At 54.0% G+C, this 61,293-nt stretch overlaps 4 long non-coding RNA genes across 21 annotated transcripts; all 4 read right to left on the bottom strand.

The window, feature by feature from the left end:
• Window positions 1-1,623: 1,623 nt before the first annotated feature.
• LOC134141574 (uncharacterized) lies at window positions 1,624-10,064 on the bottom strand. Of its 5 annotated transcripts, none has more exons than XR_009958653.1 (8): window positions 9,945-10,064; window positions 7,970-8,174; window positions 7,116-7,243; window positions 6,481-6,662; window positions 6,080-6,301; window positions 4,513-4,968; window positions 3,900-4,064; window positions 1,624-2,987 (listed from the first exon to the last, which is right to left on the bottom strand). It is a non-coding gene; the product is annotated as an uncharacterized LOC134141574 (long non-coding RNA). The 5 variants fall into 5 exon arrangements; XR_009958651.1 differs by having other exon boundaries at window positions 3,900-4,075; window positions 4,513-4,696; XR_009958649.1 differs by having other exon boundaries at window positions 4,513-4,696.
• A 257-nt stretch (window positions 10,065-10,321) lies between these two features.
• Window positions 10,322-18,635, bottom strand: LOC134141572 (uncharacterized). Of its 5 annotated transcripts, none has more exons than XR_009958648.1 (8): window positions 18,516-18,635; window positions 16,662-16,866; window positions 15,808-15,935; window positions 15,173-15,354; window positions 14,772-14,993; window positions 13,207-13,662; window positions 12,594-12,758; window positions 10,322-11,681 (listed from the first exon to the last, which is right to left on the bottom strand). It is a non-coding gene; the product is annotated as an uncharacterized LOC134141572 (long non-coding RNA). The 5 variants fall into 5 exon arrangements; XR_009958646.1 differs by having other exon boundaries at window positions 12,594-12,769; window positions 13,207-13,390; XR_009958644.1 differs by having other exon boundaries at window positions 13,207-13,390.
• A 259-nt stretch (window positions 18,636-18,894) lies between these two features.
• LOC134141571 (uncharacterized) lies at window positions 18,895-27,516 on the bottom strand. 5 transcript variants are annotated; one of them, XR_009958643.1, is made up of 8 exons: window positions 27,397-27,516; window positions 25,236-25,440; window positions 24,382-24,509; window positions 23,748-23,929; window positions 23,347-23,568; window positions 21,780-22,235; window positions 21,167-21,331; window positions 18,895-20,254 (listed from the first exon to the last, which is right to left on the bottom strand). It is a non-coding gene; the product is annotated as an uncharacterized LOC134141571 (long non-coding RNA). The 5 variants fall into 5 exon arrangements; XR_009958641.1 differs by having other exon boundaries at window positions 21,167-21,342; window positions 21,780-21,963; XR_009958639.1 differs by having other exon boundaries at window positions 21,780-21,963.
• Window positions 27,517-27,770: 254 nt separating this feature from the next.
• Window positions 27,771-36,034, bottom strand: LOC134141570 (uncharacterized). Of its 6 annotated transcripts, XR_009958635.1 has the most exons (8): window positions 35,916-36,034; window positions 34,127-34,331; window positions 33,273-33,400; window positions 32,635-32,816; window positions 32,234-32,455; window positions 30,664-30,847; window positions 30,051-30,215; window positions 27,771-29,138 (listed from the first exon to the last, which is right to left on the bottom strand). It is a non-coding gene; the product is annotated as an uncharacterized LOC134141570 (long non-coding RNA). The 6 variants fall into 6 exon arrangements; XR_009958634.1 differs by lacking the exon at window positions 34,127-34,331; XR_009958638.1 differs by lacking the exon at window positions 35,916-36,034 and having other exon boundaries at window positions 30,664-31,119; window positions 34,127-34,524.
• Window positions 36,035-61,293: the final 25,259 nt, after the last annotated feature.

Genomic DNA, 61,293 nt, shown 5'->3' with positions numbered 1-61,293 from the left:
GGCACTGCCCGCGCCAGCGGGAAGCGGCGATAAGGAAAAGCTCCCTGCGCTACCGGCCCGTGAGCGCCGGGAAAGGGCGAGGAGCAGGGCCCGTGCGCTTCCCCGTGAGCGGAACAGCGGAGAGGAGCGGCGAACGCGGCGAGCGGCGCCGCGCGCGTGTGCGCCGGCTGCCGGCCGTATTCTCCGCCCGCCGGGGAGGCCGGTCGCGGCGGCGGCAGTACTGGCTTGTGGACACGCGAGGGCAGCAGGGAGCGGCGCGCGCGTGCGGCGTTCTGGTGCGGCAGGGCCTGTGGAACGCGCGGCGGTAACAGAGAGCCCGGCGGGAGGCGGTGCGCATGCGCGCGGTGTTTGGGTGGGCGGCGCCCGCCCGGAAGCCCAGTGCCGGAAGACTTCGGGTCCCGGCACGCCGCGCGAAGCGGCCACGGCCGCCCGGAAGCCCAGTGCCGGAAGACTACCGCTCCCGGCATGCCGCGCGAAGCGGCCACGGCCGCCCGGAAGCCCAGTGCCGGAAGACTACCGCTCCCGGCATGCCGCGCGAAGCGGCCACGGCCGCCCGGAAGCCCAGTGCCGGAAGACTACCGCTCCCGGCACGCCGCGCGAAGCGGCCACGGCCGCCCGGAAGCCCAGTGCCGGAAGACTACCGCTCCCGGCATGCCGCGCGAAGCGGCCACGGCCGCCCGGAAGCCCAGTGCCGGAAGACTACCGCTCCCGGCATGCCGCGCGAAGCGGCCACGGCCGCCCGGAAGCCCAGTGCCGGAAGACTACCGCTCCCGGCATGCCGCGCGAAGCGGCCACGGCCGCCCGGAAGCCCAGTGCCGGAAGACTACCGCTCCCGGCATGCCGCGGGGGAAGCGGGGGGCGCGTCCTCCGGCGCGCTTGAACAACTTTGATCCTACGCCGATTCCGTCCCGTCCCTCTCCCCAATACCGTCCGGGGCCCCTCCCGCGACCGGCTCCGGGCCAGTTCCGACACCTCCTCTGCCGCCCCGCACCCCTCCCCGCACCCCTGCCTAGGCCTTCCCCTGGGATCCCTCCTCCCCCATCCTCCCAGACACCACCCACATCTGGCGCACGACGCCTCCCTCCTCCCCCCGCGCACCCTCTTTCTCCCCCGCCCTGCACAGCCCCGGCGCACTCCCTTCTACCACCGCCACCCCCGGCCCCGGCGCGCCCCGCTTGTGCCGCCTCGCCCAGGCCGTTCCCGCACGCCCGGGACGCGCAGCGCGCAACCCCCGGCCCCGCTCACCTCCTCCGCGCTGCAGACGCCCTGCCGCTTCCAGCGGGCGGTGCTCGGCCGCGGCTCGCTGGTCCCGGACCGGCCCCCGGCGCCACCTCGCCCCAGCGGCGGCTCCGCTCCTGGCCTGCGCCCACCCGGCCCCCCGCCGACACCGTCACGCCCCGGGCCCCACCGCCGCAGCCAAGGGGGCAGGAGCAACGGCCCTCAGCCCCCGCGGGGACAGCTGCGGCTGCCAGGGCACCAGGGGGCCTCCCCCCCCCCCCGCCCCGACTCCCGAGAGCAGCTTCCTGAAAGCTCAAGGGAGAGCGCTGGAGCGCACAGGGGACAAAAGGGGGCATTCGGGGGACAAGGGAACAAATCGAGAGCTGCGGGTGCGACAAACGTGTCTTAAATATGTAGATACATTTTATATATGTACGTACGTATATTACAACGCAAAGATGGAGCAAACAGGGTGATTCTGGGAGCACCAAAAGGCAAAAGGAGGGCCCTGGGGCACACCCAGAAAGCTCTGCGACAAAACAGAGAACTTCGTCGCGCGCTGCAGAGCAAGCGCAGGGCTCCGAGGCGCACGGCGGCCGTGGGGGCCAGCCAAAATGTGAACTGAAGGCTCCTGAGGGCATCAGAGGGCAAACGCAGGGCTCCGGGGCAAACCAACACACGGACAAAGGGCCTCGGGGCACACCAAAGGGGCCGTAAGGCACGTCGCAGGGCTCAGCGCGGCTCACTTACCCTCGACAAGAGGCTCTTAGCCTGGGGAAGACTGAGGGGGGATCTTATCAAAATCTATCGGTATCTGAAGGCAGGGTGGCAAGGGGATGGGGCTAAACTCTTTCCAGTTGTCCCACGCGAAAGGACTAGAGGCAACGGGCACAAGCCGAACCACAGGAAGTCGCGCCCGAATACGAGGAAGGATTTCTTTCCCGTGAGAGTGACGGAGCACTGGAACGGGCTGCCCAGAGAGGTGGCGGAGTCTCCTTCTCCGGAGATATTCAAAACCCGCCTGGGTGCGATCCCGTCTAACGCGCTCTAGGTGACCGTGCTCGAGCAGGGAGGTTGGACTAGGCGATCCCCAGAGGTCCCTTCCAACCTTACCCGTTCTGTGATTCTGTGACGGCACCGGCGCCTGCAGGCTCTCCGCGGCCCCGCGGACGCCCGCAGCTCTCCCAGCTCCAGGCACGCGGGCCCCGGCCCCAGACAGGCCAGGGAGCAGGCCGGTGCCCTCACACGGCCCTGGAGGGGGGGGGGCCCCGGCTGCCCCCACGACGATGGGAACCACCCCCAAGAGTCCCGAGGGTCCAGGCCACGCCAGGGCAACTCCCCACAGCCCCGGGAACAGCACCGCGTCCCCTGGGAACCGCAGGCACTCCAAAGCGCAAGGGGCTCGGCCACCAGCTCCCGGCCCCGGGCGCACAACGTGTAACCTCCTCCCCCGGGCGTCATCTTCAGGCAGGGGGGCGTCCGGAACCACAGACACGACCGCAAAGAATAAAGCGGCTCTTTATTCTTTTACTGGGCAGGAACGCCACCTGGGAGCGAGCCTGCCACGGAGCTCGGTGCCGGCACGCTTCCCCTTACCCCGTGACACCTGAAGAGTCATCGCCACGCCAGCGTCCGTCCGTCCGTCCGTCCGTCCGACCGTCCGTCCGTCGGGGAAGGGTCAGCTCCCGCCGCAGCCCCCGAGGCGGCAGGCGTCTGCGTAGCCGACGGCCTGCCCCTTCTGCTTTTTCCTTCGGGGATAGGATTCAGCTCTGAGAATTGGAGAGGACAACGCCTGAGCTCGCCTGCCCGCGCTTCCGCTCTACCCCAGACCAGAGCCCCGCGGAACGCTCGCACGGCTCTCGGCTCGCCCGCCGCACATCGCCCGTGTCTGCGTGGTGGGCCTGCACCGTATCAAACCCAGGCCTCAGCTCAGCGCACAGAGCGGAGCGCTAGCACAGGGGAAGATGCCAAACGCCGAAGGAGGGCTTGCAGCCCGCTGCTCGGGCTTCAGGGCCTACAGTTTATTATTTACGGACTTTTCCCTCATCAGGAAGCCCTAAGCCCTGAACCTGAAGTGACGAACCGCACATCTTGGCACCCAAATGGTTTCTGAGGCTGTAAAGTCTCGGGATGAGGTTGCATTTTCAATCCTGCGCCCTGATCGCTAAATGAGGGACCCGTGAACTGCGCCTGATAAAGACCGAGCCCCACAAAATAAAGCGAGAAACCACAACCGCGGCGTGAGAGACCCTCAGCAACAAACTACATAAACCTCAAGTGAAAAAGTCCAAACCTTTGCTTAGCTTTAAGCAAGGAACGCCACAGCACCCACGAGCATGAGAACAGTAAGAAGCGGCCAAAGAGTTTTGCCCACGCCTTAGGAACCTTCATTTAGAAGGGCAGCAGAACAGGAAGACGTGCACCACAGTCCTGTTACAGTTGCTGTTTAGAGGCTTGGGCTTAGCCGCCACTAAAGCATAAGCACGTGCGCAAATCGTGCTGCCGGATCGCACTAGGCCGCGCGACCACTGAACGCACGTGAAACGCCGCAAGCGCCGATTCATCTCCCCCACAGACCATTGACAGTTTTGCTCCTCTCGGCTCCGCGGGCAACCATCCACGGCCAGTGACACCCGTAACCGCCAAGGGCAAAACCACTGCCACGTCCCAGCCCTGCTCACACGCAACGCAGCCCCAGGACTCAGCTGCATCCACGTCGCAAGCCTGGGCTCGCCTTCCGCTCATCTTCGGCGGCCAGACGCAGATCTCTGCGGAGAGCTCCCAGCGACGACAACGCTCTTTCGACGGCCAGACATTACATTGTGCTCTCCGTACGTGTGGAATATCTAGAAGAACCCTGTCAGAGAGTACTAGGCTCTGACCCTGACCCTCAACGCGAATCAAACCACCTGGGAGATTCTCGTTTTAGAGCTTTTTCCCTCCCAAACCTTTAACGATGGTTTCCTAACCTGGGCAGATGCAGTGCCCCCCCCCCTCCCCCAGCATTGTAACAGTTTTCATCCTGGGATCCCAAGTTGCTCTTATGACGTGAAGCAGCAAAGCAAGGCAAAAGGCAGGTGGGGTCCCGGCTTACTCATCTCGCCACAAAAATTCTTATTTTAGGCCTCACCGCTTCCTCCAGGTAAACAGAGCAAAATACAGCTCCAAGCAGGCAGCTGAGGCTTCGCGCAGACCCGGTGGCCCTGCCAGCAACAGCAGGGCCACAGTGACCGGGCTACCCGTCGCTATTCCCCGCTTCCTTTGCCCGCCTGGGAATTGCGGCTTACTACTCACAGGTAAGGACGCGGCCAGCCTTCCTACGGCCGAAGGCTCCTTGTCGGGACCGGCAGGAGAACCTTTCCGCTGGCACCTGGATCCTCCTGGCTGCTCCTGACACGCGATAACTTGCAGAGGTCCGAGGGCGGTAGCCTGTAATTCTTCACGGCAGCGTGCAGTCGTTCCCCGACGTTACGAACGCCTAGGATTAACGCAGTTTATAAACGCTACCGCTGTAAGGCGTAAAGACGTGCTGAAACGTCTGCGAGCAAAGAAAACGTCTGTGTGCCTGACGGGACGATGCAGATGCATCAGCGCCTAGAGCTCAAGAGGGGGCTAGCAACCCCTCTTGGGCGAGACTCTTCTAGCAGGCTGTCCAGCTGAACTCCTCCGTCTTGCCTAAGAGTCTGCCTTGGGACGTTATAACTTTGTCTGCCAGCACTCGTCGATGGAGGCATAGTAAAATCCATCACCCTACAAAAGTACAGAGGAAAGCAAAACAAAAAAAACCACCCCCCCCCAAACAAAACACAAAACACAAACCACCCCCCCACACAAACCGCAGACGGAAAAAAAAAAAAAAAAAAACCCAAAAAACACACAAAAACCAAAGCTCTGCAGAAAATCGTGAGAATCCAAAGCGGTTTATAAGCACAAAAGCAGCTCACACACACACACACACACACACGCAGGCAAGGTAAACGGGGAATACGCAGGCCACAAGCACCACTTCCCCCACCCGTTTTGGAAGGTGTGAGGACGCTCGGGTGTGCTGTGAAAGGGAAGTTAGAGTAAGTGGCCGCTAGAGATTAACCTGCCGGAAACCTTCTGCGTCCTGGTTTTTGGCGCAAGCGTGCTCTGCCCCTCAGTCAATTCAGACACGCGCAGGAAAACTCACCGCTCGCAACGCTCGCACAGTAAGCCCCCCCTCCCCGGCTCGTTAACATGAGCGCCCACCGAGCCGCTTGCAGAGATGATCCCCTGCTGTCCGGTCGCGTGCCGGGCGTTACTTCTACAGAGGGACCTGAGCGCGTTGGATTGCCTCTGTCCTATCAAAGGTAGGAGTCTCAAAGACCGTTACAGCCCAGACTGCTGCTAAATGGCCTTTCTCACACCCAGAGAGTTTGTGTTCTGGCCTCAGAGGGGATGCCAGGATCTTGCTGCTGGCACCTGCTTTCCCTCACCGCTGTTTTCTAACGGTGCTGCTCCCACGGAGTCAGCAGATGTGGAAAGCATTGCTGAAAACGGCTTGCCTCGTCGCGGGAATTTGACGGCAGGAGATGTTACTTAATTCCACGAGGCTTTAACGTTTCCTCTATCTACTTGCCTTCCTCTTTCCCCAAATACCACCGCCAGGTAACTAACCGGGGGGTTGCACTAACCGAGCCCTCTGAAAACCATCTCATAATTTTACAGTTCACGCACTTTCTCTCTCGCTCTCTCTCGCTCTCTCTCTCCCTCTCCTTCTTCGGTAACTCTGGCCGCTTGACCATCGTTCCCCTAAGATAACAATTTGCCGTCTCGCAGCTTTTAAAACAGGACCTTTCGCAGACACGTAAAGCCACACGCACAGAAAGACACGTACGTAGCGTGCTTGTTGTAAGGCGGGCGCGCCTTCCGTTATACGTCGGCGATCTATCGTTCCGATCGCTATTAACGGTGAGCCTTCCTAGTCAGGAAGGACGGGCTTTCCTTCCGGGCGGGGGGCGGGAGACGGAGACGGCTCTCGGCTGGTTCCACGTGGTTTTTCTCACTTCAGCTTGCTTACGCTTTTCTGGTCTCTTCAACTTCAGCCGCGGCAATTCGTCTGAAAGAGTAAGTATTGCATCTCTCTCTTTCTATCTGCACACGTACGATGACAAGACAGAACGGAAACGGGCAAAGCAAAACTCAGGCGGATGCAGTTAACGATATCCGCAGGGTAGGAACGGGTTGCGTAGCCCTCAGCGCTGCCTCTGGGAGGCCGAAATAACAAACAGCCCTTACCAGCGGTCACCTTTCTCGCCCGTGGCGGAACACCTCCTTCTGCAGCAGTCGCTGGGGATGTCAGGGGTCCGCTGCGTTTTTGCTTCCTCGTTGCACTCCCTTCGTCCCTTAGGTACTAATCACAAAAAGACTGCTTGTCCAGCTTTCCTCTCTGTCAGCATTTGCTAGCGTTGGTTCCAGCTCTGTAACAAAGAGAGAAACTGGCATTTTACTCTCAATGAAAGCCAATGACAGCATTTACGCACGTTCTTTTTCTCTTTCCCGTATTCTTCTCCCTTTTGATACCTTTTCTCCCCCCCCCCCCCTTCTTCTCCTCTCCCCTCCCCTCCCCTCCTTCCTTAAAGGAAAGGTCTCTATTCAGCACTCTGCATCACGCGTTACAGGGTAAACTCTTTGGAAACACTGCGTACCGCAATTAGGGCTAGGTTATTAGACAGGCAGGCGTATCGCCTAACACTTAGCCACGCCATCTTCCGTGAAACCTTGCTTTTATCCTGCTTCCGTATTATCGCTACCGTTCCGTATCCCTTCTCAAACCCCGGCACGCACCCGCTTAACCGACAGTTCCCTGGGTCTTTAACTACACGGAAGGAGGACAGCACTTGCTGCGCCTGTCTCCGTTTCAGACCCATTACCTTTTCGATTCAGCTCCCAGAGTCCTCTTACGCTCAGCTCCTTGCCTCACGGGTGACGACCAACGCGAACAGCTGGATCGCTAGGTCCAGCCGCTTCTCTTCGAGATGTCCCCTCTCGGGGGACTACCCTGCCAAACAAACCGAGAAGACTCATGAGGCCGCGAGGGTATCAGCTTTTAGACGCAGCCTCCCCGAGGCTTTTGGCGCGATTGACGTAACCGCTTCTCTTCGCGTTGCTCGCAGCTACGCTCGTCTACCACTCAGGACTAAACCGTTTCTACTTGAAGAGGGGACTGTTGTTTGTTTCAACTTTGCACAGAGTCCACAACCTGCTTACGCATCCTCTCTAGTCCCTTCTGCTTTCACAAGGCTTTCGGTAAGGAAAGAAAGGCCGTAATTAGTCGCAGCCATTCTCCCACCGGCCCGAGTCAGACATTTCTCCTGCTCTGAGGAGGTGCCTGAAGGCCAGGCTCTTTCCTGTAGCATCCCTGGGGCTTCCCAGGGGCCATCGGTGTTCTCTCAGGCTTTTCCCGGGCCTTTTATTAGGTGATTCCTCGGCCCGCCGTTTTACGTTAGCCTTCCTCTTAAGCATCGTGCGCAGCACGGCTACCCCAGGCCGGCCACACCCTGCGCGTACAGAGGCTTCTGAGAGGTGCACCAGAAGGAGAAAGAGAAAAATCGGTTTGCCACCCGTGCCTCCACCCACCAACATTCTCCACGCTGCGCCTGGCGGTGGGGGAGCCCTCAGGGTGTCCGGGGGCGTCTTTCTTCCGTCTGTCCGTCCGCTCGCTCGCTCGCTCGCTCGGCCCGGCCACGCGTCTCAAGGGAACAACTCGGGGCTGCGCTGATCGTACCTGACTCGCGATCTCCTTCAGCCGGCTTGCTCCAGACGGTTCAAGCTTCCCGTGACTCACCGGCGCTCCGGGCCACGCCTGCCGCAACAGGAGCCGACCTCCCGCCGACGCCGCGCCGCAACCCCGCTCCGGGGCCCGCCCGCGGCCCCGCTCCTCCGGGCTGCGTCCGCAGGGGCGAGCGCACGCTCCGGCCCGCGCCGGGGCCCTAAAGGCGCCACACGTCGAAGGCAAAGGCAGACCCGCGCTGCGGCACACGCGGCGCCGCGCAGACCCTGCCCGGCGGGGCCGAGCCCCGCCCCGCCGCCTCCACGCGGCGACGGCCTCAGCGGGCAGGCGGCAGCCCGACAGGACGCGCTCGCCTCACGGCCGCCCCCACACCCTCCACCGCAGGCGGCCTCGGCCCTCGCTCGCCGCTCGCCGCCGCCATGCTGCGCCGCGGCGCCGCGCGTGCGCCGGCCGCGAGCGGGGCGCGGCCGCAGCAGCCGCCCGGCGGCCGAGCACCGCGCGTGCGCCGGCCGCGGCCGCGGCGGGAGGGGCGGAGAGGGCTGGGGGCGGGGCGCGGTCGAGAGCCGGGGCGGCGGCCTCGCGTGCTCGCGGCTCGCTCGTGCGAAGCGCAGTCGGCCGCGGCCCCGCGGGGCTCGCCCCGAGGCTGCTCTGCCCGTGCCCGAGAGACCGGCGGCGATCAGCGAGCAGGCTGCGGTGCGAGGGTCGCGCGGCGCCGCTGCGGGACGGCACTGCCCGCGCCAGCGGGAAGCGGCGATAAGGAAAAGCTCCCTGCGCTACCGGCCCGTGAGCGCCGGGAAAGGGCGAGGAGCAGGGCCCGTGCGCTTCCCCGTGAGCGGAACAGCGGAGAGGAGCGGCGAACGCGGCGAGCGGCGCCGCGCGCGTGTGCGCCGGCTGCCGGCCGTATTCTCCGCCCGCCGGGGAGGCCGGTCGCGGCGGCGGCAGTACTGGCTTGTGGACACGCGAGGGCAGCAGGGAGCGGCGCGCGCGTGCGGCGTTCTGGTGCGGCAGGGCCTGTGGAACGCGCGGCGGTAACAGAGAGCCCGGCGGGAGGCGGTGCGCATGCGCGCGGTGTTTGGGTGGGCGGCGCCCGCCCGGAAGCCCAGTGCCGGAAGACTTCGGGTCCCGGCACGCCGCGCGAAGCGGCCACGGCCGCCCGGAAGCCCAGTGCCGGAAGACTACCGCTCCCGGCATGCCGCGCGAAGCGGCCACGGCCGCCCGGAAGCCCAGTGCCGGAAGACTACCGCTCCCGGCATGCCGCGCGAAGCGGCCACGGCCGCCCGGAAGCCCAGTGCCGGAAGACTACCGCTCCCGGCACGCCGCGCGAAGCGGCCACGGCCGCCCGGAAGCCCAGTGCCGGAAGACTACCGCTCCCGGCATGCCGCGCGAAGCGGCCACGGCCGCCCGGAAGCCCAGTGCCGGAAGACTACCGCTCCCGGCATGCCGCGCGAAGCGGCCACGGCCGCCCGGAAGCCCAGTGCCGGAAGACTACCGCTCCCGGCATGCCGCGCGAAGCGGCCACGGCCGCCCGGAAGCCCAGTGCCGGAAGACTACCGCTCCCGGCATGCCGCGGGGGAAGCGGGGGGCGCGTCCTCCGGCGCGCTTGAACAACTTTGATCCTACGCCGATTCCGTCCCGTCCCTCTCCCCAATACCGTCCGGGGCCCCTCCCGCGACCGGCTCCGGGCCAGTTCCGACACCTCCTCTGCCGCCCCGCACCCCTCCCCGCACCCCTGCCTAGGCCTTCCCCTGGGATCCCTCCTCCCCCATCCTCCCAGACACCACCCACATCTGGCGCACGACGCCTCCCTCCTCCCCCCGCGCACCCTCTTTCTCCCCCGCCCTGCACAGCCCCGGCGCACCCCCTTCTACCACCGCCACCCCCGGCCCCGGCGCGCCCCGCTTGTGCCGCCTCGCCCAGGCCGTTCCCGCACGCCCGGGACGCGCAGCGCGCAACCCCCGGCCCCGCTCACCTCCTCCGCGCTGCAGACGCCCTGCCGCTTCCAGCGGGCGGTGCTCGGCCGCGGCTCGCTGGTCCCGGACCGGCCCCCGGCGCCACCTCGCCCCAGCGGCGGCTCCGCTCCTGGCCTGCGCCCACCCGGCCCCCCGCCGACACCGTCACGCCCCGGGCCCCACCGCCGCAGCCAAGGGGGCAGGAGCAACGGCCCTCAGCCCCCGCGGGGACAGCTGCGGCTGCCAGGGCACCAGGGGGCCTCCCCCCCCCCCGCCCCGACTCCCGAGAGCAGCTTCCTGAAAGCTCAAGGGAGAGCGCTGGAGCGCACAGGGGACAAAAGGGGGCATTCGGGGGACAAGGGAACAAATCGAGAGCTGCGGGTGCGACAAACGTGTCTTAAATATGTAGATACATTTTATATATGTACGTACGTATATTACAACGCAAAGATGGAGCAAACAGGGTGATTCTGGGAGCACCAAAAGGCAAAAGGAGGGCCCTGGGGCACACCCAGAAAGCTCTGCGACAAAACAGAGAACTTCGTCGCGCGCTGCAGAGCAAGCGCAGGGCTCCGAGGCGCACGGCGGCCGTGGGGGCCAGCCAAAATGTGAACTGAAGGCTCCTGAGGGCATCAGAGGGCAAACGCAGGGCTCCGGGGCAAACCAACACACGGACAAAGGGCCTCGGGGCACACCAAAGGGGCCGTAAGGCACGTCGCAGGGCTCAGCGCGGCTCACTTACCCTCGACAAGAGGCTCTTAGCCTGGGGAAGACTGAGGGGGGATCTTATCAAAATCTATCGGTATCTGAAGGCAGGGTGGCAAGGGGATGGGGCTAAACTCTTTCCAGTTGTCCCACGCGAAAGGACTAGAGGCAACGGGCACAAGCCGAACCACAGGAAGTCGCGCCCGAATACGAGGAAGGATTTCTTTCCCGTGAGAGTGACGGAGCACTGGAACGGGCTGCCCAGAGAGGTGGCGGAGTCTCCTTCTCCGGAGATATTCAAAACCCGCCTGGGTGCGATCCCGTCTAACGCGCTCTAGGTGACCGTGCTCGAGCAGGGAGGTTGGACTAGGCGATCCCCAGAGGTCCCTTCCAACCTTACCCGTTCTGTGATTCTGTGACGGCACCGGCGCCTGCAGGCTCTCCGCGGCCCCGCGGACGCCCGCAGCTCTCCCAGCTCCAGGCACGCGGGCCCCGGCCCCAGACAGGCCAGGGAGCAGGCCGGTGCCCTCACACGGCCCTGGAGGGGGGGGGGCCCCGGCTGCCCCCACGACGATGGGAACCACCCCCAAGAGTCCCGAGGGTCCAGGCCACGCCAGGGCAACTCCCCACAGCCCCGGGAACAGCACCGCGTCCCCTGGGAACCGCAGGCACTCCAAAGCGCAAGGGGCTCGGCCACCAGCTCCCGGCCCCGGGCGCACAACGTGTAACCTCCTCCCCCGGGCGTCATCTTCAGGCAGGGGGGCGTCCGGAACCACAGACACGACCGCAAAGAATAAAGCGGCTCTTTATTCTTTTACTGGGCAGGAACGCCACCTGGGAGCGAGCCTGCCACGGAGCTCGGTGCCGGCACGCTTCCCCTTACCCCGTGACACCTGAAGAGTCATCGCCACGCCAGCGTCCGTCCGTCCGTCCGTCCGACCGTCCGTCCGTCGGGGAAGGGTCAGCTCCCGCCGCAGCCCCCGAGGCGGCAGGCGTCTGCGTAGCCGACGGCCTGCCCCTTCTGCTTTTTCCTTCGGGGATAGGATTCAGCTCTGAGAATTGGAGAGGACAACGCCTGAGCTCGCCTGCCCGCGCTTCCGCTCTACCCCAGACCAGAGCCCCGCGGAACGCTTGCACGGCTCTCGGCTCGCCCGCCGCACATCGCCCGTGTCTGCGTGGTGGGCCTGCACCGTATCAAACCCAGGCCTCAGCTCAGCGCACAGAGCGGAGCGCTAGCACAGGGGAAGATGCCAAACGCCGAAGGAGGGCTTGCAGCCCGCTGCTCGGGCTTCAGGGCCTACAGTTTATTATTTACGGACTTTTCCCTCATCAGGAAGCCCTAAGCCCTGAACCTGAAGTGACGAACCGCACATCTTGGCACCCAAATGGTTTCTGAGGCTGTAAAGTCTCGGGATGAGGTTGCATTTTCAATCCTGCGCCCTGATCGCTAAATGAGGGACCCGTGAACTGCGCCTGATAAAGACCGAGCCCCACAAAATAAAGCGAGAAACCACAACCGCGGCGTGAGAGACCCTCAGCAACAAACTACATAAACCTCAAGTGAAAAAGTCCAAACCTTTGCTTAGCTTTAAGCAAGGAACGCCACAGCACCCACGAGCATGAGAACAGTAAGAAGCGGCCAAAGAGTTTTGCCCACGCCTTAGGAACCTTCATTTAGAAGGGCAGCAGAACAGGAAGACGTGCACCACAGTCCTGTTACAGTTGCTGTTTAGAGGCTTGGGCTTAGCCGCCACTAAAGCATAAGCACGTGCGCAAATCGTGCTGCCGGATCGCACTAGGCCGCGCGACCACTGAACGCACGTGAAACGCCGCAAGCGCCGATTCATCTCCCCCACAGACCATTGACAGTTTTGCTCCTCTCGGCTCCGCGGGCAACCATCCACGGCCAGTGACACCCGTAACCGCCAAGGGCAAAACCACTGCCACGTCCCAGCCCTGCTCACACGCAACGCAGCCCCAGGACTCAGCTGCATCCACGTCGCAAGCCTGGGCTCGCCTTCCGCTCATCTTCGGCGGCCAGACGCAGATCTCTGCGGAGAGCTCCCAGCGACGACAACGCTCTTTCGACGGCCAGACATTACATTGTGCTCTCCGTACGTGTGGAATATCTAGAAGAACCCTGTCAGAGAGTACTAGGCTCTGACCCTGACCCTCAACGCGAATCAAACCACCTGGGAGATTCTCGTTTTAGAGCTTTTTCCCTCCCAAACCTTTAACGATGGTTTCCTAACCTGGGCAGATGCAGTGCCCCCCCCCCTCCCCCAGCATTGTAACAGTTTTCATCCTGGGATCCCAAGTTGCTCTTATGACGTGAAGCAGCAAAGCAAGGCAAAAGGCAGGTGGGGTCCCGGCTTACTCATCTCGCCACAAAAATTCTTATTTTAGGCCTCACCGCTTCCTCCAGGTAAACAGAGCAAAATACAGCTCCAAGCAGGCAGCTGAGGCTTCGCGCAGACCCGGTGGCCCTGCCAGCAACAGCAGGGCCACAGTGACCGGGCTACCCGTCGCTATTCCCCGCTTCCTTTGCCCGCCTGGGAATTGCGGCTTACTACTCACAGGTAAGGACGCGGCCAGCCTTCCTACGGCCGAAGGCTCCTTGTCGGGACCGGCAGGAGAACCTTTCCGCTGGCACCTGGATCCTCCTGGCTGCTCCTGACACGCGATAACTTGCAGAGGTCCGAGGGCGGTAGCCTGTAATTCTTCACGGCAGCGTGCAGTCGTTCCCCGACGTTACGAACGCCTAGGATTAACGCAGTTTATAAACGCTACCGCTGTAAGGCGTAAAGACGTGCTGAAACGTCTGCGAGCAAAGAAAACGTCTGTGTGCCTGACGGGACGATGCAGATGCATCAGCGCCTAGAGCTCAAGAGGGGGCTAGCAACCCCTCTTGGGCGAGACTCTTCTAGCAGGCTGTCCAGCTGAACTCCTCCGTCTTGCCTAAGAGTCTGCCTTGGGACGTTATAACTTTGTCTGCCAGCACTCGTCGATGGAGGCATAGTAAAATCCATCACCCTACAAAAGTACAGAGGAAAGCAAAACAAAAAAAACCACCCCCCCCCAAACAAAACACAAAACACAAACCACCCCCCCACACAAACCGCAGACGGAAAAAAAAAAAAAAAAACCCAAAAAACACACAAAAACCAAAGCTCTGCAGAAAATCGTGAGAATCCAAAGCGGTTTATAAGCACAAAAGCAGCTCACACACACACACACACACACACGCAGGCAAGGTAAACGGGGAATACGCAGGCCACAAGCACCACTTCCCCCACCCGTTTTGGAAGGTGTGAGGACGCTCGGGTGTGCTGTGAAAGGGAAGTTAGAGTAAGTGGCCGCTAGAGATTAACCTGCCGGAAACCTTCTGCGTCCTGGTTTTTGGCGCAAGCGTGCTCTGCCCCTCAGTCAATTCAGACACGCGCAGGAAAACTCACCGCTCGCAACGCTCGCACAGTAAGCCCCCCCTCCCCGGCTCGTTAACATGAGCGCCCACCGAGCCGCTTGCAGAGATGATCCCCTGCTGTCCGGTCGCGTGCCGGGCGTTACTTCTACAGAGGGACCTGAGCGCGTTGGATTGCCTCTGTCCTATCAAAGGTAGGAGTCTCAAAGACCGTTACAGCCCAGACTGCTGCTAAATGGCCTTTCTCACACCCAGAGAGTTTGTGTTCTGGCCTCAGAGGGGATGCCAGGATCTTGCTGCTGGCACCTGCTTTCCCTCACCGCTGTTTTCTAACGGTGCTGCTCCCACGGAGTCAGCAGATGTGGAAAGCATCGCTGAAAACGGCTTGCCTCGTCGCGGGAATTTGACGGCAGGAGATGTTACTTAATTCCACGAGGCTTTAACGTTTCCTCTATCTACTTGCCTTCCTCTTTCCCCAAATACCACCGCCAGGTAACTAACCGGGGGGTTGCACTAACCGAGCCCTCTGAAAACCATCTCATAATTTTACAGTTCACGCACTTTCTCTCTCGCTCTCTCTCGCTCTCTCTCTCCCTCTCCTTCTTCGGTAACTCTGGCCGCTTGACCATCGTTCCCCTAAGATAACAATTTGCCGTCTCGCAGCTTTTAAAACAGGACCTTTCGCAGACACGTAAAGCCACACGCACAGAAAGACACGTACGTAGCGTGCTTGTTGTAAGGCGGGCGCGCCTTCCGTTATACGTCGGCGATCTATCGTTCCGATCGCTATTAACGGTGAGCCTTCCTAGTCAGGAAGGACGGGCTTTCCTTCCGGGCGGGGGGCGGGAGACGGAGACGGCTCTCGGCTGGTTCCACGTGGTTTTTCTCACTTCAGCTTGCTTACGCTTTTCTGGTCTCTTCAACTTCAGCCGCGGCAATTCGTCTGAAAGAGTAAGTATTGCATCTCTCTCTTTCTATCTGCACACGTACGATGACAAGACAGAACGGAAACGGGCAAAGCAAAACTCAGGCGGATGCAGTTAACGATATCCGCAGGGTAGGAACGGGTTGCGTAGCCCTCAGCGCTGCCTCTGGGAGGCCGAAATAACAAACAGCCCTTACCAGCGGTCACCTTTCTCGCCCGTGGCGGAACACCTCCTTCTGCAGCAGTCGCTGGGGATGTCAGGGGTCCGCTGCGTTTTTGCTTCCTCGTTGCACTCCCTTCGTCCCTTAGGTACTAATCACAAAAAGACTGCTTGTCCAGCTTTCCTCTCTGTCAGCATTTGCTAGCGTTGGTTCCAGCTCTGTAACAAAGAGAGAAACTGGCATTTTACTCTCAATGAAAGCCAATGACAGCATTTACGCACGTTCTTTTTCTCTTTCCCGTATTCTTCTCCCTTTTGATACCTTTTCTCCCCCCCCCCCCCCTTCTCTCCTCTCCCCTCCCCTCCCCTCCTTCCTTAAAGGAAAGGTCTCTATTCAGCACTCTGCATCACGCGTTACAGGGTAAACTCTTTGGAAACACTGCGTACCGCAATTAGGGCTAGGTTATTAGACAGGCAGGCGTATCGCCTAACACTTAGCCACGCCATCTTCCGTGAAACCTTGCTTTTATCCTGCTTCCGTATTATCGCTACCGTTCCGTATCCCTTCTCAAACCCCGGCACGCACCCGCTTAACCGACAGTTCCCTGGGTCTTTAACTACACGGAAGGAGGACAGCACTTGCTGCGCCTGTCTCCGTTTCAGACCCATTACCTTTTCGATTCAGCTCCCAGAGTCCTCTTACGCTCAGCTCCTTGCCTCACGGGTGACGACCAACGCGAACAGCTGGATCGCTAGGTCCAGCCGCTTCTCTTCGAGATGTCCCCTCTCGGGGGACTACCCTGCCAAACAAACCGAGAAGACTCATGAGGCCGCGAGGGTATCAGCTTTTAGACGCAGCCTCCCCGAGGCTTTTGGCGCGATTGACGTAACCGCTTCTCTTCGCGTTGCTCGCAGCTACGCTCGTCTACCACTCAGGACTAAACCGTTTCTACTTGAAGAGGGGACTGTTGTTTGTTTCAACTTTGCACAGAGTCCACAACCTGCTTACGCATCCTCTCTAGTCCCTTCTGCTTTCACAAGGCTTTCGGTAAGGAAAGAAAGGCCGTAATTAGTCGCAGCCATTCTCCCACCGGCCCGAGTCAGACATTTCTCCTGCTCTGAGGAGGTGCCTGAAGGCCAGGCTCTTTCCTGTAGCATCCCTGGGGCTTCCCAGGGGCCATCGGTGTTCTCTCAGGCTTTTCCCGGGCCTTTTATTAGGTGATTCCTCGGCCCGCCGTTTTACGTTAGCCTTCCTCTTAAGCATCGTGCGCAGCACGGCTACCCCAGGCCGGCCACACCCTGCGCGTACAGAGGCTTCTGAGAGGTGCACCAGAAGGAGAAAGAGAAAAATCGGTTTGCCACCCGTGCCTCCACCCACCAACATTCTCCACGCTGCGCCTGGCGGTGGGGGAGCCCTCAGGGTGTCCGGGGGCGTCTTTCTTCCGTCTGTCCGTCCGCTCGCTCGCTCGCTCGCTCGGCCCGGCCACGCGTCTCAAGGGAACAACTCGGGGCTGCGCTGATCGTACCTGACTCGCGATCTCCTTCAGCCGGCTTGCTCCAGACGGTTCAAGCTTCCCGTGACTCACCGGCGCTCCGGGCCACGCCTGCCGCAACAGGAGCCGACCTCCCGCCGACGCCGCGCCGCAACCCCGCTCCGGGGCCCGCCCGCGGCCCCGCTCCTCCGGGCTGCGTCCGCAGGGGCGAGCGCACGCTCCGGCCCGCGCCGGGGCCCTAAAGGCGCCACACGTCGAAGGCAAAGGCAGACCCGCGCTGCGGCACACGCGGCGCCGCGCAGACCCTGCCCGGCGGGGCCGAGCCCCGCCCCGCCGCCTCCACGCGGCGACGGCCTCAGCGGGCAGGCGGCAGCCCGACAGGACGCGCTCGCCTCACGGCCGCCCCCACACCCTCCACCGCAGGCGGCCTCGGCCCTCGCTCGCCGCTCGCCGCCGCCATGCTGCGCCGCGGCGCCGCGCGTGCGCCGGCCGCGAGCGGGGCGGGAGGGGCGGAGAGGGCTGGGGGCGGGGCGCGGTCGAGAGCCGGGGCGGCGGCCTCGCGTGCTCGCGGCTCGCTCGTGCGAAGCGCAGTCGGCCGCGGCCCCGCGGGGCTCGCCCCGAGGCTGCTCTGCCCGTGCCCGAGAGACCGGCGGCGATCAGCGAGCAGGCTGCGGTGCGAGGGTCGCGCGGCGCCGCTGCGGGACGGCACTGCCCGCGCCAGCGGGAAGCGGCGATAAGGAAAAGCTCCCTGCGCTACCGGCCCGTGAGCGCCGGGAAAGGGCGAGGAGCAGGGCCCGTGCGCTTCCCCGTGAGCGGAACAGCGGAGAGGAGCGGCGAACGCGGCGAGCGGCGCCGCGCGCGTGTGCGCCGGCTGCCGGCCGTATTCTCCGCCCGCCGGGGAGGCCGGTCGCGGCGGCGGCAGTACTGGCTTGTGGACACGCGAGGGCAGCAGGGAGCGGCGCGCGCGTGCGGCGTTCTGGTGCGGCAGGGCCTGTGGAACGCGCGGCGGTAACAGAGAGCCCGGCGGGAGGCGGTGCGCATGCGCGCGGTGTTTGGGTGGGCGGCGCCCGCCCGGAAGCCCAGTGCCGGAAGACTTCGGGTCCCGGCACGCCGCGCGAAGCGGCCACGGCCGCCCGGAAGCCCAGTGCCGGAAGACTACCGCTCCCGGCATGCCGCGCGAAGCGGCCACGGCCGCCCGGAAGCCCAGTGCCGGAAGACTACCGCTCCCGGCATGCCGCGCGAAGCGGCCACGGCCGCCCGGAAGCCCAGTGCCGGAAGACTACCGCTCCCGGCACGCCGCGCGAAGCGGCCACGGCCGCCCGGAAGCCCAGTGCCGGAAGACTACCGCTCCCGGCATGCCGCGCGAAGCGGCCACGGCCGCCCGGAAGCCCAGTGCCGGAAGACTACCGCTCCCGGCATGCCGCGCGAAGCGGCCACGGCCGCCCGGAAGCCCAGTGCCGGAAGACTACCGCTCCCGGCATGCCGCGGGGGAAGCGGGGGGCGCGTCCTCCGGCGCGCTTGAACAACTTTGATCCTACGCCGATTCCGTCCCGTCCCTCTCCCCAATACCGTCCGGGGCCCCTCCCGCGACCGGCTCCGGGCCAGTTCCGACACCTCCTCTGCCGCCCCGCACCCCTCCCCGCACCCCTGCCTAGGCCTTCCCCTGGGATCCCTCCTCCCCCATCCTCCCAGACACCACCCACATCTGGCGCACGACGCCTCCCTCCTCCCCCCGCGCACCCTCTTTCTCCCCCGCCCTGCACAGCCCCGGCGCACCCCCTTCTACCACCGCCACCCCCGGCCCCGGCGCGCCCCGCTTGTGCCGCCTCGCCCAGGCCGTTCCCGCACGCCCGGGACGCGCAGCGCGCAACCCCCGGCCCCGCTCACCTCCTCCGCGCTGCAGACGCCCTGCCGCTTCCAGCGGGCGGTGCTCGGCCGCGGCTCGCTGGTCCCGGACCGGCCCCCGGCGCCACCTCGCCCCAGCGGCGGCTCCGCTCCTGGCCTGCGCCCACCCGGCCCCCCGCCGACACCGTCACGCCCCGGGCCCCACCGCCGCAGCCAAGGGGGCAGGAGCAACGGCCCTCAGCCCCCGCGGGGACAGCTGCGGCTGCCAGGGCACCAGGGGGCCTCCCCCCCCCCCCCGCCCCGACTCCCGAGAGCAGCTTCCTGAAAGCTCAAGGGAGAGCGCTGGAGCGCACAGGGGACAAAAGGGGGCATTCGGGGGACAAGGGAACAAATCGAGAGCTGCGGGTGCGACAAACGTGTCTTAAATATGTAGATACATTTTATATATGTACGTACGTATATTACAACGCAAAGATGGAGCAAACAGGGTGATTCTGGGAGCACCAAAAGGCAAAAGGAGGGCCCTGGGGCACACCCAGAAAGCTCTGCGACAAAACAGAGAACTTCGTCGCGCGCTGCAGAGCAAGCGCAGGGCTCCGAGGCGCACGGCGGCCGTGGGGGCCAGCCAAAATGTGAACTGAAGGCTCCTGAGGGCATCAGAGGGCAAACGCAGGGCTCCGGGGCAAACCAACACACGGACAAAGGGCCTCGGGGCACACCAAAGGGGCCGTAAGGCACGTCGCAGGGCTCAGCGCGGCTCACTTACCCTCGACAAGAGGCTCTTAGCCTGGGGAAGACTGAGGGGGGATCTTATCAAAATCTATCGGTATCTGAAGGCAGGGTGGCAAGGGGATGGGGCTAAACTCTTTCCAGTTGTCCCACGCGAAAGGACTAGAGGCAACGGGCACAAGCCGAACCACAGGAAGTCGCGCCCGAATACGAGGAAGGATTTCTTTCCCGTGAGAGTGACGGAGCACTGGAACGGGCTGCCCAGAGAGGTGGCGGAGTCTCCTTCTCCGGAGATATTCAAAACCCGCCTGGGTGCGATCCCGTCTAACGCGCTCTAGGTGACCGTGCTCGAGCAGGGAGGTTGGACTAGGCGATCCCCAGAGGTCCCTTCCAACCTTACCCGTTCTGTGATTCTGTGACGGCACCGGCGCCTGCAGGCTCTCCGCGGCCCCGCGGACGCCCGCAGCTCTCCCAGCTCCAGGCACGCGGGCCCCGGCCCCAGACAGGCCAGGGAGCAGGCCGGTGCCCTCACACGGCCCTGGAGGGGGGGGGGCCCCGGCTGCCCCCACGACGATGGGAACCACCCCCAAGAGTCCCGAGGGTCCAGGCCACGCCAGGGCAACTCCCCACAGCCCCGGGAACAGCACCGCGTCCCCTGGGAACCGCAGGCACTCCAAAGCGCAAGGGGCTCGGCCACCAGCTCCCGGCCCCGGGCGCACAACGTGTAACCTCCTCCCCCGGGCGTCATCTTCAGGCAGGGGGGCGTCCGGAACCACAGACACGACCGCAAAGAATAAAGCGGCTCTTTATTCTTTTACTGGGCAGGAACGCCACCTGGGAGCGAGCCTGCCACGGAGCTCGGTGCCGGCACGCTTCCCCTTACCCCGTGACACCTGAAGAGTCATCGCCACGCCAGCGTCCGTCCGTCCGTCCGTCCGACCGTCCGTCCGTCGGGGAAGGGTCAGCTCCCGCCGCAGCCCCCGAGGCGGCAGGCGTCTGCGTAGCCGACGGCCTGCCCCTTCTGCTTTTTCCTTCGGGGATAGGATTCAGCTCTGAGAATTGGAGAGGACAACGCCTGAGCTCGCCTGCCCGCGCTTCCGCTCTACCCCAGACCAGAGCCCCGCGGAACGCTCGCACGGCTCTCGGCTCGCCCGCCGCACATCGCCCGTGTCTGCGTGGTGGGCCTGCACCGTATCAAACCCAGGCCTCAGCTCAGCGCACAGAGCGGAGCGCTAGCACAGGGGAAGATGCCAAACGCCGAAGGAGGGCTTGCAGCCCGCTGCTCGGGCTTCAGGGCCTACAGTTTATTATTTACGGACTTTTCCCTCATCAGGAAGCCCTAAGCCCTGAACCTGAAGTGACGAACCGCACATCTTGGCACCCAAATGGTTTCTGAGGCTGTAAAGTCTCGGGATGAGGTTGCATTTTCAATCCTGCGCCCTGATCGCTAAATGAGGGACCCGTGAACTGCGCCTGATAAAGACCGAGCCCCACAAAATAAAGCGAGAAACCACAACCGCGGCGTGAGAGACCCTCAGCAACAAACTACATAAACCTCAAGTGAAAAAGTCCAAACCTTTGCTTAGCTTTAAGCAAGGAACGCCACAGCACCCACGAGCATGAGAACAGTAAGAAGCGGCCAAAGAGTTTTGCCCACGCCTTAGGAACCTTCATTTAGAAGGGCAGCAGAACAGGAAGACGTGCACCACAGTCCTGTTACAGTTGCTGTTTAGAGGCTTGGGCTTAGCCGCCACTAAAGCATAAGCACGTGCGCAAATCGTGCTGCCGGATCGCACTAGGCCGCGCGACCACTGAACGCACGTGAAACGCCGCAAGCGCCGATTCATCTCCCCCACAGACCATTGACAGTTTTGCTCCTCTCGGCTCCGCGGGCAACCATCCACGGCCAGTGACACCCGTAACCGCCAAGGGCAAAACCACTGCCACGTCCCAGCCCTGCTCACACGCAACGCAGCCCCAGGACTCAGCTGCATCCACGTCGCAAGCCTGGGCTCGCCTTCCGCTCATCTTCGGCGGCCAGACGCAGATCTCTGCGGAGAGCTCCCAGCGACGACAACGCTCTTTCGACGGCCAGACATTACATTGTGCTCTCCGTACGTGTGGAATATCTAGAAGAACCCTGTCAGAGAGTACTAGGCTCTGACCCTGACCCTCAACGCGAATCAAACCACCTGGGAGATTCTCGTTTTAGAGCTTTTTCCCTCCCAAACCTTTAACGATGGTTTCCTAACCTGGGCAGATGCAGTGCCCCCCCCCCTCCCCCAGCATTGTAACAGTTTTCATCCTGGGATCCCAAGTTGCTCTTATGACGTGAAGCAGCAAAGCAAGGCAAAAGGCAGGTGGGGTCCCGGCTTACTCATCTCGCCACAAAAATTCTTATTTTAGGCCTCACCGCTTCCTCCAGGTAAACAGAGCAAAATACAGCTCCAAGCAGGCAGCTGAGGCTTCGCGCAGACCCGGTGGCCCTGCCAGCAACAGCAGGGCCACAGTGACCGGGCTACCCGTCGCTATTCCCCGCTTCCTTTGCCCGCCTGGGAATTGCGGCTTACTACTCACAGGTAAGGACGCGGCCAGCCTTCCTACGGCCGAAGGCTCCTTGTCGGGACCGGCAGGAGAACCTTTCCGCTGGCACCTGGATCCTCCTGGCTGCTCCTGACACGCGATAACTTGCAGAGGTCCGAGGGCGGTAGCCTGTAATTCTTCACGGCAGCGTGCAGTCGTTCCCCGACGTTACGAACGCCTAGGATTAACGCAGTTTATAAACGCTACCGCTGTAAGGCGTAAAGACGTGCTGAAACGTCTGCGAGCAAAGAAAACGTCTGTGTGCCTGACGGGACGATGCAGATGCATCAGCGCCTAGAGCTCAAGAGGGGGCTAGCAACCCCTCTTGGGCGAGACTCTTCTAGCAGGCTGTCCAGCTGAACTCCTCCGTCTTGCCTAAGAGTCTGCCTTGGGACGTTATAACTTTGTCTGCCAGCACTCGTCGATGGAGGCATAGTAAAATCCATCACCCTACAAAAGTACAGAGGAAAGCAAAACAAAAAAAACCACCCCCCCCCAAACAAAACACAAAACACAAACCACCCCCCCACACAAACCGCAGACGGAAAAAAAAAAAAAAAAAAACCCAAAAAACACACAAAAACCAAAGCTCTGCAGAAAATCGTGAGAATCCAAAGCGGTTTATAAGCACAAAAGCAGCTCACACACACACACACACACACACGCAGGCAAGGTAAACGGGGAATACGCAGGCCACAAGCACCACTTCCCCCACCCGTTTTGGAAGGTGTGAGGACGCTCGGGTGTGCTGTGAAAGGGAAGTTAGAGTAAGTGGCCGCTAGAGATTAACCTGCCGGAAACCTTCTGCGTCCTGGTTTTTGGCGCAAGCGTGCTCTGCCCCTCAGTCAATTCAGACACGCGCAGGAAAACTCACCGCTCGCAACGCTCGCACAGTAAGCCCCCCCTCCCCGGCTCGTTAACATGAGCGCCCACCGAGCCGCTTGCAGAGATGATCCCCTGCTGTCCGGTCGCGTGCCGGGCGTTACTTCTACAGAGGGACCTGAGCGCGTTGGATTGCCTCTGTCCTATCAAAGGTAGGAGTCTCAAAGACCGTTACAGCCCAGACTGCTGCTAAATGGCCTTTCTCACACCCAGAGAGTTTGTGTTCTGGCCTCAGAGGGGATGCCAGGATCTTGCTGCTGGCACCTGCTTTCCCTCACCGCTGTTTTCTAACGGTGCTGCTCCCACGGAGTCAGCAGATGTGGAAAGCATTGCTGAAAACGGCTTGCCTCGTCGCGGGAATTTGACGGCAGGAGATGTTACTTAATTCCACGAGGCTTTAACGTTTCCTCTATCTACTTGCCTTCCTCTTTCCCCAAATACCACCGCCAGGTAACTAACCGGGGGGTTGCACTAACCGAGCCCTCTGAAAACCATCTCATAATTTTACAGTTCACGCACTTTCTCTCTCGCTCTCTCTCGCTCTCTCTCTCCCTCTCCTTCTTCGGTAACTCTGGCCGCTTGACCATCGTTCCCCTAAGATAACAATTTGCCGTCTCGCAGCTTTTAAAACAGGACCTTTCGCAGACACGTAAAGCCACACGCACAGAAAGACACGTACGTAGCGTGCTTGTTGTAAGGCGGGCGCGCCTTCCGTTATACGTCGGCGATCTATCGTTCCGATCGCTATTAACGGTGAGCCTTCCTAGTCAGGAAGGACGGGCTTTCCTTCCGGGCGGGGGGCGGGAGACGGAGACGGCTCTCGGCTGGTTCCACGTGGTTTTTCTCACTTCAGCTTGCTTACGCTTTTCTGGTCTCTTCAACTTCAGCCGCGGCAATTCGTCTGAAAGAGTAAGTATTGCATCTCTCTCTTTCTATCTGCACACGTACGATGACAAGACAGAACGGAAACGGGCAAAGCAAAACTCAGGCGGATGCAGTTAACGATATCCGCAGGGTAGGAACGGGTTGCGTAGCCCTCAGCGCTGCCTCTGGGAGGCCGAAATAACAAACAGCCCTTACCAGCGGTCACCTTTCTCGCCCGTGGCGGAACACCTCCTTCTGCAGCAGTCGCTGGGGATGTCAGGGGTCCGCTGCGTTTTTGCTTCCTCGTTGCACTCCCTTCGTCCCTTAGGTACTAATCACAAAAAGACTGCTTGTCCAGCTTTCCTCTCTGTCAGCATTTGCTAGCGTTGGTTCCAGCTCTGTAACAAAGAGAGAAACTGGCATTTTACTCTCAATGAAAGCCAATGACAGCATTTACGCACGTTCTTTTTCTCTTTCCCGTATTCTTCTCCCTTTTGATACCTTTTCTCCCCCCCCCCCCTTCTTCTCCTCTCCCCTCCCCTCCCCTCCTTCCTTAAAGGAAAGGTCTCTATTCAGCACTCTGCATCACGCGTTACAGGGTAAACTCTTTGGAAACACTGCGTACCGCAATTAGGGCTAGGTTATTAGACAGGCAGGCGTATCGCCTAACACTTAGCCACGCCATCTTCCGTGAAACCTTGCTTTTATCCTGCTTCCGTATTATCGCTACCGTTCCGTATCCCTTCTCAAACCCCGGCACGCACCCGCTTAACCGACAGTTCCCTGGGTCTTTAACTACACGGAAGGAGGACAGCACTTGCTGCGCCTGTCTCCGTTTCAGACCCATTACCTTTTCGATTCAGCTCCCAGAGTCCTCTTACGCTCAGCTCCTTGCCTCACGGGTGACGACCAACGCGAACAGCTGGATCGCTAGGTCCAGCCGCTTCTCTTCGAGATGTCCCCTCTCGGGGGACTACCCTGCCAAACAAACCGAGAAGACTCATGAGGCCGCGAGGGTATCAGCTTTTAGACGCAGCCTCCCCGAGGCTTTTGGCGCGATTGACGTAACCGCTTCTCTTCGCGTTGCTCGCAGCTACGCTCGTCTACCACTCAGGACTAAACCGTTTCTACTTGAAGAGGGGACTGTTGTTTGTTTCAACTTTGCACAGAGTCCACAACCTGCTTACGCATCCTCTCTAGTCCCTTCTGCTTTCACAAGGCTTTCGGTAAGGAAAGAAAGGCCGTAATTAGTCGCAGCCATTCTCCCACCGGCCCGAGTCAGACATTTCTCCTGCTCTGAGGAGGTGCCTGAAGGCCAGGCTCTTTCCTGTAGCATCCCTGGGGCTTCCCAGGGGCCATCGGTGTTCTCTCAGGCTTTTCCCGGGCCTTTTATTAGGTGATTCCTCGGCCCGCCGTTTTACGTTAGCCTTCCTCTTAAGCATCGTGCGCAGCACGGCTACCCCAGGCCGGCCACACCCTGCGCGTACAGAGGCTTCTGAGAGGTGCACCAGAAGGAGAAAGAGAAAAATCGGTTTGCCACCCGTGCCTCCACCCACCAACATTCTCCACGCTGCGCCTGGCGGTGGGGGAGCCCTCAGGGTGTCCGGGGGCGTCTTTCTTCCGTCTGTCCGTCCGCTCGCTCGCTCGCTCGCTCGGCCCGGCCACGCGTCTCAAGGGAACAACTCGGGGCTGCGCTGATCGTACCTGACTCGCGATCTCCTTCAGCCGGCTTGCTCCAGACGGTTCAAGCTTCCCGTGACTCACCGGCGCTCCGGGCCACGCCTGCCGCAACAGGAGCCGACCTCCCGCCGACGCCGCGCCGCAACCCCGCTCCGGGGCCCGCCCGCGGCCCCGCTCCTCCGGGCTGCGTCCGCAGGGGCGAGCGCACGCTCCGGCCCGCGCCGGGGCCCTAAAGGCGCCACACGTCGAAGGCAAAGGCAGACCCGCGCTGCGGCACACGCGGCGCCGCGCAGACCCTGCCCGGCGGGGCCGAGCCCCGCCCCGCCGCCTCCACGCGGCGACGGCCTCAGCGGGCAGGCGGCAGCCCGACAGGACGCGCTCGCCTCACGGCCGCCCCCACACCCTCCACCGCAGGCGGCCTCGGCCCTCGCTCGCCGCTCGCCGCCGCCATGCTGCGCCGCGGCGCCGCGCGTGCGCCGGCCGCGAGCGGGGCGCGGCCGCAGCAGCCGCCCGGCGGCCGAGCACCGCGCGTGCGCCGGCCGCGGCCGCGGCGGGAGGGGCGGAGAGGGCTGGGGGCGGGGCGCGGTCGAGAGCCGGGGCGGCGGCCTCGCGTGCTCGCGGCTCGCTCGTGCGAAGCGCAGTCGGCCGCGGCCCCGCGGGGCTCGCCCCGAGGCTGCTCTGCCCGTGCCCGAGAGACCGGCGGCGATCAGCGAGCAGGCTGCGGTGCGAGGGTCGCGCGGCGCCGCTGCGGGACGGCACTGCCCGCGCCAGCGGGAAGCGGCGATAAGGAAAAGCTCCCTGCGCTACCGGCCCGTGAGCGCCGGGAAAGGGCGAGGAGCAGGGCCCGTGCGCTTCCCCGTGAGCGGAACAGCGGAGAGGAGCGGCGAACGCGGCGAGCGGCGCCGCGCGCGTGTGCGCCGGCTGCCGGCCGTATTCTCCGCCCGCCGGGGAGGCCGGTCGCGGCGGCGGCAGTACTGGCTTGTGGACACGCGAGGGCAGCAGGGAGCGGCGCGCGCGTGCGGCGTTCTGGTGCGGCAGGGCCTGTGGAACGCGCGGCGGTAACAGAGAGCCCGGCGGGAGGCGGTGCGCATGCGCGCGGTGTTTGGGTGGGCGGCGCCCGCCCGGAAGCCCAGTGCCGGAAGACTTCGGGTCCCGGCACGCCGCGCGAAGCGGCCACGGCCGCCCGGAAGCCCAGTGCCGGAAGACTACCGCTCCCGGCATGCCGCGCGAAGCGGCCACGGCCGCCCGGAAGCCCAGTGCCGGAAGACTACCGCTCCCGGCATGCCGCGCGAAGCGGCCACGGCCGCCCGGAAGCCCAGTGCCGGAAGACTACCGCTCCCGGCACGCCGCGCGAAGCGGCCACGGCCGCCCGGAAGCCCAGTGCCGGAAGACTACCGCTCCCGGCATGCCGCGCGAAGCGGCCACGGCCGCCCGGAAGCCCAGTGCCGGAAGACTACCGCTCCCGGCATGCCGCGCGAAGCGGCCACGGCCGCCCGGAAGCCCAGTGCCGGAAGACTACCGCTCCCGGCATGCCGCGCGAAGCGGCCACGGCCGCCCGGAAGCCCAGTGCCGGAAGACTACCGCTCCCGGCACGCCGCGCGAAGCGGCCACGGCCGCCCGGAAGCCCAGTGCCGGAAGACTACCGCTCCCGGCATGCCGCGCGAAGCGGCCACGGCCGCCCGGAAGCCCAGTGCCGGAAGACTACCGCTCCCGGCATGCCGCGCGAAGCGGCCACGGCCGCCCGGAAGCCCAGTGCCGGAAGACTACCGCTCCCGGCATGCCGCGGGGGAAGCGGGGGGCGCGTCCTCCGGCGCGCTTGAACAACTTTGACCCTACGCCGATTCCGTCCCGTCCCTCTCCCCAATACCGTCCGGGGCCCCTCCCGCGACCGGCTCCGGGCCAGTTCCGACACCTCCTCTGCCGCCCCGCACCCCTCCCCGCACCCCTGCCTAGGCCTTCCCCTGGGATCCCTCCTCCCCCATCCTCCCAGACACCACCCACATCTGGCGCACGACGCCTCCCTCCTCCCCCCGCGCACCCTCTTTCTCCCCCGCCCTGCACAGCCCCGGCGCACCCCCTTCTACCACCGCCACCCCCGGCCCCGGCGCGCCCCGCTTGTGCCGCCTCGCCCAGGCCGTTCCCGCACGCCCGGGACGCGCAGCGCGCAACCCCCGGCCCCGCTCACCTCCTCCGCGCTGCAGACGCCCTGCCGCTTCCAGCGGGCGGTGCTCGGCCGCGGCTCGCTGGTCCCGGACCGGCCCCCGGCGCCACCTCGCCCCAGCGGCGGCTCCGCTCCTGGCCTGCGCCCACCCGGCCCCCCGCCGACACCGTCACGCCCCGGGCCCCACCGCCGCAGCCAAGGGGGCAGGAGCAACGGCCCTCAGCCCCCGCGGGGACAGCTGCGGCTGCCAGGGCACCAGGGGGCCTCCCCCCCCCCCCGCCCCGACTCCCGAGAGCAGCTTCCTGAAAGCTCAAGGGAGAGCGCTGGAGCGCACAGGGGACAAAAGGGGGCATTCGGGGGACAAGGGAACAAATCGAGAGCTGCGGGTGCGACAAACGTGTCTTAAATATGTAGATACATTTTATATATGTACGTACGTATATTACAACGCAAAGATGGAGCAAACAGGGTGATTCTGGGAGCACCAAAAGGCAAAAGGAGGGCCCTGGGGCACACCCAGAAAGCTCTGCGACAAAACAGAGAACTTCGTCGCGCGCTGCAGAGCAAGTGCAGGGCTCCGAGGCGCACGGCGGCCGTGGGGGCCAGCCAAAATGTGAACTGAAGGCTCCTGAGGGCATCAGAGGGCAAACGCAGGGCTCCGGGGCAAACCAACACACGGACAAAGGGCCTCGGGGCACACCAAAGGGGCCGTAAGGCACGTCGCAGGGCTCAGCGCGGCTCACTTACCCTCGACAAGAGGCTCTTAGCCTGGGGAAGACTGAGGGGGGATCTTATCAAAATCTATCGGTATCTGAAGGCAGGGTGGCAAGGGGATGGGGCTAAACTCTTTCCAGTTGTCCCACGCGAAAGGACTAGAGGCAACGGGCACAAGCCGAACCACAGGAAGTCGCGCCCGAATACGAGGAAGGATTTCTTTCCCGTGAGAGTGACGGAGCACTGGAACGGGCTGCCCAGAGAGGTGGCGGAGTCTCCTTCTCCGGAGATATTCAAAACCCGCCTGGGTGCGATCCCGTCTAACGCGCTCTAGGTGACCGTGCTCGAGCAGGGAGGTTGGACTAGGCGATCCCCAGAGGTCCCTTCCAACCTTACCCGTTCTGTGATTCTGTGACGGCACCGGCGCCTGCAGGCTCTCCGCGGCCCCGCGGACGCCCGCAGCTCTCCCAGCTCCAGGCACGCGGGCCCCGGCCCCAGACAGGCCAGGGAGCAGGCCGGTGCCCTCACACGGCCCTGGAGGGGGGGGGGCCCCGGCTGCCCCCACGACGATGGGAACCACCCCCAAGAGTCCCGAGGGTCCAGGCCACGCCAGGGCAACTCCCCACAGCCCCGGGAACAGCACCGCGTCCCCTGGGAACCGCAGGCACTCCAAAGCGCAAGGGGCTCGGCCACCAGCTCCCGGCCCCGGGCGCACAACGTGTAACCTCCTCCCCCGGGCGTCATCTTCAGGCAGGGGGGCGTCCGGAACCACAGACACGACCGCAAAGAATAAAGCGGCTCTTTATTCTTTTACTGGGCAGGAACGCCACCCGGGAGCGAGCCTGCCACGGAGCTCGGTGCCGGCACGCTTCCCCTTACCCCGTGACACCTGAAGAGTCATCGCCACGCCAGCGTCCGTCCGTCCGTCCGTCCGTCCGACCGTCCGTCCGTCGGGGAAGGGTCAGCTCCCGCCGCAGCCCCCGAGGCGGCAGGCGTCTGCGTAGCCGACGGCCTGCCCCTTCTGCTTTTTCCTTCGGGGATAGGATTCAGCTCTGAGAATTGGAGAGGACAACGCCTGAGCTCGCCTGCCCGCGCTTCCGCTCTACCCCAGACCAGAGCCCCGCGGAACGCTCGCACGGCTCTCGGCTCGCCCGCCGCACATCGCCCGTGTCTGCGTGGTGGGCCTGCACCGTATCAAACCCAGGCCTCAGCTCAGCGCACAGAGCGGAGCGCTAGCACAGGGGAAGATGCCAAACGCCGAAGGAGGGCTTGCAGCCCGCTGCTCGGGCTTCAGGGCCTACAGTTTATTATTTACGGACTTTTCCCTCATCAGGAAGCCCTAAGCCCTGAACCTGAAGTGACGAACCGCACATCTTGGCACCCAAATGGTTTCTGAGGCTGTAAAGTCTCGGGATGAGGTTGCATTTTCAATCCTGCGCCCTGATCGCTAAATGAGGGACCCGTGAACTGCGCCTGATAAAGACCGAGCCCCACAAAATAAAGCGAGAAACCACAACCGCGGCGTGAGAGACCCTCAGCAACAAACTACATAAACCTCAAGTGAAAAAGTCCAAACCTTTGCTTAGCTTTAAGCAAGGAACGCCACAGCACCCACGAGCATGAGAACAGTAAGAAGCGGCCAAAGAGTTTTGCCCACGCCTTAGGAACCTTCATTTAGAAGGGCAGCAGAACAGGAAGACGTGCACCACAGTCCTGTTACAGTTGCTGTTTAGAGGCTTGGGCTTAGCCGCCACTAAAGCATAAGCACGTGCGCAAATCGTGCTGCCGGATCGCACTAGGCCGCGCGACCACTGAACGCACGTGAAACGCCGCAAGCGCCGATTCATCTCCCCCACAGACCATTGACAGTTTTGCTCCTCTCGGCTCCGCGGGCAACCATCCACGGCCAGTGACACCCGTAACCGCCAAGGGCAAAACCACTGCCACGTCCCAGCCCTGCTCACACGCAACGCAGCCCCAGGACTCAGCTGCATCCACGTCGCAAGCCTGGGCTCGCCTTCCGCTCATCTTCGGCGGCCAGACGCAGATCTCTGCGGAGAGCTCCCAGCGACGACAACGCTCTTTCGACGGCCAGACATTACATTGTGCTCTCCGTACGTGTGGAATATCTAGAAGAACCCTGTCAGAGAGTACTAGGCTCTGACCCTGACCCTCAACGCGAATCAAACCACCTGGGAGATTCTCGTTTTAGAGCTTTTTCCCTCCCAAACCTTTAACGATGGTTTCCTAACCTGGGCAGATGCAGTGCCCCCCCCCCTCCCCCAGCATTGTAACAGTTTTCATCCTGGGATCCCAAGTTGCTCTTATGACGTGAAGCAGCAAAGCAAGGCAAAAGGCAGGTGGGGTCCCGGCTTACTCATCTCGCCACAAAAATTCTTATTTTAGGCCTCACCGCTTCCTCCAGGTAAACAGAGCAAAATACAGCTCCAAGCAGGCAGCTGAGGCTTCGCGCAGACCCGGTGGCCCTGCCAGCAACAGCAGGGCCACAGTGACCGGGCTACCCGTCGCTATTCCCCGCTTCCTTTGCCCGCCTGGGAATTGCGGCTTACTACTCACAGGTAAGGACGCGGCCAGCCTTCCTACGGCCGAAGGCTCCTTGTCGGGACCGGCAGGAGAACCTTTCCGCTGGCACCTGGATCCTCCTGGCTGCTCCTGACACGCGATAACTTGCAGAGGTCCGAGGGCGGTAGCCTGTAATTCTTCACGGCAGCGTGCAGTCGTTCCCCGACGTTACGAACGCCTAGGATTAACGCAGTTTATAAACGCTACCGCTGTAAGGCGTAAAGACGTGCTGAAACGTCTGCGAGCAAAGAAAACGTCTGTGTGCCTGACGGGACGATGCAGATGCATCAGCGCCTAGAGCTCAAGAGGGGGCTAGCAACCCCTCTTGGGCGAGACTCTTCTAGCAGGCTGTCCAGCTGAACTCCTCCGTCTTGCCTAAGAGTCTGCCTTGGGACGTTATAACTTTGTCTGCCAGCACTCGTCGATGGAGGCATAGTAAAATCCATCACCCTACAAAAGTACAGAGGAAAGCAAAACAAAAAAAACCACCCCCCCCCCAAACAAAACACAAAACACAAACCACCCCCCCACACAAACCGCAGACGGAAAAAAAAAAAAAAAAAAACCCAAAAAACACACAAAAACCAAAGCTCTGCAGAAAATCGTGAGAATCCAAAGCGGTTTATAAGCACAAAAGCAGCTCACACACACACACACACACACACACGCAGGCAAGGTAAACGGGGAATACGCAGGCCACAAGCACCACTTCCCCCACCCGTTTTGGAAGGTGTGAGGACGCTCGGGTGTGCTGTGAAAGGGAAGTTAGAGTAAGTGGCCGCTAGAGATTAACCTGCCGGAAACCTTCTGCGTCCTGGTTTTTGGCGCAAGCGTGCTCTGCCCCTCAGTCAATTCAGACACGCGCAGGAAAACTCACCGCTCGCAACGCTCGCACAGTAAGCCCCCCCTCCCCGGCTCGTTAACATGAGCGCCCACCGAGCCGCTTGCAGAGATGATCCCCTGCTGTCCGGTCGCGTGCCGGGCGTTACTTCTACAGAGGGACCTGAGCGCGTTGGATTGCCTCTGTCCTATCAAAGGTAGGAGTCTCAAAGACCGTTACAGCCCAGACTGCTGCTAAATGGCCTTTCTCACACCCAGAGAGTTTGTGTTCTGGCCTCAGAGGGGATGCCAGGATCTTGCTGCTGGCACCTGCTTTCCCTCACCGCTGTTTTCTAACGGTGCTGCTCCCACGGAGTCAGCAGATGTGGAAAGCATTGCTGAAAACGGCTTGCCTCGTCGCGGGAATTTGACGGCAGGAGATGTTACTTAATTCCACGAGGCTTTAACGTTTCCTCTATCTACTTGCCTTCCTCTTTCCCCAAATACCACCGCCAGGTAACTAACCGGGGGGTTGCACTAACCGAGCCCTCTGAAAACCATCTCATAATTTTACAGTTCACGCACTTTCTCTCTCGCTCTCTCTCGCTCTCTCTCTCCCTCTCCTTCTTCGGTAACTCTGGCCGCTTGACCATCGTTCCCCTAAGATAACAATTTGCCGTCTCGCAGCTTTTAAAACAGGACCTTTCGCAGACACGTAAAGCCACATGCACAGAAAGACACGTACGTAGCGTGCTTGTTGTAAGGCGGGCGCGCCTTCCGTTATACGTCGGCGATCTATCGTTCCGATCGCTATTAACGGTGAGCCTTCCTAGTCAGGAAGGACGGGCTTTCCTTCCGGGCGGGGGGCGGGAGACGGAGACGGCTCTCGGCTGGTTCCACGTGGTTTTTCTCACTTCAGCTTGCTTACGCTTTTCTGGTCTCTTCAACTTCAGCCGCGGCAATTCGTCTGAAAGAGTAAGTATTGCATCTCTCTCTTTCTATCTGCACACGTACGATGACAAGACAGAACGGAAACGGGCAAAGCAAAACTCAGGCGGATGCAGTTAACGATATCCGCAGGGTAGGAACGGGTTGCGTAGCCCTCAGCGCTGCCTCTGGGAGGCCGAAATAACAAACAGCCCTTACCAGCGGTCACCTTTCTCGCCCGTGGCGGAACACCTCCTTCTGCAGCAGTCGCTGGGGATGTCAGGGGTCCGCTGCGTTTTTGCTTCCTCGTTGCACTCCCTTCGTCCCTTAGGTACTAATCACAAAAAGACTGCTTGTCCAGCTTTCCTCTCTGTCAGCATTTGCTAGCGTTGGTTCCAGCTCTGTAACAAAGAGAGAAACTGGCATTTTACTCTCAATGAAAGCCAATGACAGCATTTACGCACGTTCTTTTTCTCTTTCCCGTATTCTTCTCCCTTTTGATACCTTTTCTCCCCCCCCCCCCCCCCTTCTTCTCCTCTCCCCTCCCCTCCCCTCCTTCCTTAAAGGAAAGGTCTCTATTCAGCACTCTGCATCACGCGTTACAGGGTAAACTCTTTGGAAACACTGCGTACCGCAATTAGGGCTAGGTTATTAGACAGGCAGGCGTATCGCCTAACACTTAGCCACGCCATCTTCCGTGAAACCTTGCTTTTATCCTGCTTCCGTATTATCGCTACCGTTCCGTATCCCTTCTCAAACCCCGGCACGCACCCGCTTAACCGACAGTTCCCTGGGTCTTTAACTACACGGAAGGAGGACAGCACTTGCTGCGCCTGTCTCCGTTTCAGACCCATTACCTTTTCGATTCAGCTCCCAGAGTCCTCTTACGCTCAGCTCCTTGCCTCACGGGTGACGACCAACGCGAACAGCTGGATCGCTAGGTCCAGCCGCTTCTCTTCGAGATGTCCCCTCTCGGGGGACTACCCTGCCAAACAAACCGAGAAGACTCATGAGGCCGCGAGGGTATCAGCTTTTAGACGCAGCCTCCCCGAGGCTTTTGGCGCGATTGACGTAACCGCTTCTCTTCGCGTTGCTCGCAGCTACGCTCGTCTACCACTCAGGACTAAACCGTTTCTACTTGAAGAGGGGACTGTTGTTTGTTTCAACTTTGCACAGAGTCCACAACCTGCTTACGCATCCTCTCTAGTCCCTTCTGCTTTCACAAGGCTTTCGGTAAGGAAAGAAAGGCCGTAATTAGTCGCAGCCATTCTCCCACCGGCCCGAGTCAGACATTTCTCCTGCTCTGAGGAGGTGCCTGAAGGCCAGGCTCTTTCCTGTAGCATCCCTGGGGCTTCCCAGGGGCCATCGGTGTTCTCTCAGGCTTTTCCCGGGCCTTTTATTAGGTGATTCCTCGGCCCGCCGTTTTACGTTAGCCTTCCTCTTAAGCATCGTGCGCAGCACGGCTACCCCAGGCCGGCCACACCCTGCGCGTACAGAGGCTTCTGAGAGGTGCACCAGAAGGAGAAAGAGAAAAATCGGTTTGCCACCCGTGCCTCCACCCACCAACATTCTCCACGCTGCGCCTGGCGGTGGGGGAGCCCTCAGGGTGTCCGGGGGCGTCTTTCTTCCGTCTGTCCGTCCGCTCGCTCGCTCGCTCGCTCGGCCCGGCCACGCGTCTCAAGGGAACAACTCGGGGCTGCGCTGATCGTACCTGACTCGCGATCTCCTTCAGCCGGCTTGCTCCAGACGGTTCAAGCTTCCCGTGACTCACCGGCGCTCCGGGCCACGCCTGCCGCAACAGGAGCCGACCTCCCGCCGACGCCGCGCCGCAACCCCGCTCCGGGGCCCGCCCGCGGCCCCGCTCCTCCGGGCTGCGTCCGCAGGGGCGAGCGCACGCTCCGGCCCGCGCCGGGGCCCTAAAGGCGCCACACGTCGAAGGCAAAGGCAGACCCGCGCTGCGGCACACGCGGCGCCGCGCAGACCCTGCCCGGCGGGGCCGAGCCCCGCCCCGCCGCCTCCACGCGGCGACGGCCTCAGCGGGCAGGCGGCAGCCCGACAGGACGCGCTCGCCTCACGGCCGCCCCCACACCCTCCACCGCAGGCGGCCTCGGCCCTCGCTCGCCGCTCGCCGCCGCCATGCTGCGCCGCGGCGCCGCGCGTGCGCCGGCCGCGAGCGGGGCGCGGCCGCAGCAGCCGCCCGGCGGCCGAGCACCGCGCGTGCGCCGGCCGCGGCCGCGGCGGGAGGGGCGGAGAGGGCTGGGGGCGGGGCGCGGTCGAGAGCCGGGGCGGCGGCCTCGCGTGCTCGCGGCTCGCTCGTGCGAAGCGCAGTCGGCCGCGGCCCCGCGGGGCTCGCCCCGAGGCTGCTCTGCCCGTGCCCGAGAGACCGGCGGCGATCAGCGAGCAGGCTGCGGTGCGAGGGTCGCGCGGCGCCGCTGCGGGACGGCACTGCCCGCGCCAGCGGGAAGCGGCGATAAGGAAAAGCTCCCTGCGCTACCGGCCCGTGAGCGCCGGGAAAGGGCGAGGAGCAGGGCCCGTGCGCTTCCCCGTGAGCGGAACAGCGGAGAGGAGCGGCGAACGCGGCGAGCGGCGCCGCGCGCGTGTGCGCCGGCTGCCGGCCGTATTCTCCGCCCGCCGGGGAGGCCGGTCGCGGCGGCGGCAGTACTGGCTTGTGGACACGCGAGGGCAGCAGGGAGCGGCGCGCGCGTGCGGCGTTCTGGTGCGGCAGGGCCTGTGGAACGCGCGGCGGTAACAGAGAGCCCGGCGGGAGGCGGTGCGCATGCGCGCGGTGTTTGGGTGGGCGGCGCCCGCCCGGAAGCCCAGTGCCGGAAGACTTCGGGTCCCGGCACGCCGCGCGAAGCGGCCACGGCCGCCCGGAAGCCCAGTGCCGGAAGACTACCGCTGCCGGCATGCCGCGCGAAGCGGCCACGGCCGCCCGGAAGCCCAGTGCCGGAAGACTACCGCTCCCGGCATGCCGCGCGAAGCGGCCACGGCCGCCCGGAAGCCCAGTGCCGGAAGACTACCGCTCCCGGCACGCCGCGCGAAGCGGCCATGGCCGCCCGGAAGCCCAGTGCCGGAAGACTACCGCTCCCGGCATGCCGCGGGGGAAGCGGGGGGCGCGTCCTCCGGCGCGCTTGAACAACTTTGACCCTACGCCGATTCCGTCCCGTCCCTCTCCCCAATACCGTCCGGGGCCCCTCCCGCGACCGGCTCCGGGCCAGTTCCGACACCTCCTCTGCCGCCCCGCACCCCTCCCCGCAATCCTGCCTAGGCCTTCCCCTGGGATCCCTCCTCCCCCATCCTCCCAGACACCACCCCCATCTGGCGCACGACGCCTCCCTCCTCCCCCCGCGCACCCTCTTTCTCCCCCGCCCTGCACAGCCCCGGCGCACCCCCTTCTACCACCGCCACCCCCGGCCCCGGCGCGCCCCGCTTGTGCCGCCTCGCCCAGGCCGTTCCCGCACGCCCGGGACGCGCAGCGCGCAACCCCCGGCCCCGCTCACCTCCTCCGCGCTGCAGACGCCCTGCCGCTTCCAGCGGGCGGTGCTCGGCCGCGGCTCGCTGGTCCCGGACCGGCCCCCGGCGCCACCTCGCCCCAGCGGCGGCTCCGCTCCTGGCCTGCGCCCACCCGGCCCCCCGCCGACACCGTCACGCCCCGGGCCCCACCGCCGCAGCCAAGGGGGCAGGAGCAACGGCCCTCAGCCCCCGCGGGGACAGCTGCGGCTGCCAGGGCACCAGGGGGCCTCCCCCCCCCCCCGCCCCGACTCCCGAGAGCAGCTTCCTGAAAGCTCAAGGGAGAGCGCTGGAGCGCACAGGGGACAAAAGGGGGCATTCGGGGGACAAGGGAACAAATCGAGAGCTGCGGGTGCAACAAACGTGTTTTTTAAATATATATGTATATATTTATAATATACCCACGTGCGAACTGCAGTCTGCTCCAGTTCTTTTTCCTGGTAATAGTTAGGAATCGCAAAATAAAGCACATGAGAAAAGTGTGATGAAGTGCAGTCTTACTAGAATTATGTGTCTGCAGTCACTGTTTGCTCTGGTACTAACTCTGGCTTTTTATGGGTTGATGGCTGTCCTGTGCGGGCCTTGGAGCAGTTTGGGCAGGGTGTTAATCAGGTTCCCTTGCCTGCCCTTGTTCCTCTGCTCCTTTGTGTTTGTGCACCATGAGCTTTTTAATCATATAGTCTAACGTATTCAAATGTAAAATATAAAAACTGCTGCTATTTCCCTACCGAGTAGTCTGCTTTCTGCTTGCGCTCACAGTAACATTGCTTTTCCCTTATTTACTGTCTTACATCATCAGCTGTATTGCATATAATAATAAAGTATGTTTAGGCTAATCATTTATATGAACAGAGCTTAGATGAATTCAGTTTTGACTGTACATCACAATCAACTTCTACAGTTTTAAAAAACATTTAAGATTTATTTAAACTACATCTTTTCCATTATATAACAGATCACATGAATCAATTACCTATATGCTGGACAAGTTTAGAAGGTTATGGAGCAGAATTGCAGCTTTTAGGCCAGAAGAAAACATTGATGTTACTATCATTTGTCTCCTGCACAGTATGGGTGACATACTCTGGCCCAGTAATAACTGCATTAAATACTTCCTGATAAATTTTGGAGTATCAGAAAGAAGGCATCCCATGTTAGAATCCTACATACCTCTAATATTCCCTTGGTCAAGGGGATCAAGGGGATATTAGGCCAAGGACAAATGCTCAGGTAGGTAAAGTTTTTTTCAGTTATATTTAAGATGCAGCTCACTTGAGCAGATTCATATCCATTCACCTGGAAAGGAAAATGTAACTTAATATGCCTAGATGTACTCAAAAAATTTCCTAAGTTCTGTCTTTAACATTTAAAGTATTTTATCTTTGCTTTCTCAGTTGGGGCTTGGTCATGCAAGGACTGAGCATTTCCTGGTTCATGCAGGCATCAGTGACCAGGAGATTGCAGAGCCCTGCACAGTGTCAAGCCTCTATTACTCATCCAAATTCTGTATTTGATTATGTGCCTTTGTCAAACCAAAAATGTTTTATGTATTTTATCCTTCTGAAATATATTAGAGTATCACTGGACTTCAAGATACTACTTGTCTATCCACTGCTTGATTTTTTTCATCTGCACGGCATCTTTCCCTATCACCTACAATTTCTGTTCTCTGATATCTTATATTTGGCAAAGTTGCCTGGGAAAGGTGGCATGAGCAGGAATAAGAACCATTCATGGAAGCATCAGATTGCCTGTACCAGAAAATACAGCTGGTGTTATGTGCCATGAAGAGATCCTATATGCTTTTCTGCTACTTTGACTTTTTTTCTTTCATAATCTACGTTTAAAGAACACTCATCCTCTCTGATGCTACTCCTTTACCTGGTGACACAACTCATCAACAGCAGTACACCTTGTGCAGGAAAGATGGGTGTCCGCCCCAGCCCCTCACGGAGAGGCTGCAGGCATTCCTTGCCGCCGGAGGCCTGCAGAGCTGCATCCTCCATTGTGAAGTCTGTCTGAGTGGAAAGCTCTGACATGGCAGGGACAGTGTCTCCAACAGCTAGTGGGGAGCACACCTTGTGGTGTGTCACAACCATACCTGAGGACGTGCATACTGCTCTGAATGGAGATGAGGACTCTGTCTTTGTGCCCTGCTGCGCAAACTTCTGCATCTGCTGGCTGCATCTGTTAGCTGCTGCTGTTAGTGAATGCTGCAGGATTTCCTATCTCACCTGGGATGAACATCTGCTGTTTGGCTTCTGCAGGTACCATGTCCTTCCCGTTACATTTTCATAAGCGATAATGACCACAGTGGGGGTCCTTGCTGTTAGCACCAGCACTTCAGTCACTGCAGAGGCCTTCAAAGGTTTTAAGTTTAGCCAGTAGAAAAGCAGATGAAAATGTGCCTCCTGATTTTTTTTTGTTACTGTAACATTTTAGAAGATACTTTTGCGGCTGCATGAGTGATTATTTATGTTTTACCCAGTAAAGTCATTTTATGCATGACTCGAGTAGTTCAGCTCTTTGTTATGCCATATGGTTGTTGTTGCTTTTAAACAAATTCAACACAATCCTCTCATACAACTTATAATAAAACTAGACTATCAATTTAACACATAGGTTATTTTAAACAATAAAATTTCCCCTTTGGGCATTGTATTCTCTTACCGTGAAGTTTTAAAAGGCAATTGTTTTTCCACAAAAGCATTTACTGTAACACAATATTAGTAATCGGATTCATAATGGATGGCTATTAAAAACAATTGTTTGCTTTAGATGAGGCAGGCTGAAAAGCAGGTGTTGTTTTATCTAAGATGATTGAATTTCTCTGTTTAAAAGAACTAAATTCTGGGAGATGACTTGTAAGTGTCCTCTTTCGCTGGTCATTGCTATTTTCAAATTTCCCGCCATATTATCCTTCTTGCCTATATTCCCATGCTGAATATCACCATCCTGATTTGAAGTCATGCATTTGTTTAGCCTTGGAGCTTTTTCAGTATTATTTTTAATAGCTACCCTCACATGTTTCTTGACATGCAGCTCTGCTGACAGAGATTGCAATGTGTATGAAGAGAGATGACTGCAGTTTAACATTTTAAGCATAGTAACAACTCTGCTGAGCACTGCTTTGTGTAATTATGCATTATAGTAAGCTTCTAAGTCGTGCTTTCTCAGGAACATCCCAGTCTTTAATTCTTGTTGTAAACTGAGAAACCTAAGGCACAAGAGTTCTTGAGCTGCTTAGTTTGTATGACTTTTCCAGCCAGGTCTCTTATCTGTAAAGGTTTTGCTGATGGATTCTTGGCTGTGAAGAGTTTCTTCCGCTGATGAGTGGAATCTGGCTGCCATTGGAATAGATGGCTACTTCTTTCACTTTAATATCCCTTGAGAAGGTTATTAATCTTTCAGCACAGAGAAGAATGTCTCTTTCTTATACCACTCACGCCACTCACTCCAGATGAAATAATATACATATTGGATTGTTTTCACAGTCCTGAAGCAAGCCTCACCTACCATACAAGGAAGAAGAATTGGAATGAAAATCTCAAGGACAAAGGGGGTCAATCTCCAGGTGAAAAGAAAGCTGATGTGTTGGAAGGCATGATGGGAGAACGAGAAACCTGTGAAGTCTGGGAGCTAAAGAATAGGAAAAATCAAGAGTATGACATAGTGTTGAAACAACAAGAATGATGAATGATAAGTGGAGAGCACATGCAGGGCAGCAACTGTTTTAAAATCTTAATCTCCTAAACTCTTCAGCTGCCTGATCCTACCCATTTTGACACCATTGAGCATCTTCATATCTGACTTACTTTCAGAGTGGCAAACTTTGGATCCAGGCTCTTTTTGCCCATCTGAAATTAACTCAGAAGGGATTATGTATGGGGAGGCCAGTTAAGGGATTCAGCTATCCCATTTATCTTGCATGTTTACTCACCGTTTTTTGCAGGGCAGGAGCATAGCTAAATAAAGCTGTAGAGTGACTAAGGCAACAGAAGCTAAAGTTTTCTGCAAATAAACCTCACCATACATGCATCCTGCACCTATCCACCCACCTACCCACCCACAGAGTAGTGTGGAAAGGTGCATGTCATTTTGCTTTCAATTTACAAAAAAGCCTAACAGGCAAATTCTAGCACATCATATTGCTCCCAAAGGAAGCAGTATTGTGACTTTAAAATTAAATTGCAAATTACAGTTTGCATCTGGGAAAACTAACAATCCAATCAATTTGTTTTACTGCTGACATTAAGTACAGCACTAATCTCCTAGCTGCATGTAGGATGCATTGCTATTGTAAGCGTAACGGTTATCCTTCTTCCCACCTGAGAGTTCTTATACACTGAAAGGTTGTGTATCTACCATATGTTGTTTGCTATGATTATGGAAACAATCAACAAAGAATAAGCAGCTTCATGCCAAAACACTCTGTAAAATCAGTTACCTCCCCACTCCAGGATCTGCATCCAAATAGGCACATCCATTCCATTTTCAAAGTATGAGAACATTGTGTAAAGACTGGAAGGCAGATGATGCATCAGCATACTTATGTGCTAAAAATTCGGTGGCACCCTGCCGGCTTAGCCATTCTGCACAGTGTATCTCGGACAGGTCTGGGTGCCCAGGCCTGAGCTGAAATGGGGCTTCTGGGCTGCAGGCAGAGGGTACAGATGGGGTCCCAGGTGAGGCTGGTCAGTGCCATCAGAACCTACTAGTGCCATCAGAGCTCTGATGCGCTGTCTTCATTGAAAGAAAAGATTGGCCCTGATCACAGTCTGTGAATGGACTGACATGAAATTCGGTGGCTTTTTACTCTGCCTTTTTTTCTATAAATAAGTTTGTGCCACCTTAAAGGGATGAAATAAAGAGCTAAGGATATACAGAACAGTGAGCTTCACTTCAGTTCCTGGGGAAAAACAGTTGCTGAAAAGCATATGCACCTAGTATCTTGCGAGAGCTATTAAGTGTGAAAGTTTCAGAAGAGGAGCCAAAGACAGAAAAAAAAGCGAAAACAGAGGAAAAAAAACAAAGAAAAAACAACACTCACAGCAAGACGGCAAATGCCATAAAGAAAGTGACAAGAAATTTTTTATATTGATAAAAAGGTCGATACAAAAGCAAGGTGGAATAAGCACTGGGTTCTGATGCTATACATAAAAGTATGAGCAAGAAAATTTATGATTCAGTGTTCATATTTTTTTATACTGAAAGAAGTGCGTGTCTATTTTTAATTATTATCCCCATTATAAAAAAGAATTTTTTAGAGAATACAACTGTAAAAATGTAAAAATGAAACATGTAAATATGTCAAAATGAAGTTTTCGTAGGTTTTGCAACTCAATTGTGATACAAACAGGGCATGAACCATAATTTGATTATTATAAGAGTAAATGTTTTTAGAAACATTACCTTAGGTCCTTGTGGAAAAAATATTAAAGGTGTGCTAACAGCACTTAGGTTTCTGAAGAAGGTCCTCAGATCCCTATTTGGCATTATCTCATTTCAAGGTTGTTGTTCCTAGAGCTGTAGATGTTGCCAGCTGTAATGTTAAACAGCAAAAGCCTGAAACCAGATTTCCTCATAGGTACTCCTTCAGGTTAAAAGCAGGGGTATTGTAAATCCTGTAAGCGCTCTGAAAGAGAAATAATGCAACATATAGTACAATAAAAGATTAAGTAGGTCAAAACCTTTGCTGTTTGTATATGTAGTGACATGGATACAAGAAGAGGGATGTTTTGGTAAGATCTTTTCTCAGTTCTCTCAGATAATTATTAAACTTGGACAAACATAAGGGTCGGGGGGAGACACCTGTACTTTTCTGTAAAAGAGATAAAGGAAAGAAAAATAGATGTATTTGCAAACAGAGCAAGCTGCAGAGAGCTATTGGAGTGCAGTATCTGTGGGGAGAGCAGAGCAGGGCAGAGCCATCATCTCTTGCTTGCACTGGAGACTTGACCGCAGGCAATCAGCTCAGGGACTGATTAGGAATATGTGTACTTGTGCGCACACACACACACACACAATGTTGTGGAAGTGGAAAGCAGTAAGGAGTTTCTGTAGGCATCATGCAGCCGGAGGCAGACGAGTGGTGTATCCAAGTCATCGCAGCTGGACCATAAGTTGTGTGTGTGCCCTTCTGATGTCACCCAGTTGTAGTGGATAATGACTGACAAAACATGCATCATCTTTGAAGCTCATAAGATCTAAAAACTTTTAGCATTTTAACTGACACACTCAGCATGAGATAAACGAGTCATGAATAACTCTGTTTGTAATTAGGTACATTTCTTTGGTAATTTTATTTCTCCAGCTTATGTGGCAGAATTCATGCCCTTTCTCTGACAGTGTATAAACAGCTGGTGTTTCCAAACCAGATTTTACCTGAACAGAACCTAGAAAAGATTCTTCTTATACAGAGACAATCTGTTCTCCCTCCCTCCCTGCTGCATCCTTTCAAGGCAAGCCCTCTTGCTTATTCCTTCTGTCACTCCAGGATCTCCTGAGGCGCTCTGAGTTGCAACAAACTGAGGACAGTCCCTCTGGGTCCCTAGGAAAACTTTTCCTGTCCACCCTGGGGCCTTCCTGTACTTGTTTCCTGGGTACCACCTCCCTGCAGGAGCGTTTTTTTTAATGTGTTTCTCCCTCGCTCAGTGTCTGATCTCATCCTGAAATGCAGGAAACTCTCCCACAGGAGGGCGCTTTTTTCTCCCTGAGGTAATGCTATCTCCCCACATTTGGAAAGGGCCATCTAAGATGTACAGAGTGGAGATACAGGACATACCAAATCGCAACGTACGCATAGGCCATGTACTTCCGTGGTGCATTCTCATGCTCTTTCTCTTTGTCAATAAGTAAAAGCCAGCTATTACGAATCTTCCTCTATGAAAAATTATCTCCTGAAATACTTGTAATTTTAAATGCTTGCTTGTTTCATAATATAGACTGGGTAGTGATAATTATTTATTCTATGCTTCTATAGCTATTGTATTGGTAATCGCCTATTACCTTCGCATGTTCAGGAGTTGTCGATAATATTTTGTTTCCTTTGTGTACCAGTTCTGCAAGCCATTTCCCAGAATTATAGTTGCAGGAGATAACTGCTTCACCTAACCAGGCTGTATACTGTTTGTGAAATCTGTAGTTCCAGCTATTGCAATTTTGGGTGGTCCTTCTGCCCAGAGCTATCTTTCCATCACTCTGCAATAATGATGCAGCTGGTATGTTAACCATCAAATCAGTTTAATCAGACCTAAGGAAAATAAAATGTACTAGTATTCTTGGACTTGCTTACAGTATACTTTCTGCAGTGGTCTTTGGAGATAATAGATAAAAGCTTATTCTTCAACTATACATTTATACTGCCCAGGGGAATTTCCAATATAACACAAACATAACTTCATTAATTAACACGTACTTCATCTTAAAGTTATAGATTAATGAACTTTTCTAAACTAAATAATGACTTGTCTATTCTTTCACTCAAGACAGCTTAAAATTCTCACATTTGAATGAAAAAATTGAGTGCTACGATGTTTCACTAACCTAATAAAAAGTCAGCATCTAACTGGTCTTCAAGCATCATGGCCTTCTGTACAAACTTTAAGACAAAAATGTCTTTTGTCTTATAGTGGAGCAATGACAGAAAGAAGAAAAGGATAAAATCAGGACCTGCTGAAGTCAGTGGAAAATTTTCACCTATTTCAGGATAGCCGAGATCAGATCAATTTTACTTTTATGAGAATAAATCTAATGCTTTTTGTTTCACTTTCATGAAGCTTACCTTGTTGGGTGAATATAATCTGCTGAAAAAGAGCTTACCAGAGTTTATTGATATTATTTCCATAAACAGGAAAACTGCAGAGTTAGTTCCATATGTCACTGCTATATTTGATTGAGTTTACACAAAGCAAAAGCTAGACATCATATAAGTTCTTTTCACATCTCTAAAAAGGAACAACTTGACTGAAATAACAGTGTTGGGAAATGGTGGTTGTCATATTTCTCCTAGGAATCAAGAGTATTTGTGTGATACTGCATGATCCTGAGTGAACTCAGAATCATCTAGTTTGTAAAACACAGTGCCCTGGTAGTTAGGAGGGCATCTTCTGCGTTGGTTGTTAAAGTAGGTTTGGTTGGTTACTCACTGTTTGCTGGACAATCCTGGATGTGCTGATCTGCTCCAGGGAGGAGCCAGGAGAAACACTGTCAGTTCACCTTGTCCTGGTGGTGGAAAAGGGGCACCTGCAGGGCAAGGGATACTGTACTTCTCCACAAGGCACCAGCCTGGGGGAGCACGTGGACCTCTGGGGAGGGAGACACTGCCCATCAGGGGCCTGCAGCAGGGGTCTTGCCGGGTCTCTTGAAGAGGTGGGAGTAGATGCACTAAGCCACAGGAAGAGGCCCAGGAAGGTGGAGGGAGCTTCCTGCACCTTGGAAACACTGCAGGGTGGTCTGAACATCTACAAAGGAGTGGTGGGTCCTGTTGCTGCAGGTACTGTGTTGCCAGCAGCAATGAACACAAGGATGCTGGAGCTGCCTTCCTGCAGGGCAAGGGTAGGCAAAGAGGTGCAGTTTTTGCAGTGTCTGGGAAGGATGCTGAAATTACCACACAAAGTAGATGAAAAATTTTCAGATGCCTTCTGAAATCTGGAACAGGGCCAGCCTACATCTGCAGCTTGAGTGAGGGTCCTCCAGGTGTAGTGAGGCTCTGCTGGTACTTCTCCTGGATGGATTAGTTTGCAGTTGCCCTTGTCTGCAGGTGTGAATACAATGCACAATTACCATTCTATTAAAGGTAATCAAAACATTGATTAAAAACCTCCGGTTTGTCAATTTAAATTTATCATAAAATGTTGAAGACTATTGTCTTAAGGGTGAATAATAATAATATTATTGAAAGAGTTTTTGTCTGCATTTATATCATCTTCCTGATGCCTACTGAAGTCATGTTTTTTAAATAGCTTGGAAATGAAATCTTCAGTAAATTTGTGTTGCACACTTCCAGTCACCAGAGGAAAAAACAGTTCACTAAATGAAAAACTTACCAGCTGTCACCACATCATGTTCCCAAACTATGCTCATATCTTTAAAAAGTATTACTTTTATCTTTTTGTTTGTAAAAATCAGCATAGTAACTAGGATTAGTGGCAGAGCTAGTTAAAAAATACTTTGAAAATTTGTTATTTAAGATATATTTCTTAAAAAGTCAGTGAGTAATCTCTTCTGTTTTTCACCCACCTGAGAGATCTGGACAAATAATTTACCCATGCATTTGCTCATTTGTTCTGTGGTCTTATCAATGTTTCAAATGTAATATTTGATAAATAACTTCCTTTTGTCCACCTGCAGCATACTATCATGTTTGAGAATAACTGTACTAAAAAAGAATAAGGTTCAAGACTTAATTAGAAACACTCAATATTAATTAGGAAAATAGATCACTTAGAAAAGAGAGGCAAGAGCAAGCATAAGTGAAAGAAAATGAGTTTTTGATTCTGAGGAACGTTTAAGACATCTCTGGAAAGGATAGTTCCTGCTTTGGGAGGAATAACACCTCACCATGTCTATCTCTTGGTTTTGTGTTGGCAGTTAAAAAGTATTTGAAGCTTGTGAACGTACGGTTTATGTAGCTCAAGGGAAGTCTAAGGTACAAAGAAATTTTTATGAAAGCTTTCAAATCTTTGAATCTTTGAAAGACTTTTGGGTTTTCAAGCTGTTTTGTATTTTCCTCAGTAAGGTTGAAAATACAGTGCCATTTGAATGTCTGTGTTACTGCTTAGCAGAAATATTTTGTTTTGATCTGAAATTTGTCTGTCCTTTGCACGCCTTTGAAATGACAAATGTCCTTGCTGTCGCAAGGACAGTGGGTGGTGGGATGTGCTTGGGGGCGAGCTCTGGAGGTCTCAGCTGGGTGGCCCTGGGTGGCCTCCGCGTAATTAATATAATGCAGAAAAAGTTTTAAGGATAACGCAGTTAAAGACGTTACACACACGCTTTGTTCCCACCACTTTGGCTGGCCTCGTGCCCCCTCGTCCCGCTCCTTGGGTCCCCAAGGTCAGTGTTTTGCAGTGGCAGAGGGGTTACGGTAAGTCACAGTGTTGGAGCCTTCACCGGGAGGAAGGTGATGGTCCCGGTGACAGCCTCTTCCTCACCCCAGGAGCCACTCGGGGTCATTTCTGTGTGTTTGCTAACACACTTTTACACCGTGCTCGCTCTTCGTTAGCCTGCAGCTCCACGTTGCATCTGAATTTATTACGTTCAGCGCCCTTTCTGTACACTACATACTGTTTCTTTGCTGTCTGTTGCCCCGAGGCCAGCTTTGTCCCGCATCAGGCCTGCATGTCTTTAAGTAACCGTGGGCGGGCAGCCGACTGCCGCAGAGTCTCAGGGCCAGCCCGTTCTTGTGCCCGTCCCCCCCAATGCCGTACCCACCTCTCCCCTTCCCGCAGCCGCCGCTGCGGTGCCAGCCCTATATTGCTCTGCACGGCATCTTGCATTAGAGTTACAGAACCATGGTGGCACCATGCTACTCTAAACAAAGCAAAACAAAGGAGCCATAGACCCTCGGTCAATCAGAAAAATTGCTGTTCTGTGAAACCAAACCGAAGCTGCTGGCAGGTCGAGACACATCCAGGCAGAGCAACCTGACAAGCCTGGGTCCTGAGGCCTTGCAAGCTCGCTAGCGATGCTCGCTGTAGCACCGGCTGTGCAGCGCTGCGCAGGCAGAGCCGGCAGCGAGTCCTGGCCCAGCGAGGCGGCCGCGGACGGGCCGTACCGGGCCAGATGAGAGCAGGACTGCCAGGGTCTTCTCCGAGGCACTGCAGAGACCCGGACCGGCCGGCTCCTCAGAATCACGGAGCATTGAGGTTGGAAGGGACTAATTCTATTGCTTTTGACACCTGTACATTTCATAGCTTAATGATTTAATAATATCTGTCAATCTTGTACTTTCACTAGATCCAGAAGAGGGCACTGCAGCATAAAAAAATATACTTAATGAGTTTCTCTCATTAAGTATAGTTGACAATATTTTAAGGAGAATTAAGAAAATAAATATTAAATATGACCAGAATATTTGCTAAAGATAGTTTTTTTTTTTTTTTAAATCATATTGTGTTTGCACTACCATTTCTGGTCTAAAACAGTAGGTATACCAAAAATTATATGTTTTTTAAGGTTTTCTATTTTAAAACCCCTGCTTATCTTTATGCCTGACTTTGAAACAGGGCTAATGTCTAGCGTTCCTACTTGTCTTTGTTCCACTATAATGGCATTTTTTTCACCAGTGAAACTCTTTCTGTGTACTTTTTTCAATCTGAAGAGAATTTAGGTTGCATATTTCTGTGTATTCTTTTGTCAATGGGAACACATTCTACAATGAAGTTTCATCATGGTGCCACCACTGTTCATGAAAATAATACGCTAAATGGAAGTGCTCTACAGTCCTTATGAACTGCTAATGGGGTAAATACACTTCAGCAGTTGGATTTTTTTTTAATCAGTTCAGGTACATTTTACTGTTGATGTAAAAATGTCAAAAACTGGAAAGTTGTAGCAGAACTTGCAGAAGAACACTGAACCCAGCCACATTTCAGCTTATCTAAAGGGCTTAAATAGCATATGGAACATAATCCTAGAGTGAGTAACACTCTTTCCCGTCTGATCTTCTTGAAAAGGACAGAAGTGCCTAGGCACTGAGGAGTGCTGGGCAGTTGGGCAGGTCCTGGTCAGCCTGAAATATGGCTGTAAGTGTGATATTCAGACTGGTGACGGTACTGAGACAGGTAGTAGAGCAGTAGGTGGGTGTAATTCAAGGAACTAGAAGCCTTTTCTCTGTTTTCAGTGGTGTCAGGGCTGTAGAACAGATTTTGAGGAAAAGAATATTCAGAAATATGGAACTAAACAGAAAAAAAAATGTAATTTTGAATTACTCTATCTCTAGTATAAATGCCCCAGGCTAAGGTAATGATTGATCTTGGATGAGAGAACTGGTTTTCTAAACAAAGTAAATCACAAAGTCCTAATTTATCTGGACTTTAAGCACTTTATCATTTCAGTCATGGCATAGTCTTAGCTAAGAGGGAGAACAGAGGCCTCAAAACTGTACAGAAAAAATAGGAAGTTTTTGATAAAATTTGCTACTGACATAATATTGGATGGTGACAGTAAGACAGATGAAGATGAGACTAGCATACAGGAAGAGTAGTTGTCCTTGTAGACTGTAGTAACAGAAACACTATGAAAATTGTTAGTGCCTGATACAAGGTAAAGTACTTTAACTCGAACAAGAATTTCTGCTGTAAACTGGGAACTCGTCATCAGGAGAGGGGTACAGGAAACAGAATAATAATCCTATTTCTGGATTTCTTTTCCAGCAAAGAGCAATTTCAAGATCTGAGACATCATGACTGCTGGTGGGCCTATCCTTCATGAATTTATCCAACCGTTCTTTAATCCATTAATTTTATTCTGCACATTATCTTCTGACAAGATTTCCACAACTTAATCATGGCCTACTGCATTTTATGCAATTTAAATCAGTGCACAACTAACCAAGAGAATGAAGAATTTATTTCTGGGATGAGAATAGGGCAGTTTACCTTGTTGATCCTAGTCGAAAGAAGACTCAGTAGGATTATGATCATCCGGTATAGGTAAATCAGGACAGTAAGTACTAGAGACAAGTTATTTATTTTAAAAGACTTAAATTATTTGATTTAAATTAAAAATTAGTTATTGAAATAGAAATGTAAACCAATAATTAAAATTAAGATTCTCAGGCTTTTTCCAGGCTTCACCATTTCTTGCTTCTTTTCTTAAACACTTTCAAAAGTTGGAAATGAGTTTTAACTAGAGATGTTATTTTGGAAGGAATACTTGTCAGTGAACAGTGACTATTAGACTTGTTTACCAAATGTTGGTGCCATCTTCCCTACCCAAAGCTGGGGCAAAGTATTTTAATTAGAACTAACAAATGGATTTTTCCAGTTTTCATCTGTTAGTATTTGTACAGATGGCAAGAAAGATAAGCAAAGCCAAAAGCAGTTAAGTACATAAGACCACTTACATTTTTGGAAGGATATCATCCATGGATGGACACAGCTGATGTCCAGCAGATCCAAGCAGATCTCATTTTGACACCTTGTTTTGCCTGTATCAGAGGCCCTTTCATAATGTTGTGCATGATCAGGGCAGCAGTGCTGCAGTGAAGTGTGAGGATATGATTCCCACCTTTGCTCGCAGGCAATTAGCTGTTGAACACGAGCAACAGGTGGCACTGAACAACAGCAGGTGCAGTGGAAGGGAGATTCCTGCAGATGATGCATAGTTAAACTGAAGCCCCTTTCTGTGGGATGCTGTGGATGCTTAAAGATATATTAATTCAAAATGAATTGGACAGGTTAGTGGAATAAAACCCACGCACAATTGTTAAATTTATAGCCACACTTCTGGGCTCAGGATGTCCCTAAGCTAAAGCTCACTAAGGTCTTAGAAAACTTTCTAGGGAAGTATCACTACATGCTTGCTCTACTCTTATCCTCTGCCCAGGACATCTGCCTTAGTTGCTGTGAGAGATGCACACTGAACTGCAGCATCTACTGTACCGCTAAAGACTTGCAGAACAAAGTAGACTATCTTTAATACTGCGCACTGCTCTTGCACAATTGGTGCAGAAAAATATGCTATTGGACCAGCAATAATAAAATGAAGTTTGAATGAAATATATTATTAAGGAAATATCTCCCACCTTATCTTATTAAAAAGGAGTAAGTTCTTTTTACATTCCTTTCTGTGATCTGAAGAATACAGACTCCTGTATAAAACAAGCAAATGCAAAATTTGTTTCTTTATAGTTTGAAAAACAGCCTTAGCCAACAAGGCAAGTCTCCTCCTTTCTTCCCCCCGGGATCTGTTCATAGTGAAGTTTTGATTCCTTTTTGTTACATCTCCTGTGGTTTTACTGCCTGCAGAAACCAGGAGTGAGTATAAGAGAGTTCCAAGAGAGTATGGTGATGTGGATACAGACAACACAGCACTCCCAGCAAATATTTAACTAGATCTTAACACCAAACAGCTAGCCAAACAGCAAGGTTGAGATAATTTAGTTAACTAGATGAAAAAAAAAAAAAAAAGACATGAGAAGTCTTCAAGTCCTTTTCATACAGCAAATTCATTAATTAACAGCTAATGAAGCCAATTTCAATAGGATTGCATAACACCTCCATCAGCAGATGGAAAACAGAGTCTGTTTTTCACTTAATTTTTAGCTTTCTGAAGCCCAAAGCCCAGAGTCTATATAGTTTGTACATATTGTACAGTATGCTGTCCACATTTATTCAAAAATATTCAAAATTATTTCTATGATTCAGGACTCAGCCTAGGAACAAAGATGTGCCCATTTGGCATAGAAATGCCCAAGATCAATGTGAAAGTTATTTATGATTCCATTTCTGTGCATTTGCTTGGCCTAGCACCAAGGTACGATATCCAGTCTTGCCAGGAGGTGTTGAAAACATGAATCCTGTATAAAACTCATTTAAACAATAGTTAAAAAAACCGCTCACAACTGTACAATGTTAATGCATCTGAACTGAATTTTTCATTTCAATTTAATATTCAAGGAAGAAACTTTTAAATATTTAATCCAGTATTAGGTTATAAAATACATCTGGCAAAGCTATTACAATTCATTTTTCTGCTTGAAAGCACAAAATGCCATATTAAAGGTTTTGATGTTGTAATAGACTGGGGGGATGGAGAGGAAGAGGTGAACTCTCAGCATGGCTTGTCCTTTGTGGTGGCCTACCTGAAAGAAAGATTTTTCCATTATGTGCTCTAGAGATAATGTATCAGCCTTCCATATAACACATGGGAGTCTCTTTCTGTGGATAAAATTTCTAGTTGGCACCTATGCTCTCATTCTACAAAATTTTAAACTGACCATCAAAATGTAAAAATCGTATTAGTGAAGCACAGTCTGATTACGCTTGCTACAGCACTTGGGCCCTCCCAAGGCTCAGAGGTGCTGACCTTGCTGAGGCACACTAGTGCCCTTTCCAACCAGGCAGGAACATTTCAGCTGAATTTGCTGTTCATCCATTTTCCTTCCACCTTCTTCCATGTTAACTTGGGGAAGGAAGGGATATTATACGGGCTTTTTTTTTTGGAGTACCTGTTACTGACAGCAAATGAAGGCTGTATTCCAGAAAGCAAAGGACATGGAAGAGCATCTTCTGCCTGCAGACTGAGTGAGGGTTGGTGGCACTGCCAGTGCCCCGAATTGCAGTTGCATCAAGTGCAGATGAGGGGAGTGGCTGCCAGCAGAAGAAGGCTTGTGAATGGCAGTGGATGATGCTGCCACATAGTCTCTGTTGCCAAAACATGGATGCAGGTTCATAAAAGTCTGTAGCTCGCATTTTTTGTTTTGAAAATTTTCCTATCAAAAAAATTCTAATAAAAAGAAATTGCTGATGTTGCCACTCTGGCAGGTCAGGCCATACAGGTCATACTGGTGGAGAGAAATTATTCTTTGTCCTGAGTCTTTCTGAGGAAGTAAGGTAGCAGCTGACATTCACTGTTCAGGGCAGGTTGGTGCATGCAGTGATGACAAGGAACCAGCAGAATGAACAAAGTGGTGGACTCTAAATTAGCCTTTTTCTTTCAGGGAAGGCATCTTGGCACTGCAGCAGTAATTCTGTGTAAACATCAGCTCCAGGCTCAGTAACTGTATGGAGAAAAGTAGAATGTAAGGAATTATTAGAAAGGGAATTACTGAAAGGAAAAAAAAATCATTATGTGTCGGAGGCGGGCTTGCGGAATCATAAGACGACTCAATATGAGCTAGCAATATGATCCGTTTATTTCAGCAACTTAACCTGCTTATATACCATCGTATGCTGTTCACACACTCAAGCATCCTGCTGGCTATATCTAATTGGCTTACTACTATAGTTCACGCCACAAAGCTCTGTGCTATTGGCTATCCACATATTCACTGTCCCGTCTCGCCAACCCCTTCATCCTGTTTTTACATAGCATTCATTCTTACTCCCTCATTACTTGTCCTTCAAGGTGTCTCCAAGGTTACTCCATATCAGCAAGTCAGGGTTGCTCATTTGCACGGCCTGATATCCATGCTCGTCCAGCCAATTCTCTACAATTATGTATAAATCCACAAGGTCCTGGTATCTTGAATATTCTATGAAATTCTTGTCTCAAAATACCACATTAGAATTGAAATAAAGTACAAAGAATGATGACAAAAACAATAACAGATGGTATAGCTTCTGTATAAGAATCCTGACTATAGACTGGTGCTAAAACTGCTGAGGAGGCTTAGTAGATCCCTTAGATGCATCTGATTTTGGAAGGTCACTGACTGGGTGCTGACTCAGGAGTCTGACTCCTGAGGTGTGAAGTGAAATGATGGTTGCTGCATGGGTCCCATGGCGGTGTCATGGCAGGTGTTGAGGTGGGCTGTCCTACATCAGTCCTGTTATTTTGTCAAAGCAGGTGCAATTTATTCAACTTTTAAAGCTGACTTTTTACTACTTAAGGTCAAAGTGTATCATAATTAAAAATTACAGAATACCACCAACAGATGTTGCAGGAAAAGATTTTTCAGAAATGAGTAAGAAGCTTCCTTCATAGCACAGTTCCCTCTGCTTTCCTTGTTGAAAGCAATAGATCTTCAAACTATTTCCATAATTTTATTCCCTCTTAGAGGGCTATTGACAAGGAGAGAAAAGGGAGTGGAAGGAAAAAAAAGAAGTCCATAAAGCAAAACCTCTGTCCTTTGCAAGGCAGAATATATTGAGGAACTTGAATTCTGCTCTGTCTAGCAGTACTCAGCATCCGCATGTGTAGAAGACAGTATTTCTTTCCTCTCTATATTGCAAAGCCATATGTAGGCATTGTCGGTCCCTAGTACACATTAGAAATGTTTCAGAGCTGTTTAACCAGCAGACCACAGTATTTCTCTCCAGACATACTTGCCAAATGCATAACTGAGCTCCTTTCCACGTGTAAGGCACAGTAAACAGGTTCTGACAGATTCATGAATCAGGCATTTATAGTCTACATCAGTTTTCAAATGAAGTGCAAATGACAGACCAATGTTATGAAGCAACAAAGCCTTCCCTCATGTACATTTACAGGTCTTTATTAACCATAAGTTCCATTTTAAGGATGGAACTTAGTGTTTCTAAAAACAGTACATCACAGTTTGGCTGAGGCAATGTGATTGACAGAGACAGTATTAAATCAGGAATCCCATTACTTTAGGAAACAAGCATTAAATTAAGAAAGCCCATCCCTGCCTAGATGTAGAGCCAGGAGCTATAGTGAAACCACTCTAGGGCATCAGGCAGGTACTGAGTATGAAGGCAGGAAGAGATAGCAAGACTACAGTACAGCCCTGGGAACAGCAGCCATCAGAGCAATAAAAGTAAAGAAGCTAAGGAGAGATGCAGATGTAGAGGAAGCTGTGGATTCAAATCACTTGCTAGCTTTAAATGAGACAAAATGGAAGCAAGTCTCATGGTGGTAAGTGATGTTTTCCAAATCTTGCCGATTAATCAGTAAAAAACCCAATTTTGTTTTTCTACTCCTCCCTCCTGTGCACCTTTCAACACAGTTGTTCTCCGCATCTTTCTCAGGAGGAAGCGGAGGGCATTGTGACGGAGCACTGGAACAGGTTGCCCAGAGAGGTGGTGGAGTCTCCTTCTCTGGAGATCTTCAAGGCCCGCCTGGATGCAACCCTGTCTAACACGCTGTAGGTGACCCTGCTGAGCAGGGAGGTTGGATGATCTCCAGAGGTCCCTTCCAACCTTACTGATTCTATGATTCTATGATTGTGCTTGCAGAAGGTGAGCAGTGATAGACTGCCCCCACTCCAGCAGAAGGCAGTGTAGTGTTTGGCACTGACTCTTCAGGGCAAAGGGCTTGCAGGAGGGTGTGATCAGTGCAGCAGATCCTGGAGGAGGCACACCGGAGACCTGTGAGGGCAGGGGGATGCAGGACAGAATTTTCCCTGCACTACTCAGGAACCAGAGAGCAAGGTTCACTGGCAGCTGTTAGAGCATGGCAGAAACAGAATATTATGTGGAATACAGAGTACCCAGGAGCCTTTCTAAGGTAGAGAAAGCAATTTCTTGAGTGTTTGATTGGTTATGAGCACTAGAGCAATCTTTAACTGAACAGATTTTTGTTGAGAAAGACACATCTGAAAATATTTGAATTCTTTGAAAAGTAATTGCAATTGGGAATGCTTTCTTTTCATTACAATGTCAAAATCATCTATCCTTGCTTTTATGGAAAGAAATGTTTTGATTTTTATAACTGCCTTTGTTTTCTATTACTTCTTATTTTTGTAAATGTATTAATGAAACCATTCTTAAAAGTGTGCTTAAAAATCTAGAGACTTCTATGCTTTGAGACACAGCCACACTCCGAGTTCTCAAAAATCTTCAAAAATGGTTATTTCTTTTCTCTGCTTAGCTTTGGTAACAGTCACCAACAATACACTGCATATTAATAGTTTGTACTTTGGCTGCAAGACGTCACTTGTTCCTGAAGTTCACCGGTCTAGCATCAACTTGCCTCCAGCAGTTATTTTTGCATTCCCAAGAGAACTAGAGTTAAAATCTGTGCCTCAGTATTGCACAATCCTACTCTGCAGCTGAGCTTTCCAGTTCTCTGGTAAAGTTTTATAACAGCTTATATTCTGTAGATTTTTTTTTTTAAAATGCGTTTAGCTTGTTTCCAAAAATGTAAAGAGAAAGTCCGCTCTCCTTTATAGTAATGGCAGTTTTCACTTTGGCTAGAACAGATAAGATGCCATCTACTCCTACCTGCATTAACAGAGGGCCAAAGATACCTAGACCTTCCCTGACTGCATTTGTAAACTTTTAATAAGGAGTATTTAACTGCAGTAACATCCCTTTTGAGTGTTTTAACAGGCTAAAGGTTTAAAGTGTTTTCCAAATATTTTGCTGCGAACTTCAGTGCTGCAGTCTCCAAAGCCTTGTTCTACAGGTCTCCTAAGCTGTATTCTTCAGGAATGTGTTTCTGCAGTGCATGATCACCTTAGTCAGCCCCGAAGCTTCTAAGCTTAATGGATCCCAGCCGAAAGATTACAGATTGGTCCAAGGACCAAGGACACTTACTGCTAACCTGTCCTTGCTGGCTAAGGCTGGCTCATCTTACGCCACAGAAAGCAGATGTTTTCCATCCATCCCTTGCAGAGTAAGCTTCACCAAGTTGCCTTGGACCTCTCCGATAGCACATGCAATTATTTGCCCTTTAGGGGACTTCTCCTAGATTTTCAGCTGTTCACTCACTGTAGTACCACCTGGTCCGACTGGAAGAACTAGATTTTCTCAGCCAGCTTCAGCAATGCCATTCATCCTAAAATTCAGTAATTAGATTATCAGGATCAAATCCTGCTATTCATTGACTCCTGTCAGCCTGCCTGTTTCCTGGGGCACTCTGCCAGCTGGAGCAGTACACACTATCCAATGCTTCAATTAGGGATACCTAGACCATTTCCCCATAGGTGACCCAGGACTTGAATGAAGCACCAGTCTCAAAGTCCTTGCCTGAGCAAAGTTTGCACAAACAGGGACATATCCTAGGTAGCTGCAATGTGCTGCTCTCCCTTACAGAACTTTACAAAAAAATATCTTTCTTACTCTAAATAACATAGCCAGTGAATTCCTATAAACCTTCTGCTGCCTTAACACCTTTATCCCAGTAATACGTTAGGCTAAGGTGGGCTCCCTTTCAGCCAGATCACAGCTAAGATTAGGTGATTTTCATCACCCATTTTAATCAGCAGTCTATTGAAAAAGAAGAATCAGTGCTCTATTGTGCTGCTGTGATTGCAGGGGAGCTTTTGTCAGACTGCACCTTAAAATGGGTGATGAAGCAACACATTTGAATTCTGATGAATAGGTTAATATTTTGTCACATAATTTATGCCAGTTTTCTGTGGAAGAAAATTTGGGCAGATTACTTCATCTCATCATGAGGGGAAAAAAAGGCTGTAGTCAAGCTACCAGTATAATTATAGGCAAGGCTAATAATGCTGTGAGTTTTAAGTTTCCTTAATACTTCTCATAAAACACCACCTTCAGCTGCCAAACATTGATAGTTTGATTTAAATTTTTTTTCATGCTAGTTTTCTCCTTCAAGCTTGCTACTATATTTTACTTTTTGGAAACTTTAGGCAAAACAGCTTAGGTATTTCTCAGACTGAAGGGAAAGACTGAAGGGAAACAAAAATATATTATTTTGTCTCTTTTCCACTATACTTTGTTATGCTCTCTCTTTAAGACATTCTCTTCATGTTTTTGAAGAACAAATTTGAAATTTTTTGGAGAGGTTTTGTGCCATGGATTGACTTTCTGGTTATCTAAGAAAAAACTGCTCATAATGATAATTATCATGGTATTTGAGACTTGATGCTCATGGGAGCCAGTTCCGTGTTTGCACTGAATGTACACCAGCCGAAGCCTCTTGTTTCCATGCTGTGTGGGAGCCAGGTGATAGGATTACACAGAATCACAGAATGGTTGAGGTTGGAAGGGACCTCTGGAGATCACCTAGTCCAACCCCCCTGCTCAAGTAGGGCCATCTAGAAGATGTTATACAGGATCACATCCAGGTAGGTTTTGAATATCTCCAGAGAAGGAGACTCCACAACCTCTCTCGGCAACCTGTTCCAGGGCTCTGTCATTCTCACAGAAAAGAAGTTCTTCTTTATATTCAGGTGGAACTTCCTGTGTTTCAGTTTGTGCCTGTTGCCTCTTGACCTGTTGCTGGGAACCACTGGAAAGAGTCCAGCCTTATCCTCTTAACACTCTTCCTTAAGGTATTTATAGACATTGGTAAGATCCCCTCTCAGTCTTCTCTTCAAGGAACCTTGGCCCTCTTCTAGGCCTCTCTCCCCATCCCTGGGTCTAGCAACATAGAGAATGAAGCTCCCAAGTTACAAATAAGATGAAAGCTTGGCTTGAATGGAAGAGAAATACTGGGACAGGGAATAGGGTGTGCAAGACTGGAGGAGAGCATCCTCTGTTCAGGACTAATGCTAAAAGCCGCAGCCCGCTGTGTCCTAGAAATCTGGCTTCCTAGTGATACCTCATGCTGTGTGCAGAGATGCTCAGGATCACCTGAAGGAAGGAGGCATGCAACCCCCTGAAGGGAATGATCAAAGGAAGAACACTTTATCTCAGTGTTTTCAGTGGTCTTGGGTCTCCCTGTTGCTTCCCTTGTGTCCAGCAAAGGGAGAATATGACCTGTTTGCAGGCTGCTTCAGTTGGATTTGAAGGTGGTCAAACACAGGTCTCCAAAGCCCTATTCTTCAGGAATGTGTTTCTGCAGTGAATGATCACTTTGGTCACTCCCAAAGCTTCTAAGCTTAATGGATCCCTGCAAAAAAAGATTACAGATTAATCCAAGGGCCAAAGACACTCACTACTTAACTAATTTCTCCTTGCGGGGTGCATACAGTGGAAAATATTATCTGATTTTTTTCTTTGAACCAGTGAAATTACTTGAATTAGAAAAAAAAATGTACTAAAGAAATGTTATGGAGATGTCTAGATCAAATGTTAACATAAAGACAAAATGCCAAGATCAATTTCAATATTAATTTATACCCTCTTGTACTGTGCAGCATATACATGCGTGTGATCAGCTGCTCTTTTCCCTTTGTCTTCCCTTCCCCAACTCACTAGTGCGTAGGCAGCCACCTGCCTCTAGGACCCATGTGCTTTTTGTTGCAGAACAGAGGTAAGAGATACACAAAGTAAGATAAGAAAAGCTGATGTGACCCAGTTGAATGTTGCCCAGGAGAAGTGAAGTCCATATGCCTTTTCTGTAGGTAAGTCATAGCAACTCTCAGGTGATCTTTAAATATACTCTGAATCTTCCTGTGTTCTAGGTTCAAAGGCTTTAATCAAACTTGTAGAACTGCTAAATGCTCAGAGCAACACAAAGGAAAGCTGTGTAATGCCAGAAAACTCATAACTTCCTATAGCTGGAATTAAATGACACGTCAAACTCTGTCTCTTTGTTCCTCAGTCTTTCATAGGTGAGGCTGACTTAGTCCTGTCTCAGATTTCAGACACATTATAAAAAATATACTAATGCTTGTGCAACTTTGCAGTATGATAATTGCGATCAGTCCAGGAAGACCTATGAAAAAAATTGAATATTTTTCTTAAGGGTTTGGCTTGAATAGAGTGCAATAAATAAGGCTGAACACACACATTAAGCAGCACGAGAAAGCAAAACATTGGATAACTGCTGGCTATGGCAAAGTGTGAGAAAGCTTCACTTCCGTCAAGGCTTACATTTGGAATAGTTGGTTTTCTGACTCAGTAATTTTTAAACGTAGTTTCTGTGTGTACTTATAAGATAATACCTTATACAAGACTATGCCGGGTGTTATATAGTGAGACATGGTCTGTCTTTTTTATTTGTGTTGAGACAAGGGATAAAATATGATCATGAAAACAACTTACATGTGATTAGCGTTACATACAGCCTTCCATTAGTGCTGGGATCTGCCTCAGGTCTTCCCACTACTGATCTGGGAAACTTTCTTCTATTTAACTCTGTACCATTTTCAGTGATGCTGATGAGTAAGTAAAATATCCAAAGTTCACTTGATAAGACTGTTGAAACTGATCAGCAATAGCTGTGGTGCCAGGCATGTTAGGTGGTGAAGTAAGATGGTGAAATAAGATTAAAATATCAACAAATTAATTGGCAGAGAATATATGTGTTGCACTGATTCTCCAAGAAATAGGAATGCAATACTATTCTCAAATCCTGGATCTATCCAGTGGCCGCTCCTGTAATACAATTCTGACAAAAGCAAAGAGTACAAAGACTGCAGGTGTCACTAGCACATTGCCAAAGACTTTCAAGATACAACACAGTCAGAGGTTTCTTGGGACACAATAGTTACAATAAATGGGAAAACTGTATTCCTTGGTTTACTAGAGGCCTATCGTAGGAAAACAAATTTGACTCGGGGAGCTTCACCTTAGTAAAAGAAACATGAAGACCTACTGGAGCGAGTCTAGTGGAGGGCCACAAAGATAAATAAGGATCTGGAGCATCTCTTATATGAGAAGGGGCCGACAGAGCTGAGACTGCTGAGCCTGGAGAACAGAAGGCTCTGAGGGGTATGTGTGTGTGGATCTTACCAAAGTTTATAAAATATCTGATGAGAAGGTGCAAAGCAGGCAAAACCAGGCTCTTCCCAGTGATCCCCAGTGAACAGGAAGAGAGTGATGCCCAGTGACAGGATGCTCTGCTGGTCTCACACTGGCAGTATTATCAATGCAGGCTCATTGGTAGGCAAGTCAGATCGCTGACTGACAAGGCAAGAACAATTATAAAACAACCTGTGCTTTTACAGCAGACAAGTACCAAGCTGTGTATTGTGGGATGTATCAAAGCACATGCTGAGTAACTAGTGAAATTAATTGTCTGTACAATACAGATGGTCAGACTTTATCATCTAAAAATATCTTCTGGCTGAAGTACTAAGGATCTCTGTCCCAAGTCTGTACAGCATTAGAAAATGAGAAACACATTAAATGAGAACATTGTAAGATGCATTTTGATTAGTTTATGAAAAAGACTGTATGATAAAATGATGTGCAACCGCAGAGGACAAACCTCCTAGCCCTGGAAGGCTTTTCTGAGTCCATGTCTTTTTAATATCTCTGTTTTAACTATGAAGTATAAGTAATTTTACAGGAGCAAATGCTCACATAGGAAACAAATAATGTTCTTTATAGTGCCTAACACTCTTTGCAGAAATTCTAAGTACCCTTATGTTTACATCATAAATAAAATCTAGCTAGAATAGCTTGCCTCCACTAGATAATCTAGCCCAGAAATGGGGAAGGTTTCCTAACATCTGTGAAAGTTTGGCTCTGAAAGGATGTAGCCAGAATGACTTTTTGTTTATTACAGCTACACAGAAGCTAAAGACAGCTTTAATCATTGTATAAAGCATTCAGTCTCAGTAAACACACTAATTTCTAAGTGCTGTGTGTGTGGCTTGCTCTGGCTCTGTGCTGGGACAAGGAGGCATCATGACAGCTGGCCACAGCCCTGGCAGCTAGATGAGGGTCTGGAGCAGCTGCTATGCTACCACTGCACTTAACCAGGGAACGGAAGCCTGGGAGAAGCTAGACAGAGCAAAATGCCATCCACGTCTGCTTTAGATTTATAAAGATCAATGGCTTTAGGTTACTTTTGTCATCCGAGAGGAAATCCTGTAGGATGGTTTGCTGTTGCGGGTAAAGAACTAACTGCAGTCTTTGGAACTGTGTTTTTGCTGAAAGCTTGTTGCTCTGCAGGAAGAAAACATGTCATATTTTTTGGTTTGCTAGGAAATTCAAGTGCAGCTTGTGGAGGAGAGCCACAGTAGATGGCTCATGAGAGTCTGGCAGTGAGGTGGTATCCTCACGAGCAGAGGGCCACAAGGGGCAGGGAGACTGTGCATGCACCAGGCAGCACAGGGCCATGGCTGAGGACAAATTTCATATGAAAAGTAGAGGGGAAGTGTCCTGAGACCTTTCATATTGCAGTGACCATGTCCCACCTGTGTCTTTCTCTCACAGTTCTTGCACACATCTTAATCCCTCACCCTGAGAAACTGGTGCCACCCGCAGCAGCTTGGCAGAGGCAGTGGTCCGTGAGCATGTGGGAGGATGGCTCCGACCTGCATGACGGCTCTCATGCAGGTTTGCAGACACCATGCAGGGCTGTGGAGGACAGAGGCTGTGCAGAGATGGACACCTCTGTGGCCACTGAACAGGGGAGGAACATGACACCTCCAGGTGGAAATGGTCACGTGTAGGAACATTTGCAGCCGAAGAAAACAGGCATTCCTATGATTTATAAAAGTGGTGGAGTGAGCTTCTGTGGAACAGATTCACGGAAGCAGCAGAGTGAGTAGCTGGTGAGTTTCTGTGAAGTTGATCACTATGGCACTAGTGCTTGCTTGCTTTTTTCTTTTTCTTTTTTTTCCCTTTCTTTTCTATTTTGGAGTTGTCCTTGATTTCCAGAATGGCTGAGTTACATTTTGAGCTGGTTTGCTTTAATTATTGATCTTGACTTTTTTTTTTTTTTCATGTTTCTTACTCCAGAGCTGCAACACCTGTTGAATATTGCAAATAAGATTGTTGAAGGAATGGGACTCATATATTTACATTTAATGATGGTAACAGAAGTGTCATGGTAGAGACCTGAATGAGTCGAAGTCCTACTCAGGAAATGAATAGGAACAATTCATTTTTTTCTTGTTCTCCCAGAATTTTGAGAAAAGAAAGGAAA

Source organism: Rhea pennata, chromosome 5 (assembly GCF_028389875.1).
Source record: "Rhea pennata isolate bPtePen1 chromosome 5, bPtePen1.pri, whole genome shotgun sequence".
In the NCBI taxonomy this organism is placed as follows: domain Eukaryota; kingdom Metazoa; phylum Chordata; class Aves; order Rheiformes; family Rheidae; genus Rhea; species Rhea pennata.
This window is presented reverse-complemented; position numbering and strand designations above follow the sequence as displayed.